Source organism: Sesamum indicum, linkage group LG6 (genome assembly GCF_000512975.1).
Source record: "Sesamum indicum cultivar Zhongzhi No. 13 linkage group LG6, S_indicum_v1.0, whole genome shotgun sequence".
Taxonomy (NCBI): Eukaryota; Viridiplantae; Streptophyta; class Magnoliopsida; order Lamiales; family Pedaliaceae; genus Sesamum; species Sesamum indicum.
In genome coordinates, this window is record NC_026150.1 from 10,720,512 (window position 1) to 10,777,896 (window position 57,385).

At 31.1% G+C, this 57,385-nt stretch overlaps 3 protein-coding genes and 1 long non-coding RNA gene across 7 annotated transcripts; 2 read left to right on the forward strand and 2 right to left on the reverse strand.

Annotated features, from left to right (window-relative positions):
- Nucleotides 13,113-14,093, forward strand: LOC110012178. Its single transcript, XR_002287332.1, has 2 exons — nucleotides 13,113-13,365; nucleotides 13,607-14,093. It is a non-coding gene; the product is annotated as an uncharacterized LOC110012178 (long non-coding RNA).
- Nucleotides 19,569-24,559, reverse strand: LOC105164326 (vesicle-associated protein 1-1). The gene is made up of 8 exons (XM_011082944.2): nucleotides 24,416-24,559; nucleotides 24,247-24,317; nucleotides 24,051-24,132; nucleotides 22,665-22,780; nucleotides 21,810-21,950; nucleotides 21,645-21,686; nucleotides 20,170-20,247; nucleotides 19,569-19,905 (listed from the first exon to the last, which is right to left on the reverse strand). The coding sequence occupies exons 1-8, from the start codon at nucleotides 24,465-24,467 to the stop codon at nucleotides 19,798-19,800; spliced, it is 690 nt and encodes a 229-aa protein (XP_011081246.1). The 5' UTR covers nucleotides 24,468-24,559; the 3' UTR covers nucleotides 19,569-19,797.
- On the reverse strand, nucleotides 28,316-40,627 carry LOC105164441 (phosphatidylinositol/phosphatidylcholine transfer protein SFH11). The gene is made up of 11 exons (XM_011083093.2): nucleotides 40,160-40,627; nucleotides 39,542-39,641; nucleotides 39,129-39,395; nucleotides 37,123-37,200; nucleotides 35,938-36,039; nucleotides 35,292-35,341; nucleotides 32,400-32,511; nucleotides 32,228-32,311; nucleotides 29,572-29,700; nucleotides 28,492-28,533; nucleotides 28,316-28,391 (listed from the first exon to the last, which is right to left on the reverse strand). Exons 1-11 carry the CDS (start codon nucleotides 40,516-40,518, stop codon nucleotides 28,347-28,349), a joined length of 1,368 nt encoding a protein of 455 aa, XP_011081395.1. The 5' UTR covers nucleotides 40,519-40,627; the 3' UTR covers nucleotides 28,316-28,346.
- Nucleotides 44,444-51,613, forward strand: LOC105164327 (protein NPG1). 4 transcript variants are annotated; one of them, XM_011082947.2, is made up of 6 exons: nucleotides 44,444-44,677; nucleotides 45,111-45,349; nucleotides 47,798-48,050; nucleotides 48,207-49,417; nucleotides 49,571-49,718; nucleotides 50,961-51,613. In XM_011082947.2, exons 2-6 carry the CDS (start codon nucleotides 45,176-45,178, stop codon nucleotides 51,278-51,280), a joined length of 2,106 nt encoding a protein of 701 aa, XP_011081249.1. In that variant the 5' UTR covers nucleotides 44,444-44,677; nucleotides 45,111-45,175; the 3' UTR covers nucleotides 51,281-51,613. The 4 variants fall into 4 exon arrangements, with proteins under 4 accessions (XP_011081249.1, XP_011081247.1, XP_020550705.1 ...); XM_011082945.2 differs by having other exon boundaries at nucleotides 44,445-44,618; XM_020695046.1 differs by lacking the exon at nucleotides 44,444-44,677 and adding an exon at nucleotides 44,691-44,746.

Consider the following 57,385-nt stretch of genomic DNA (forward strand, 5'->3'; position numbering starts at 1 on the left):
TATTTTCTATCAATTCATACTGTAACTCCTTATCAAGAGTTTTTATACTTAATTTACTGAATTTTTCTTCAAGCATTTTTTCTAATTCATGTATTGGTCTTATTTTGAAATCAGATATCACTGGAGGAGGCTGAAAGCTAGGAGATGCTTCTTTTTCCTCAGATTTTGTTTTTATTATGACCGGTTGTATATTATTTATAGCTTTAATAATCATTTCAATTTTATTATGAAGTGATTGAATTTGTTCTCCTAAAATATTAAGGAATAAATTTGTATAATTTTGTTGTTCAAACATATTATTAATATGTTTACAAGTTACTGTAAGAGTGTCTGTTTCTATTAATTTAGAAAAGGCTGAAAATTATGAATTTTGCCATTCTTTTCAATATGAAAAGACTGTTGTGGAGGGTAAAGACCTTGATAAACTTTCCCTGATTCTAGTCTATAATTTCTTTCTATAACAGAAATATAGTTTTTGACATATGTATCAAGGAATAAATTTGTATAATTTTGTTGTTCAAACATATTATTAATATGTTTACAAGTTACTGTAAGAGTGTCTGTTTCTATTAATTTAGAAAAGGCTGAAAATTATGAATTTTGCCATTCTTTTCAATATGAAAAGACTGTTGTGGAGGGTAAAGACCTTGATAAACTTTCCCTGATTCTAGTCTATAATTTCTTTCTATAACAGAAATATAGTTTTTGACATATGTATCAATAAACCATGTCACAAAAGGAATTAAAGCATTTTTTTCTTTGCAAACCTTATAAAATTCATCTTGAAAATATAACATTTCTTGCTTATCAAAGCTTTGGAAAAACCATTCTCTAAATTGGCTATAACCTGCGTCTTTAAATTCTTCTGAAATAATTTTTCTGGCTGGAGAGCCAGGGCTAAAATCTATAATAGAACTATAATCCATTAAATATTAAACCCCATTTCTGACATAGTCGGTTCTAACTCATTATTATCCTGAGTTTGATTATTAGCTTCTCTTACAATATTTTGTCTGTTAATATATAATTTTTCTGTAACAGGCGTAAATATTTCTGTTTCTCTTATTTGAGAAGTAGAGACTCTAGAAGGCATAGGAGATTCTACCCTATAATCTATAGGTGATATGTAAGATCTTAATGAGTTACATTTCTGAAATAGTAATGATTTAGAGTTTGTTTCAAATTTAATATTTACAGTTCCTTCATTATTTTGAAGAATATCTATAATCTTATTATGATCATGAAATTTAATATTTACAGTTCCTTCATTATTTTGAAGAATATCTATAATCTTATTATGATCATGTATTTGTGACCTTTTAGGTACAGCTTGTTCAATTATCCAGTTTTCTGGAAAAGTTATTTCTTCCTATTTAATAGGTCTTCTTGTAGTAATATTTGAATTACTAAAGTTTGTTTCAATTAGTATAGTTTCATTTTTTGATTTATCAATCTTTTACATTGTGGATTTAATGTAAATAAAGGCTTATAATATATTCTATAACAGATACATATTACTTTTGTTCAAGGCATATAATCATAACCATGAGTTTTAACATTTAATGTTAAAGCATCTAATATATTAATATCAGATAAAGATAATTGTAAATTTGGATATACATTAAAATAAACTGGTCCATGTGTCAATTAGTATAGTTTCATTTTTTGATTTATCAATCCTTTTACATTGTGGATTTAATGTAAATAAAGGCTTATAATATATTCTATAATAGATACATATTACTTCTGTTCCAGGCATATAATCATGACCATGAGTTTTAATATTTAATGTTAAGGCATCTAATATATTAATATCAGATAAAGATAATTGTAAATTTGGATATACATTAAAATATACTGGTCCATGTGCCAGACTAGATTGTATTATGCCCATAAGGGATTGTTTCCAATTTAAATTTCTACCATCTCTTAAAGCTGCAATAAAGCTTTCTGGTAAACCTTCTAAAGTCAAAGGTTTAAATGCAATTTGTACAAGTCCTATATGTAGAAATTTATGTGTTTGTCTATAATGACTAATGTCCTTTTCGAATAATAATCTTATTATCATTTCATCATTATTTAATGAGATAGATTCTTCAGTAGTTTTTACTACTTGTTTTAATCCTAACTTTTCAAAAGTTCTTAATTGAATATTAATCTCGGTTCAACTTTTGGAATTGTCCATCTATTTAATAAATCCAAATTCTGAGGTATATCATATTCCTCATTTTTAATATTTTTAATATTAGAATTCTTATTAAGTATGTTCATGTGATGCATGAATAAAGTCATGTGTTGATCCATAACATATTAATTACTACTACCATGGCTCTGATACCATTGCAACCAGGATCATCAGGCAAGGATAGGATAATTTTACAAGATAATGAATAACCGGCAACCTTTCATAAAATTTATATTCAAATATAATACTCCAAACTGCCCCTAAAAGCGTCTTTAACACGGCTATGACCGGGGTCTTACCAGGAGCCTATATTCAAATAAAATTATTAATTTAACAAAATTTAAAAATAATAAAAAATATTAAATATTTAATTTAAATATATATTAATACTTTTAATATAACATTTTATATAAGTTAAAATAGTTGATATAAGTTTTAGTTATATTGATTTAGTATATCTTGTAAATAAATATTGAAATATATTTAAATTAAATAATAATTTAATTTAATTAATAATATATATATATATATTATAAGTGATTTTTATTTATATTCAAATAAAAGAGGCAAAATGGACATTTGTCCACTTAAAACCCTATTTCTGTTTATGGGAGGATGTTAAGTTGTATATATAGTGGGGGAAAAGGTCTTCTGGACCATTGCACTGCTTAAATAGCTGAAATAGAGTAAAAAACAAGGTCCCTACTCTCATTTCCATAGCGTGTACAGCACATTCCGTCAGTTTTGGACGAAGGGGGTCTTTTTTGCAGTGTCTCAAAATTCATGGTGTCTTTTATGGCTATTTATTTAACACATGTAAGTTTTGTGTAATTTAACATAACACAAGGGGGTATTATGCAATTTTTCCTTATATAAAACTGGCCTACCCCACCCCCTCTGCGATCACTAGCGCCCTTCCCCTCCCTCGTCCTCCTATCGTCATCGGCCCCCTTCCCCAATCTCCTGTCGTCGATGGCCACCCGGTTCACCATTGTTGTCGGGGCGCACCCCCTTCCCATCTGAAATTTTTTAAATCTTAAAATATTTTTCTAAATTATTGGATTTTTTTCTGAAATTTTTGAAATTTTTTCATGTTTTTCTTAGATTATCGGCTTTCTTCTAAAAAAATTTTTCAGAAATATTTTTTCTGTTTCTTGTTTTCAATTTTCCATTTTTTTTCTTATTTTCTGAAATATATTTTGATTGGGTATATTTATGCAATTGTTAATTGTTAGAATTATTTTGTTGTGTTTTTTTAATTGTTTGGTATATTTTGTTGTATTTCTGAAATTGTTTCTAGGTTGCTGTATCAAGATGATTGTTAAATATTAGAAATATACCTATGGAATTATTTTGTATGTATGTTGTATTCTTTTTAAAAGTATGTATTTGTATGTATGCAAATTTTTTGAGTAATTTTATGTAATTTTATAATATTGCACATTTTAGGCAAATTTTTAAAAAATTAGCGAATTCAATGAAAAACTGTAAAAAAATTAGCAAATTCAATGCACATTTTATAAATTATTATCTTGATCATTACAAAATTGTTACTATAAAATAAATGCCTTTTAGTATTTTAAAATGCACGTTTTAAATAAATGCCTTTTAGTATTTTTAAATTATTAAAGAAAGAAACAAAAATATTAAGAAACCATCTACCGGGGGGCATCAGCGGCAAACGAATGACAAGAGAAGAATGGTAGTAGGTGTGAGAAGTGGGAAGATTGAGAGAAGAGGGGAAGAGAAATAACAGAAGATGAAAGAAAAATAAGAGAGAAACGGGAGATATTGCTTCAAAAGTAGGGAGAAAAAAGAAGGGGGAAAAGGGAAACAAAAAGAAAAATGAAATTTATAAAATACGAAGCAATACGCGTTGCAAATTATTAGCAATAGATATAATTTTAAAATCCATTGCAAATGGTGTCACGGACATTAATTGTTGCACAAATCGTTGCATTCTACTATTTTTTTTCAATTAATAATATATGTATATTTATCAATGTATGTATAATTTAATAACTTACTTCTTGTAATTTTTTTATATTTGTATATTTTATAAATTTATTTATATAATTTGTGTAAATCTAATCAGTGATTTTAATATGAACTGTTCATGATCTAAATCAGAAAAGATTACGCCATTTGAAACATAAGTTACTATTTGAAATGTTACTACTATATTCACAAAAAGTTCAAAGTTTTCATTATTCACATAAGATAATTAGATATTGTTAAGCATGCAACAATATAAAAAGTATTTTTTCTATATAAAAAGGACTAATTTGATAATTCTACAAATTTAATGGATTAAAGTGACGAAAACAAACCTAAATTGACCAATTTTACCTCCAAAAAGTCAAAATCCAGGACGGAAAGATAATTAAAGAGACCAAATTGAGAAAAGTGGATTGAGAGCAATGTTCGATGGGCGTTCGTTGTGCGAGATATTGTTTCAATGTTTTTTTAAATAAATAAATTAATTTTATAAGGTCAGAATGATTTTATAAGGTCAGAACAGCCACTTGAATTAAATTAAAAATGATTTTTTTAAATAAATAAATAAATATTCTTTCAATGTTTTATAAGGTCAAAATGAAAAATGAGGGTTGTGGTCCCTGATGTTTACACATTGGGTGAATAAATTTTCAGAGAATAAAAATTATTGTCAGATATTAGTGATTTACACGCACGATTATTGTATTGCATGCACTCATATCAATATTGAAACTATAGGATACCACTACCAAAAAAATAGCTAAATTTCTTTATATTTTAAAATAAGCTGAAAGTATCCATGTATTTTAATTGACCAAAATATCCTTATATTGTATGTGAAATTACTAAAGTCACATTAACCTTTTATTGAATTTTTTTTTGTATTTTTCTCTCTTTTAAAAATATAATTTTTTTTACTCTTAAACATATTTATATTAAATATCAATATACAACAAAATAAAAAAATACATTACAAAAACTAATATATTAAATTTTATTTTTCAAATTTGGATATCTACATTAATATAAATAATAAGCAATTATAATAACTATAAGTTATAAATTACTTTAAAATAATAATTATTATAATTATTTGAAATTACTTTTAATTAACTAAATTATATATTTAAATTAATTTAAGTACAATAATTATTTAATATTATCAATAATTAACTAGAATATATATTTAATTATTATAATCACTTAAAAATTTTCGAATATATTTGATTAATAAATTAAAAAATAGGGCCGACGAAGACGGCAGCCACTCCCTCACAGGTCTCCATCGCCCTCTTTCTCCTCTTCGTCGCCCAAATTTGGGGGCAACAGTGGGGAGGCGGCAAGGCGACTCTAGTATAATCAATATAAATTCAACGGTCAATAAAATAAAAAATAATGTATATTAAGTAAGGGAATAACGGTCATTTTATCAAAAAGTTAACGCCGTTAATCATATTTAATAGAGGTGGGCGATTAAGCTGAGTTTTTAAAACACGGGATGTGTTTTGCCTATTTCTAAATTAAAGGAGGATTTTTTGCTGAGTTTTAAAACACGGGAGTTTTATGTAATTTAGCCAAAAAAAAATAATAATAATTTTCCCCTAGTGCACTATAAATAATTACGGATTAAATACAATTTATCCTTATGATATGTAAAATAAGCAAAAAATCTAATGAAAAAAGAATTAATAAATTATTTTCTTGTATTTTGAAAAATGAAGCAAACTACCCCCTATCAACAGTTTAAATAGGAGGTTGTAACACAAATTTTGTGTTTTGGATTTATTGAAACAAGAAAAATATTACAAAATATTTTTTTATTTAATTGTACTTTTTGCGAATACAAAATCTCTATTGGAACCATTGATTCTTCACTTCACAAATGCACTCTTTGATTTTGGCAACTTTGGAGGTGGAGCTTGATGCTTTGATTGCCTCAATGTTGATTTAGGTCTCTAATAACATTAATTCACGGGTCTTTTGACTTATTCTCAAATTAAACACTATAGACTTGGAGAACTTGACTTGAACTTGAATATCTCTTGGTGGATTTGACCTTTTGATCTTCCTCCAAGATAAACTTGTGTCTTAACAATATTAATTCACGAGTCTTTTGACTTCTTCACGAATCAGATGTTGACTTTGGATGGTGTCAGCATACTTCTCAAAACTGAAAAGGGTATGGGATGAACTGACTTGTATTACACCTACTCCACAATGCACTTGTGGAGCTATTAAGGAAGTTGCAGATCTCAAGATGGCAGACCAACTGATGAATTTCTGATGGGTTATAGTCGTATGAGGAACCATATCCTCATGATGGACCCCTTGTCCAATGTCAGCAGAGCCTATTCTATAATAGTAAGGACTGAAAAGTAAATGGAAGTCAATTCAAGACATCCATACACTACACAGAACATGGCTATGCAAGCTTTTAAAAGGCTTGAAATTGAGAAATTTTTTCAAAGGAAAAGAACTTTTACATATTAAAAGAACTCAAGTATGCAAGGAGTGTGGAAAGACAGGTCATCTAAAGGAGGTGTGCTTCAAGATATATGGATACCCAGAATGGTATAAAACACTAGTGGAACAGAGGAAGAAGCAGTAAACAATAAGGTTGGAGTTGCTACTGAGACTGAAGAATTTGTGTACAATGTTGTAGATGGAAGATAAGTGACTGAGATCATAGGGGCTGAATTACACATACTTTGGAAGATTAGAAACTCAAGTACTAGCCTTAGCAAACGAAGACAATGGTGAGTTCTTAGGTAAGTTCCTTGAAAACTCAGTCTTGGATAATTGGTCATCTAATTATCTGGATTTTAGATAGTGGAGCCACAACTCATATGTGTAATAATGCTTCACTCCGATGAGCCAAAAGCCAGTGTCTCCAATGCATTCATACATCTCGCAGATGGCACAAAGCATTCTATTAAATATTCAGGAAACATAACACCTTCTGACAAAGTTTATCTGCAAAATGTATTGTTTGTGTCAGATCTAAAGTTCAACTTACTATCTGTAAGCAAGATGTGTAATACCTCCTCTATTAGATTTAAATTCTTTCAATCCTATCGTGCTATACAGGACACCAGACTAAAGAAGTGGTTCTAGTAGGATGCTTGTTATTGATGGGTATTGAATCCACCAAAAATAATTCCTACGAACACTTGTGTAGAAGTATGAGTAGGGTCGAATCCACAGGGATTGATTTTAAATTAATTCCTTCAAAAATAAAAATAATCAGGGGGATTTTTTATTTTGAAGAAAATTAAAAATAAAAACTAAATTAAACTAAATAGCTAATAAGATTAGAAGAGATAAATATAAGATAAAAGTATTCCAGTTAAAGATATGATCATGCTTATTCCACGGTCAGTCATAGATGCAAAGATAACAACTATTCATGATAGATAAATTGGTTATGGCCTTTGATACGACCTAACGACCTCACCTTTTCTTACCTTGTGGATAGTCAAGGAACGTTCATTGACTAAACCCCTAATCAGTAAACAACCTTGGGAATATTCGTAATATTTAATTTACCGACAACATTAAGAACTAAAAAGACCCAATTCTAACCAATAAATTCCTACGATGATTTATTTAAGTTAGATTGTGTATTCCCCATAATAGAATCGAAAACTTCTGCATAATCAATTATGCTTTAGTACCACTAGTTATTGAACTAAACAAACAATTACGGATTTGCAAGTTCAATTGGCTAGGCAAATATTCTTGACAATGATATCATTTATAAATCAGATTATTTGTAATAAAAGCACAGAGAACAACACAAATACCAATAGGAATAAAAGTATAAAATATAAATTAGATCTCACAACTTGTTGAATTTAAGCATTCACCAAGTCTTCAACCGGAATGAGAGAACTAGCTAGACATGCTCATGGAAGAATCCATGAAAAGCAAAGTAAGAAAATATCATTAAAACGTAGAGAAATAGAAACGAGAATTCAAGGTCTGAAATTCTCAAGACTTCAAAAGTTGTCTCTTAAAGTGAATTAATCACATATACAGCAACTAGATACCTAATTCTACTAGGATTAAAGATAGATTCCTAATTGAATTAAAAGACTAATGGAAATAAAATTATAATCCTAGTCAAGCTCCTCATTCATCAAAAGGTAGTCCAAGCAGCTCCAAATTATCACCAAAAGTTGAGTTTGAGTCTTGTCTTAATTTCCATTTTAGTTCTTTTCTTCATTTTCTATTTCATTTGTCCTAATACTGTAAAATAATATTTAATTAGGAGAATTTTGGTCAAAAAATAGGTCAAAATATCGCATTAAATAAGTATAAAATGCGATCCTATCAGTTAGGAAAACTTTACATCCTCAAGAAACAATCTTTTGAGAAGAAGCATATAGATGAAGTCATGAATTCCAATAGAGAATGTGGCCTTAGTGTACCACTTGTTACATCAGAAACTTGGCATAAAATACTAGGACATATCCCTCATAAGGTAATGATTCATACAGGATTAATAAAAAAAAGCAAAACTCAGTCTTTATCCTGTGAAATCTGTCCTCAAGCTAAACAACAGAAGCTGTTTTTTCCCTTAAGCAATTCATCTTCTCAAAATTGCTTTGACATACTGCACATAAATTTATGGGGGCCTTATAATGAATATTTCATTTCTGAGTGCACATACATGTTAACAATATCAGATGATCACAATAGGTGTACTTGGACTTTTTTAATGCAATAAAAATCACAAACTGCAAGTTTGCTAGTTAATTTTCATAAGATGATATTGACTTAATTTGATAAGAGAATTAAAGTAATAAGAACTGGCAATCGGTCTGAATTCCTAGTAAAACAATGTAAAAAAAAATTAGAGAAGAAGGAATAATACATCAAACAATTTGTGCATACACACCACAAATAAAATAGCGTTGCAGAGTGAAAGCATAAACATCTTTTGTAGGTAGCTAAATCATTGATGTTTCAATCTAATTTGCCAAAATATTTTGGACAGATAGCAATCTTGACAGCAACCTATATAATAAATAGAATACCTACACCAATCTTAAAGTGAAATACTCCTTATGAAATACTATATGATAAGCCTGTAAACAATACTCAATCTAAAACCTTTGAATGCTTATGTTTTGCAGCAAATACATTACCAAATAAATTTAAATTTGATCCAAGGGTTTTAAAAAATATATTTTCGTAGGATATGCCTTAAATCAAAAGGGATATAAATTATATGACTTAAATAAGAGGACTGTCTTAGTCTCAATAGATGTAACATTTCAAGAAGATGTCTTTCCTTATGTAGGACAACAAGTTGATCCTACCACATGCTCTATACCACAAATAGCTCCTGAAATGGATCAAAATTTCCCTGATAACTTTGAACATACAACAGAAATGGATCAAAACATTAATAATGCAGAAGCTGCTGGAAACTTACTTCAAGAAGGAAATATAGATATACAGGCGAGGAAAAATGAGATTTATGGGATAAAATGTGTAGCCCAGTAGCAGAAGGTGGTTTGGGTATTCGGAATTTGGCGGATTATGTTCGGACTTTTTCTATGAAGTTTTGGTGCCGCTCGGCTGAAATCATCCTTGTGGTCGGATTTCTTGCATGACTGCTACTGTAGGACCCTTCATCCTACTCATGTCAGTTGCAAGAGGTACAGCACGTTATGGGTTACCAGCTAAAATATCTCCCAGTCACATACTTGAGAGCCCCTCTATACAAGGGCAATAGAAAAGCATGCTTGTTTGATTCGCTCATCTCCAAGCAAGGGAAAATGAGATGCTGAGGAGGTCTTCTAGAGTAACTTCTAGACCTTCTAGCTTTCAAGACTTTATATGTTCTAATACTCTTGAGTATACAGATATACAGTAGCTGTACATTCACCTACTATGCATACTTTTTTGCTATATATTTTGATTATTCTTTGAAATACGATCCAACTGAAAGCTAAAAGTGTTATTTATTTACAGATAATGATTTACAAAGTATCAAAATAATGTATGCATTAATTGGTTGTGAATCTTTAGTTTGGTTTATGTAATATTTATCATCGCATGATAGATTTTTTATTGGCATGACACTATAAAAAAAAAAAATATCAAGATTATGCATGAACGTATCTTTTTGAACTTAATATTATAAAAAATAAGGAATGATAATAAAGAAGATGTTGACAGAGAGAAAAACTAAATTGAAAAGAATATTTATAGTTAAAAAATAAATAAATTGATCAGAATGATAATTCTGGAATAAAAAATATTTTTCTATATTTATCTTTGGAAGAAGAAAATAGAAAAAATTAAAAAAGGTGATTCTATTATTTACATTTTCTTTAATTCCATGTTATTTTTAAGTAGTGATTATTACTAAGATATAATTAGGTCAAGAAAAAATTAATTAAAAAAGTACCACATAAATTATAGAAGATTCATAACGAGAAATTTTATAATTATATTAATTTTTTTATGAGCATCTTCTTCATTTCTTAACTCTTTTTGTACCTCACTTGAAACTTTTTCATTTTAATCCCTTCAATGATATATTTTTAAATTATTTAGGCATAATAAAAATTAAAGTGAACAATTAAAAGTTACACTTTTAACAAATGTTCAAAACAAAATAAAGTGATGAATGGCTTAATTGATACGATGTCTTTTTTGTTTATGAAAAAAATATTTAAATATTAGAACTATTTTTGTACCGATTTTGGAACGATCATAGTTGTTCCAAAACTTTAATAGTCACACTTAGCAGATTTTATCTCCCTCCTCCCCCCTCGCCGTGCCACCACCAACGTCGCCACCACCTTCTCCCCCAAGTACCGTCTCCCTCCACCACCTCTCTCACTCTCAAGCTTGTCGTCCCCTCCTCGGCCTTTAAATTAGGTAGGCTCCCCTCTGCCTTGGCATTTTCGAAATGCAATTTTTTATTTTTTTTTTATTTTATGCTTTTTAAAGATTTTTTAAAATTTACATAAATATTAAATTATTTTTTGAAATATTTTTTACTTAATATTCTGAAATTTTTTGAAATCTTAAAATATTTTCTAAAATGTTAATATATTTTTCTAAATTATTGGATTTTTTCTGAAATTTTTGAAATTTTTTCATGTTTTTCTGAGATTATCGGTATTTTTCAGAAATATTTGAAATATTTTTCTGTTTCTTGCTTTCAATTTTCTATTTTTTTCTATTTTTCTGAAATATATTTTTTGTTGGGTATATTTATGCAATTGTTAATTGTTAGAATTATTTGTTGTGTTTTTTTAATTGTTTGGTATATTTTGTTGTATTTCTGAAATTGTTTCTAGGTATGCTGTATCAAGATGATTGTTAAATATTATAAATATACCTATGAAATTATTTTGTATGTATGCTGTATTCTTTCTGAAAGTATGTATTTGTATGTATGCAATTTTTTTGAGTATTTTTAATGTAATTTTCTAATATTACACATTTTAGGCAAATTTTAAAAAAATTAGCGAATTCAATGAAAAATTAAAAAAATTATGGACTTTTAGGAAAATTATGGACTCTAGTGCAATTTTCAAAAAAATTACCGAATTTAATGCAAATATTAAAAATAATAATTTTTAAAAATATCTATCTTCTGAAGTTTTACTTTTTTTTTAAATAATTCTAAAAGTTTATATTTTATGAAAATTTGTTGAAAAGAATTCCTGAAAAATTTTTAATGTATACAAAAAACCAATTACACTAGACCCACGGTTCACTTAGAACTTTCAGGAGGTGTCATTATAACGGCTTTTATTTTGATTTTTTATAAATTATTATATTGATCGTTACAAAAATTATTACTATAAAATACCAACACCAATTAAGAAACAAAACACAAAAGGTAATGCAAACACTTCCTAAACTTTTAAAAAAATAACAAGACGAGAGCAAGTGAATTTTTTAGTTTTAAAGTTTAGAGCATTCTACAATTCCTTTTTTTATTATTAATTAAAACATATTTTTGTTATAGGTAAAATTGCACGTTTTAAATGGAAGTGGTCCTTTAACTATCACTCAAGTTTTGAACATATCATAAAAAAGGGTCCACACTTTAGGAAAAATACAAACACATTTTTCTCACCTCTGACACTGTGACGAGGATTTATCAGCGCAATACATATAATTTTACACATTTAATATTTCAAAAAAAACGTATCCATATTAGTGTATATATATATATTTATATGTATATATTAAGTGCTAAGAATTCATATTTTCTCACAATAATGACTTTCTTAATTTTAATAGCAGAAATTATCTTGTGAAAGTTTTCAATAGTAATTTATGACAAAATGTTAGATATAAATTTCTAAATAGAAATAATTAGTGTCAAATGATTGATGTCATTATAGTGTGTGACTAATTGTTCATGATGATACTTTTTTTTATATAATTCTATTTGATAATAATTAAATTGTAATGAGATTAAAATTATGTTCACTTAATTACATATCTTCGTAATAATTTCAAAATTTTCATTTAATATTTTCAATAATATTATTTTTTGTCTTGGTGATGGTTACAGACTGATCAAATTCGTGTCATCTAAATTTTGTTTGGCCATCTATTTATGCTAATTAATTAATTTCTCTTATTTACTCTTCACTCTATAAAATATGATCAATACATGGAAGTTCAAAGAAATGGGCTTGTTGCTAGACGGACGTCAAAATGAGAAAGATATTTATAATTTTTTAAATAATGAAAAGATATATTTATAACTATCAAACTTCAAAAGATGTGACTGTAATTTAACCTTTATTTTATATTTGGGACTTCAAAGTATGACGCTCATTGGTTGCTATCTCAACATTATAAATCCGAAATTATATTTACAACAATAAATTCAAAGCTGAAGTTGGGCGAATGATAAATTAATTCATGGAACAAATGAAATAGAATCTAAAAATAGGACAAAGCAATTCATTTTCTGACCAGCGTAAATATTCTTTCACACATTTAATGTGTCAAAAAAAAAAATCACACAAATCTCATTAACCCAAGAATGAAAAACACAAACACAACTACAAGAATCTCCTATAAATACCCATTCTGCAGAACTCTGAGAAACCACACACAGACATTTACTCAATCAAAGATTACTACAAGAGCAAAGGAGGAGCAAAAGCTAAGGATGGCGTCAATTTGTCAAGGTACGGAAATGAAATTGGTTTTTAGTTAACTGCAAACATGTTTCCATCTTTGGGTAAATTTCATCGACTGCCTCGACACAACTTGCAGAGGGAAAACATAAATCCTAAAATCATAACTCTAGCACCAAGTCCCAACAACTAAATGAAAGTAGAAGTAATTTTCAATATATAAATTGTCTATAGAATTAATTATTCAACGCCACTTCCATTCTTTGACTCCTTTTCGTGCTTATATATATAGGTAAGAGCGAATGGCCTGAGCTAGTTGGGACGTGTGGAGAAGTAGCAGCAAAAACCATCGAGAAGGAGAACTCCTTCGTCTCTGCCCTCATTGTTACACCATCCCAACCAGGGATCATTTTAATTTTCAGTTGCGCCCGAGTAGTTGTTGCCGTCGATGAGAAAGGCATTGTTATACGCGTGCCTACGATTGGTTAAACTAAGCGGATGGAGACGATTCTTCATTACTTCACTTGCCTTATAGTTGGCTTGTAATATGATTAAAATAAATAAGTCGTTCGAGGGTCGTCTTGCTGTTCTAATTTGATTTACTGTTTAATATGTTTTATCAATAATATGCGAGCTTTGTGTTTGCTTAAATTTGGGACATCGGAAGTGGGCCGGAAAATTTGTTCTATAGTAATAGTGTAAATGTTTCGTCATTTTCGTGTCATGTATTGAAGCTTCATAAGATGTCATGCAAATAAATTAATTAACGTGAAGGATAATATTCCTTATTCTATACTTATATCACGAGCTCGACTCGAATTCAAAAATTCACGAGCTCATGAACAGAAACACTTGAGCTTGAGTCGAGCTCAAAATCAAGTAGGCTCGCAAAGCTCCTGAGCCGGCTCGACTCATTTGCCACTCCTAATTTACACATTGCGTGAATAAATTTTCAGAGAACAAAAATTATTGTCAGATATTAGTGATTTACACGCACGATTATTGTATTGCATGCTCTCATATCAATATTGATCTACAACGGACAGAATATTGAAACTACAGGATACCACTACCAAGAAAAAATAGCTAAATTCCTTTATATTTTAAAATAGGCTAAAAGTACCCATATACTTTAATAGACCAAAGTATGCTTATATTGTATGTGAAATTAATAAAGTCACATTAACCTTTTATTGAATTTTTTTGTATTTTTTCTCTCTTTTAAAACTATAATTTTTTTTATTCTTAAACATATTTATATTAAATATCAATATACAACAAAATAAAAAAATACATTATGAAAACTAATATATTAAATTTTATTTTTCAAATTTGGATATCTACATTAATATAAATAATAAGCAATTATAATAATTATAAGTTATAAATTACTTTAAAATAATGATTATTATAATTATTTAAAATTACTTTTAATTAACTACATTATATATTTATTTTAATTTAAGTACAATAATTATTTAAAATTATCATTAATTAACTAGAATATATACTTAATTTTTATAATTATCTAAAATTATTAAAATATATTTGATTAATAAAATTAAATTAATTAAAAATATAAAAAATGGGGCTGATGGGAACGGCAACCTCCCCGTCACAAGTCGTCATCGCCCTCTTTCCCCTCGCCGTCCCCCAAATTTGGGGTGGATAGCGGGAGAAGGCGATAGGGGGGGAGGCTAGTGGGGTAGGCAGCGAGAGTGGGTGGGTGGTAAAGGACTAAGGTTAATTGATCAAATATGATGGCTCTGGTATAATCAATACAAATTAAACGATCAATAAAATAAAAAATAATATGTATTAAGTAAGGTCATAATGATCATTTTATTAAAAAGTTAATGCCGCTAGTTATATTTAACGGAGAGGGGCGGATTGAATTGAGTTTTTAAAATACAAGAGATGTTTTGCCTATTTTTAAATTAAAAGAGGAGTTTTGCTGAGTTATTAAAACAGAGGAGATTTATCCAATTTAGACAAAAAAAAAAGTTAATAATAATTTTCTCCTAGTGCACTAAAATGATTACGAATTAAATGCGATTTATCATTAAGATAGGTGAAATATTAAAAAAATCTAATGAAAAAAGAATTAATAAATTATTTTCTTGTGTTTTAAAAAATAAAGCAAACTATCCTCTAACAATGGTTTAAATAGGAGGTTGTAGCACAAATTTTGTGTTTATCAATTTATTGAAACAAGAAAAATATTACAAATAATTTTTCAATGTAATTGTACTTTTTGTGAATACAAAATCTCTATTTGGAATCTCTGATTCTTCACTTCACAAATGTGATATTTGATTTTGGCAACTTTGGAGGTGGAGGTGGAGCTTGATGCTTTGATCACCTCGATGTTGACTTAGGTCTCTAATAACGTTAATTTGCGGATCTTTTGACTTATTCTCAAATTAAACGCTATAAACTTGGAGAACTTGACTTCAACTTGAATATCTCTTGGTGGATTTGATGCTTTGCTCTTTTGCCAAGATAGACTTGTGTCTTGACAACATTAATTCGCAGGTTTTCTAACTTCTTAGAATCCAATGTTGACTTTGGATAGTGTTTGCGACAAATGCCGTAGATCTTCTTTGATTTGTGCTTGTAAGAATTTTGAGTCTGCTTCAACGCTCTCTAGCTTTTTTCCTCGATTCTCTCTTCAATTTTGTCTTGAGTGACCTCTTGACCCGTCTTCACTTGTATCTTGTCTTGTGCTTCGAGTTGCGTCTGTTGAGTGGTGAAGTCACCCTATTTATAGTTGCAGGATGAAAGACTTTGCCATATTTATTTTATGATGTGGCGCGATATGATTGGCCCATCATGATTTATTTTCTTAATCACAAGATGTGATATAAAATTATCAAATTATTGATATTTGTTTCTTTTGTTGCCAAGAAAATATTTAAATTGCCTTGATGAATACTTCAATTCCATACATGACAATATTTGATTTTATCCATAAAATAATATTCTATTTTATAAAAAATATAAAATTAATGGAAAAATATATTGCACATATCAATATATAATTGGCAATAAATTTTTGTATGCTTACAAATGCCCGCTCGAGATTTGTTCATTAGTTGCACCAAAGTGGATGTGTGAACATGTCTCGAAATTATTTCCTCGCATTCCTCCGCTTCCTTTTTCTTCTTCTTCACTTTTTTTGTATTGAACTTGAAAATAAAATTGCAAGTTATCTATATTTGATAATTTGTAGATAGTTTAAACTCGCAGCCTTCAATTTAAATTTGTAGATAGTTCATATTCAAATCTGGGAGTCTTCATTTGAATTTGATAAATTGTTTATACATATCAAAGAGCCTTCAATTTGAATTTGTAAATAGTTTATATTCATATCGGGGAGTCTTAACTTGAATTTGGTAGATAGTTTATACTCGTATCAAGGAGCCTTCAATTTGAATTTGTACATAGTTTATACTCATATCAAAGAGTCTTCAATTTGAACTTGTAGATAATTTATACTCATGTAAGGGAGTCTTCATTTGAATTTGAAAAATAGTGTATACTCATATCAAGGAATCTTCACTGAAATTTGATAGATAGTGTACACTCATATCAAAGAGTCTTCAATTTGAATCTGTTGGCAATTTATAATCATATCACAGAGTCGTCATTTGAATTTGGTATATAGTTTATACTCATATCAAGGAGTTTTCAACTCTTCATTTGAATTTGAAGTTGAGGGATAGTTTATACTCGTATCAGGGAGTCTTTACTTGCATTTGAATTTGATAGAAAGTTTAAACTCGTATTAATGAGTACTTGAAGGAAAATCAGTTTAAGAGTTTAGATAGTTTAACGTCATATCTAGGAGCATTATTGAAAGTTTAGACTCTTATTAAGAAGAGTTAATGCAGTTTAAGCTCTTATCAAGGAGCCTTCCAAAGTTTTCAGTGTGATCCGACATATTCTTCGTCATTTTCTTGTCCATCTTCATAAGTGTCGGCACTTAAATATTCCCATTCATGAAGATCCATGGTTATTTATATGGCATGTACACGAGTTGCTAATTCTTCAAAAGTTTTTTGTTTGAATCCTTGAAGTACATAGCAAAGACCCCAATGCATTCCTTGGATGCTAATCTCAATTGCTGAGGTCTCGAATAATCTATCCTTGCAATTGAGGCTGAAAATTTTCAAGCGGTTGATATAATCAATAACAAGCTCTTCCTCCCACTAGTGGGAGTTTGTAAGCTCGATCTTGTTGATTGTCCTTCTGGTACTACAAAAGCGATTGAGAAACTCTTGTTCTAATTGCCCCCAACTATGAACTGAGTTGGTTTCTAAGTTGTTATACCAGTCAAATTCATTTCCCTTCAAAGATCGGACAAATTATTTTACGAGCTAAAATCTGTAGGTCCTTGCATTGTTGCACATCTCAATGAAATGAGAAATGTACTGCTTTCGGTTCTCCTTGCCATCAAATTGTTGAAAATTTGGGGGTTGGTAGCTAACTAGCATCTTCAAATTATCAATTCGTTGAGTATATGTCATGGTGTAAGTCATTGATGACTTTGAGCTTCTATCGACTTTATCCTCAATATTCCCCATGATGAATTCTTTCAATTGGTCGATGGGAATCAACCCTTCTGATGAGACTTGCAAGTCTTTGGTTGATCACTTCTCGATCTCACTAGATTGTTGGTTTAAGGACGTCTCTTCTTCTTCATGCCTCTGAACTTGTGTTTTGGCCACGTGACTAGCATCAGAATTGTCGATCGTGTTCATCATTTTGCTGATTTGAGAATCTTGCTCTTGAATATGTTTTGCTAGATCTTCTATGGCTCTCATTAAACATGCAATTTGCTCTTCCAAGGTTGTAGCATTTGTCACCATGACGGAAGCTATACTTGATATTGAGCGAGGAGTGGATGAAGAAGAATTATCCTTCAAACCTCTATCATCTTCGTTAGTCTCACCAAGATGGAGTAGATCTTTCTCAACAGTTTCATGAAAGTCACCTCAGGGAATGTTTTCTTGGACGTACGTCTTGCAAGGACTCGAATTATTTCATTTGAACTTGAAGCATTGACTTTGAGTGGCGGAATCTTGTTAGCAATCATTGCCATACTTTAGATTTTTGGTGAAGAGATAAGAGGTAGAGATTGTCCCACCAGTCGTGCTAGAAATTTGTAATGCAAATTTCATGTTTCTGAATTTATTGAAATAAGAAAATTATTACAAATATTTTTTTAATATAATTGTACTTTTTTTAAATACAAAATCTCTATTTGGAACCTCTTATTCTTCACTTCACAAATACGATCTTTGATTTTGGCAATTTTGGAGTTGGAGCTTGATGCTTTGATCGCCTCGATGTTGACTTAGGTCTCTAATAATGTTAATTTACAGGTCTTTTAACTTATTCTCAAATTAAATACTATAAACTTGGAGAACTTGGCTTCAACTTGAATATCTCTTGGTGGATTTGACACTTTGATCTTTCGACAAGATAGACTTGTGTCTTGACAATATTATTTTGCGGGTCTTTTGACTTCTGGATGAATTAGATGTTGACTTTGGATGGTGTCTGCGACGAAATCCTTGATTTTTTCTTTGAATGCCATGGATTTTCCTTGATTTGTGCTTGAAATGATTTTGAGACTGCTTGAACGCTTTCTTGCTTCTTTCTTCAATTGTCTGTTCAATTCTATCTTGAGTGACCTCTTGACTCGTCTTCACTTGTGTCTTGTTTGTCTTCAGTTGTGTTTGTTGAGTGGTGAAAAACACCCCTATTTATAATTGTTGAGTAGAAGACTTTGCCATATTTATTTGATGACGTGGCGCAATATAATTGGCCCTTAATGATTTGCTTTCGTAATCACACGATGTGATATAAAATTATCAAATCATTGATATTTGATTCATTTGTTGGCAAGAAAATATTTAAATTGCTTGAATACTTCAATTCTATACATGACAATATTAGATTTTATCCATCCGTCAATATTTTATTTTATAAAAAATATAAAATTGATGGAAAAATATATTGCACATATCAATATATAATTGACAATAAATTTTGCATGCTTACAAAGGTAATTTGCATTATTTTTCAAAACACAAATGGTAATTTTATGCCATATCATTTAAGCTAATCACAGGACGAACAAATTACACTTACTATGTAACGTTATATATATAACTCAAGAAGAGTGACTGCTCATGACACTTACAAGATTCGACAATTTAACGGCTCAACCAACGGGCAAACGAATATTTACTATAAAAAGATGTTATATATGTATATAACACATACAAAATATTTAATCTTAGTTACAAAAGAATGTTAATAAAGAAACATAATAATGCTCATGCTGAACAAGATGTATAATATACCTCAATAGGAAACATTAGCTACTACAAAGCTAGCTAAGACATAAGTATGACCTAAAGATTTTGCATAGGTATAGAGAGAGATGTGAAAATGGAAGTGTTGCATAAACAATTATGTCCTCTTCATGAGGTACCCCAAAACTATACCCAGCAAGCCAATGATGATGACGAAGGTGATTGATACTCCTCCACTTCTATTGCTTTCACGCTTCAACAGTTCCTATACAACAGAATGTTATCAGATGAGCAATTTCCAAATAAAGACGGACCATGAGTGAGTCAGTAAGCTACATCACTGGTCGTCAGGCATTCTTTTCATCACTAGATAATTTGATGAGGGAAAGTGCATTGGAGATCTGGATTATATATTAAACCACTTAAACAAGCTGAAATAATTATTTGTTTGATAAATCTATTTGCTCCATGGCAGTATGACTTGCATGAAGTATTATAAGAAAGCATTACAAGAGCACGAATCTCTCACCAATTCTTGGCGAAGTTTGTTGCCGCGTTGAATTGCAGCAGCTTTTTCCTCTGTCAACTTTGAAACAATAGATCTTGCCTGATAATCAAAATAATGAAAAGCTCATACTTGTCATCGTAGCCAAAATTAAATATTGATAACTCCACATCAAACTATGTGAGGCCATGTCATCCAGAGCATTGAGGATAGATTGGAATAGGACAGTGAAGTGGTATACCAGAAGAGTTCCAGTTCTCAAGAGGATCTCAACTCAAACAAGTAATCTGGGAGAAAAAACCTCAAGCAATCCAAAGCGCACACTTCACCTATGCCATGTGAAAAATTACTGGTACACATGCCAGCAAATCTCATCAACAAAGCTTGCCTACTCTAGGTATGACATTTGCTCTTATACCAACTATATATTAGGCCGAGCCCCTGTTGCTTTTCTAGAATTATAGCTAATAGCAAGAGTGTAATTCCAGCTTTACACCTTCAAAGTAGCCTAAGTGCCATGTTTGAATTGTGAGTTCTGGGGTAACACTTAGGGCCTTGACTACAAGGGCTCTTGCCACAAAAGTCAACAAATTTCCATAAGATTTGATGCTCATTATTTCTTACGTAAATACTCAGTGCAAAAGTACACTTTCCTAGCATGACCCTGAGATCCGTAACTTGAAGTGCATCCCTAAGCATATTATTGATATGTATGTTTTATCTACCTTGTGTTTGGCAAACATCCGTGGAAATCTTAAAAGAACACTATAGTGCAAAAACCTTACTGATGTAAGTCTTCGTCAAAAGTGCAAGATTTCATTGCATGATCCTTAAGGCCCAAACATTTCAACCAGAAATATCTTATTTGTAAGTCATAAATCTCTACATAGATTTATTAATTAAGTATAAAATAGCCCTTTGGTAGATAAACTCTATTTAGGCTGCAATCTCATTCCTGTGCATCACATGAAAAAGGATACATCGTATATTGCGAGGAGATCTTGAAAGCTTGGAAACGTCAGGTGTGAATACAAAACAAAGATATATCTATGCTGAATAAATGTCACCATATACTTTCTAAATAAAATACTTCAAATATGACATTAAATCTAGTCTCATCCTTAGTAGAAAAACACTTTGAATGGAACAATATCAACAGATAAAATATCATGAATTGATATCACCTCCTCTCCATATTCTCTAAAAACCTATTCTTGAGGCAAGTATAATTTCGTATAGGTTTCACCGTTGAATCAGAATAGACGTATTGTATCGCACTAAAACAAAGCAAAGTGGACATAAAGCAATTTCTTCTTTTAAAATTCCGAGGCATTAAAGGTTATAGTAGCTACTATAAAATCATTCAACAATTTTAAAAAAAAAAAACGAAAAGGAAAACCCAAAATCAAGACAAAACAATGCAAAATCGTCTAAACATATGCATTAAAGTAACCACTCAGGACTATGAATGTGAACGAAGAGTGAGAAAGCACGTTTACCTCTGGTAATTTGTCATGACTATCAACAAACATCCTTGAAACCTGTAGGCAACCAAAAAATAAAAAAGGATGACAGATGTCCCAGAGAAACAAGGCTCCATAAGTTAATGTGAAAAGATGAAAAATGAATTGTTAAACGAAAACTAAAGCATTTCTTATGGGAACCTCAGTGCCATTCTCCATTCCAATGGTCCTTGGTGAGAAACCCTCTTCTGATCCCTCTGCAACTGGAGATGGTGGCTGAGGTGGTGCAACATAAACCACTTTCAACTTGCACTCTTCAACTTGTCCTTGCTCCTTATTAAACTACAATCAGTGTGAAGATCAATATCATTAACTATAATTTTCAAAGAAATTCTGTGCAGCACCCAATTCTTCCTTGATCTATCTTCCACTAAAAGAAAGTTATTTCACTAATTGTTTGTAACTGAGGTTCATCATGAACCATACACAAACTCGGCATGTCCGTGAGAACAATGTCATAATATAGCCTTTTAACTTCCCTCAGTCCCATCTATACTTATTACAGCATTCATGAAACCGTTTAATTGTATGTAATACATCAATATTCATCACCCTTTTTCCCAATATTAAAGTTTATTTGTAGGTTCTACATTTGATTCTTCTCAAATATTTTTCAGCTTCTAAATTATTCCTTAACTTTTCTACTTGAACTCTGAATTGAAATGATGCCTAATTTAGCCTTTCTCAATCAGTAAGGAGCATACAAATAAATGTTGGCAAATGATTCGCAATTCCATTAGTAATTTGCTTATGCCTTTAGCTACAAATGCCAACATCTGTGTTTGAACTAACCCCTTCATTTTTTCACAGGTGCCAGTGCTATCAGACCTATGAAGTAAACATCCCTAAATAATATGGTGATATTAATTTCATTTCCATCTTTTCACAAATGCATTTTCCAAATGTTTTCATCCACTGATGGATTCTAATCAGTATTTCAATCATTACATAATAGTTGAATATGAATGTTAAATTGGTAATTAATAAGAGAGTGACCATTTCTGCAGTGATGTCTTTTGCAGTTGCACCAGGACTTGCAACTACACTCTGAAGTAAAAACTTGTCTTTGCATTGCATATCTACAGGAGCCTCCTTCTGCGCTTGCATTGTGACTACAACAATAGACATAGACACCAAAAACCATTAATTTGCATCCAAAAACAATAGCAAACAGAACAAATTAAGGTCTGAGAAATGAAATTTTGTCAAACATATTTTGTAAGAAAATAACTAAAAACAGAAAAATAAAATAAGATAATATTCAAATTATACAAAGAAAACAAATCAAGCATTTCCACTAAATTCCTCCAATTTATAACAGGATTGGTCTTCAATAACATATACCCATTTCCAGTATTGGATTTCACTATCATAAACTTTAAATTATTTCTTGACGCTATCCAAGCACTGCCGTCCATATTTTTGTTGAAACTTGAGCTTTTCATGGAGCAACTATATACAATCTGGTTGTATTGCAGATGCAAGAACTTTAAAACATTAATGTGGGGGGAACAATGTTCCTTAAGTTAAACATTTCATGGTTAGAATACTCACACCTCTAAATGCTTTGTACCTGATTATAGATCAATTTGATTCAAAAATATTACTACTAACCATTTGGAACTTTAAAATATGAATAGATTATATCGACACTCCCTAAAGTGAAGCATAACTACATGACCAGCCCAGTTTTTCATAAAATTACTGGCGCACCCATTGAGGGGGTCCTAGTGTAATGCGCCAAAGGAGGTGTTTGTGTAAAATTTCACCGTTGAATAAGGGGCGCACTTAAAATTGCAACTACAATCTCAAAGGGTGTACTTGTACTTTTACAAAGGCAGAAGTGGGTGTGTAATTAGATTTATACCCTTAAAATATTAATGTGGGGTAACAATATGCCTTAAACATCTCATGGTCATAATACTCACACCTCTAAATACTTTGTGCCGCGATATACATTAATTTGGTTCAAAATATTACTTCAACTAATTCATTTGGCCACACATATCAATGAAATCATATGTGAATAAATAATGTTAAGAAAAGAAAGAAATTGCTCCTAATTCCTCAAGATCAATTCATAAAAGAACCTCTTTGAGCTCAATTAGTACACAGATCATAGGAACACCAATTCAAATTCTGAAACTCAACACATGCAGAGCTCGACAGGCAAAGAATATTAAAATACATAGAAAATGTCATGCTACTCAAACTTGAATCATATTATTAAAGCTTTCTTCGGAAATAACCACCAAGCTCACAATACCATGCTTCATGCAAGAAATTTAGACTAGATAATGCTTGATAATGCGTCCTTCGACCTCACTAGATTCATTGACACCTTTATAAGTACGGAAATAAAGAAATGATCCAATAAATTACCAACAATATCACAGGTTGAACGAGGCAAAACAATCCCAGTGTTTGGCCGAACACAATACTTCTTGGGATTTGTCGTCTTAACCTAAACATGAAAAGTAACTGGAAATAAGAAACAATAGAAAAAACTATTTTACCAATTCCAAGAAGCTAAGAACCTAAAAAATCACCAGAAATCCAGATCAAGTAATATTTTTACCTTGAAAGCAACATAGTTTTCGGTCTTATTTGATACTTGTAGAGAGCAAGAGATCTGTTTCTTCAACTCAACTAATCAACCCAAGAAAACAATCATGAAGAACAACTGACAAAATCAAAAGGGTTCTAAAACAAGAATACAAATTGAGATCAGTGGAGAAAATACTCACATGGGAACTTCATTTCCAAAGGCTCAACGTTGAGAAGCTCACCGGAACTCATTTTTTCTACTTTTCAAGATTAATTGACCGAAAAAATTGAATTGAAATGAAATGAAGAGAAGATAACAGTTATAATTCCTATATAAAAATGTTACTTTTTTGGGGGAAAATTTTGGAGGTGATCCGAAAAATGCTGAATGTGAATTGGAGGGAGGGAAACCAGAGTGATGGTTTTTTCAGCTTTGAATCAATAAATTAAAAAAGAATGAGTTATATAAATTTAATGGTTTAATTACTTAACCTTTCTTCTTTGGTACCTTTGTTAACAAAATGTTCAAATACTTCCTCAAATTAAATAATTTCTATCAATGATCAAGAAAACATTCTTAGATTAATGAAAGAATAAAATTTTCATCAATCGTTTCGTTATAATTAGTAATTTGTGGGATAGTCTATATATAATTTTTTAATATTACTTAGAATTTTTTATTATTTAATAAATTATGTACAAAATAATAAATTAATATTAGATTTATAAAAAAATTATAAAAAGAAAAATAATGATATAATATTGATGCGTATCAAATTTTGGCTTTACCACAAGGGTCGAAGAAGCTTTAAGGAAATTCCTAACATCAATGGAGACTGACCCTATAAAATAAAGATTAGTATTTTGATACTTAAGTTAGTAATATAATTTTGAAAAAGATGAAAGGTAACTTTGATCTAAGTGACAATAATAGTGTAAAGTGATAATAAAGTAGTATATATTTGTGCGGAGTAGAAAATGTAAGGTTAAAATAACTTAAAAACGAGATAAAGTTGAGAAAATAAGTAAGAGTTTGGAATGAGAATTGATCTTCCAAATGATTTCACAAAGCCTCTATTTATAAGCGCGTACAAAGCATAATATGGGAGTTTGTTGTACAGAGTCCTACACCATTTGAAAGCTCTTTGATTCAGCTAGCTAACCGAAATATCCGTGTACAATTTGGACTTGAATTCATTGAAATACACCAGATTGACTATGTAGAGCCAAATATGTTTGAAGATCCAGAAGTTTGTTATGTATAGATTACCAACTCGTTTGTCATCAATCTACTAGGGTCCATCTAGAGATATTTTAGAATGATGTGTTTTGATATATTGGAAAATTATATGTCGCGTCCGCCTAATTGTATGAAGACGTGTCCGATTATAATGGACTTGATTGTTGGACCTGCAAATTCAATAAAATGAAAAGGAGAACTTATAGGGTCTTATCCGCACTGATGGGTTAGCTGGGTTAATGTACATTGCTTGTGCACTCATGAAAGGCTTTAGGAGGCATCAAATATCTTCTTTTTTTTTGGATAAATGTAAGTTTCATTAATAAAATAAGATCATACAGTACAACAGTGCTCAACTGGTGGTTTCTCCCTCAACAGGCCAAGGGATACGCCATAATCTATATAACGCACATGAACTAACAGAACGAGATAAATTAACACTGATAATCCTCTGTCTAATATCTTCCACAATAATGGTGGCTATTATATTCGGCGGTCGCTCCGTAATCAAATATCTTCTAAACTCATAAAATAGAAAGTCATCCTACACCCACAAATAGCGGTTAGGAACACAACCACACTAATTTTTAAATGGGACAATTATACACATAATTTAATAATTTTAAAAATTAATTGTAATTACTTTTTTCCTCACAAAAGTGATTCCACGTAGTTGTAACACCACTGCATCGATTCTTTTATTATGTAAATAATACCTTAAATTGATTCTTTCTTATTTCTTTTCTTTTCTTTTCTTTTGAGATGTGATTTATTGGTGATATATTTTATTCTTATTTATAATATATTTTAAAACGTGAAAGATATTATTATATGTACACATGGATGACGTACCACGACCACTAGTATAAAAAGGAAAAAGGGCCATGTACACTCATAAATAGCGGTTTGTGATACAACAACACCAATCTTATTATTATGTTAATAATACCCTTAAGTTGATTTTCTTTTTTCTTTCTTTCTATCTTTTTGTATTTATTTTTAAATTTTATGTGTTGGTTTATATATTTTATTCTTATGTATAATATATTTTATAATATGAAAGATTATTGTTATTATGTGCATATAGGGACGCATGCCACGACGGCTAGTATTAAAATTACATAAAAAATAGTATAATTTATGTTTATAATATTTTAAAATATGAAAGATTATGTATTATCTGCATCCAGGGGCAACATGCCGTGTATGACGGCTAAGATAAAGAAGAAAAAACGAACAAAATTTTTTAAACACTAAAAAGATGCTCTCAATTAATAAAAAAAGTACTAGATGGATAATTACAATGGTACTTTAGACTCTCTACATTAAAAAATAAAGTAATTGAACCTCTAATTTTATTTCTTACTTTATTAAGACTATATTTGGATTGATGAAGTTGAAATTACGGATTTCAAATTCTTCAAAATTCATTTAAATAATTAAAATTTATAATATTTTAATCATTTGATTCTAAATTTAAATTATTTTTTATTGAACATGAATGAATTTTCAAATTCCTCTAATATAAAGTAATTTAAATTTTTTTATCGAATTTTTCCCATTAAATCCAAATACATTATGCAAACATATCCTAAATAAATTAACTTTCAAGTGATTTATAGGATTATCATCCTGTCTATTTATATCTCTATTGCATGCGGTTTCACAAACAAATAGTTGCACGTCATAATACCACCTCATTTACATATGTTTCCTGAAAATTTGTTACTTACTAAGTAAAATATGAATTAATTATGATGTGGGTAAAACTCTAATTTATCAACAAAAGACAATTTTGCCTTCGAACGGGCATAAAATTACAAGTTTACTGGCAGGATCCGCGCACTTTTGACCGTAGCCGAAATACGTGGAAGACGCACAGTGGACTGGCTGGACCCCCAGTTTCTCTCTATAAATATTCCAGAGTCAGTGCAATAATAGTATGTTGACTTCACCACTTTTTGCTTTCTGGTCACTTCAGCTTTCCTGCTCGTTAAGCGATCTACTTTTACGACCTCAGAACCAAACACTGATTTAAGCATCGTAGGGTTTTAGCTGGAGGTCACCCCAGCAAGTCTAACGATCTGCTTCTTTTCTCAGTGCCCAATCACTAGTTTGGGAAAGGTAGCGACCTCAAACCACTTGGAGGACCAGCTCGCTCGACTAAGGAGGTCGCGTAGATTTCGACCCGGATCAGTTAATACTATGTAATTGGAAGAGGAAAAAACTATTTATTTTCAACTTGGAAGAAGAAAAGAAAATATAATTAGTTTTAAACTTTTTAAAAATAATTTACTTTTTCAAAAATATAAAAATAATAAAAAAAGTATCAATTTTTTATTTTAAATATAAATAATAGTAATCTTGGCAAATAATATAACTTAATGCCACGTGGCTACTAATGCCACATCACTTGTTTTTTTCAATTAACGCCATGCAATTACCAAATCCTTTTTCAATTAACACCATGCAATGACAGTGAGAAAGAATTAACCTGACAATTAATGCCTCTTCTATTTTTTGAAATTACATCAAATAAATTACCTACACATTATGGTACTAATAATTAATGATGCAAGTAATTAGACTAGAAAGAATAAAAAAATTTGCTAATCTAATTCACGGGTTAAATGCAATTTAACCCCCTATTATATATGAAATGAGCAAATACCCCCTATGAAAAAAGAATTAGCAAATTACCCCCTGTATTTTGAAAAATGAAACAAATTACCCTTATCTATGGTTCAAATAGGAGGGTAATTTGTTTATTTTCCAAAATACAAGAGACAATTTATTATTTTGTTTTTCACAAGGGTTTTTTTTGTCATTTTTCAAATCACAAACGGGTAAATTGCATTTTTCCCCCTAATTCAAGTGCTTAACCATATTCATCATCCCTTGAGGTCTTCTATATGTTGTTCAAGTTCTTGTAAAACCTGCAAGGTGAAAAAACAACCCAGAAACCAACCAAATATATGACAGTACTTAGTTTCAATCATATTTTCTGAACCATATTCATAATTCTAATTTACTCACCAACTTTATATTTTCAAGTGCAGTTTCCAATGTCCTGATCTTCTGCAGAAAAAGGACAATCCATGTCAAACCTCATCAGCTATCGCTACAAGAAATATAACATTTAATCATAAAAAATTATCATAGTTAATAATGAATTATCATAACAAATAGTCATTGGTTATGGCCACGCAGAGTTGTTGGCCGTAATTTGTACGAGAGTGACTCAAACATTTGCTATGGCTTTTTTACCATGACCCTTAGTGTGGTAAATAATTTTTTTTACGCTGGAAAAACTAGGTTTTTTACATCGGCTTTATTAACTGTGATTAATAATAGTTATTTACCATAAATTTTAGTCATAAACATTAATGTTATAGCTAATAGTAATTTTTTTTCGAATTTATTTATACTAGCTATAAGAACACACTCAATGTGTGTGCAAAAAATAAGTATTACAAATACATATTATATTTGGAAATTAATGGCATATAATCATAAAAAGTAACTTAAAGTACTATTCGAGTTTGTGCCTAGCAAATCGTACTTTGTGTAAGGAGTTTTAAAACACTTTTTTTTAAAAAGTTTTAAAATTATATTTACACCTCTTTCGAAAATTGTCGATATATACCTGATCCATTTTCGCTAGGATTTGAAAGGAAAATGTTGATGTAAGCAAAACAAAAATTACATAAAATTTTAATTTAACCTCTCATTTAACGTCACATGTATATTTTTATACTTATAAAGAGATAAATATAATATATATATATGGAGTGAGGTTAACATCATTACATTTTTTCCCTCATAAGTACAAAAATATTAGATAAAAACGTTAAAATGAGAGGTAAAATTAAAAATTTATGTAATTCATCTAAATCCTAAAAAAGAGGATCATGTATCAACAGTGAATTTTCACATGGGGTTTAAGTATAATTTTAAAATATATTTGGAGAAAAGTATAATTTCACATTTTTGGAGGACGTCTAAGCATAATAAATCCTAAAATAAAAACAACATAGCAAGAGGCGTGTAAAGTATTATAAAATATCCACAAAACCCTAACAATAGAAAACCTAATAGTTGGAAAGCAAAACTCACTTGTTTTGTATGTTGAAGCACAGGCTTGAGTGCTTGGATCTTCTGTAGCAACGGCTTATCCACATGTTTTCTTTCCTGAGCAACCTTAAAACTCTCATCCATTGTATTATCTTCACATCCAACATTCTCCTGCATTTAGCAAATTCTGGGGGGAAGTACGTACTACATGGGATCTTAATAGATTTCATAATTATAAACATGAGAGAATATGTATAGAAATTTCATGATATGAAAGTCAAATAATTTTCTAATTAAATACAAAGAAGGGTAAATTACAGTCGTATTTCTTGAAATTTGGAATAGTTACAAATACCTTCTCGTTGTTTGAAAAATTACAAATACCCCCTTATTTTAACGTCTATCTAATGAAGAACCCATTCAGTTAGCTTTCGTTAGTGTTCCATTCAATTTTTGTGCTGAACTGATCAAAATACACTTTTGGATTATAAATTAAGATTTTCATATAATTTTTTTTGGAATTTTCTGAAATATTTTTATGGACTAATATTTTTATTGATTATTTATTTTACCCACCCTCAATTTTTTTTTATTTTTTCTAATACTTTTTTTATTTTTTAAAAGATTTCATTAACAGTAATAATTTTCATTCTCAAGAAATGTAGTTATAATTTACGTGACATGATCAAAGACATTTTGTTGTCAATTGTTTGTTATCTCCCAAGGAAAATACGAGTTTGGTTGGACTTGGACACTTAGCGGCACAATTATGATTTTAGCTCCTATATTTAGTCATTTATTCAGTTTTGGTTTCTAAATTTTTGGACTTGACAATATTAGTCCTCAAACTGATACTTTTTTAACAGTTCTGATCCCTACAGTTAAATTTGGTGTTAAAATTGATGGAGAATGTCCTGCATGTGATGTGCACGTGAGGCAGAAATGATAGGAAAAAGCTGGGAGAATTACCATTGTTGGTCCCTAAACTTAACCACTTACTCAAGTTTAGTCCTCAAACTATCGGGCTTGACAATATTGGTCCTCAAACTGACTATTTTCTAACAACTTGTGCTTCATTATCTCATTTTTTCCAACTCCCTCGATCTTCCCCAAAGGAATCCTAGCTCGATTTTTTGAAATTCACTGATAATCTTTTGTTACGCACTAAATTAAACCAATTTCCCTCATTTCCTTCAAAATCATTTGAAATTTTTGAGCTTTTAAGCTGAAATCCCCAAATTCCCAGAGTATGGGACCCTCAAACCCTAATCATAATTTGGGCAAGCATGAATTTTTTTTATCCGAATTGCAAGGAGTCCATGATACTAAAAAATAGAAGCTTAAATCCGCAATTGCAGAAGAATGGTAACTAGGCTTATGAGGAGTTTTGAGAAAGAGAAGAAAATTTAGTGTTACTGCTTGCACTCATTTTTTTCCCAATTATCTCATGTAAACTGTAAAGCTTGAACGAAAATAGTGGAAATAGATTTTTAAACAATTTCATGTAGCATCGAAGCTCCAAGGTGGGAAAATGAGATTTTTTTCACCCCACTGCTGCCTCCGGCAAGTCTAACAGTAGAGATATAAATTGTCAAAAAAGTGTCAGTTTGAGTATTGTCAAACTCAAAAAGTCTGAGGATCAGAACTGAATAAGTGGTTAAGTTTAGGGACCAACATTATAATTTTCCCGAGTTTTTCCCTATCATTTCTGCCTCACGTGCACTTTACATGATATTCTCCTAACGGTAGGGACCAAAACTATTAACAAAATGTCGATTTAAAAATTAATATTGTTATGTCCAAAAGTTTAGGACTAAAACTTAATAAGTAACCCGACACTTAACACTTCATAAACTTAACTCCTATAAATTACTGACTGATGATAATAAGTTTAAACATTAAAAGAAGTTTTCGTCATAAAAACGCCGGCCGGATGTATTTTACACCCCCTCACTCAAATGGCCAATTTAATTGAAATATTCTATATTATCAATCATGTCAATATTTAGATTAGAATTTCCAGCAAATATGTAATTTTAGTTTTCTCAAGTCATTTAAAAAAATATATATTGGACTGTCGTATTATCAAATTTATTGAATACCCCAATTTAAATGTTGACATGATTGATAGACGCGAAATTTTCGATCGAATTGACAAAAGAAGGACTAAAATTGCCATAATTTTTGTAGATACAGATCCAAATTATAAATTTTAATTTGAATAGGACCAAAATTATCAATCCTCTAACTTACAAAACTAAAATTATAAATGGCCTCTGAACTTTTGAAGACGAAACTCGCAATTTGCTGCTCTTTTTTATAAGTTTGGAGGGCAGCCGTTGCCCTCTCTTTTCCAAGAGAGGTATTTCGCGTGTTATTATTTTTATGGATTTAATGTAATTTATCCTCCTATAATATCACAAATGAGCAAATTACCCTTCTAAAAAAAATAACAATTTATCCCCCTATATTTTATAAAATGAAGCAATTTACCTCATCAGACAGGTAGGTAAATCGCTTCATTTTACAAAATATTGGTGGGGTAAATTGTTGTATTTTAAAAAATACAGGGGGTTAATTACTATTTTTATTTCATAAGGGGATAATTTGCTCATTTGCAATGTCACATGTGTTTGTTCGCATTTTTTCCTTATTTTGACAGGGAGATATGTTGCATTTAATCCACAAAAATACTTACAGTATCAGCAGAAAAGGCAGTCTTCTGATCATCGGAAGCATTTGTTAGGCTAAACTCTTGTTCCTCCTCAGTGCAAAGCATTCCCTAAAAGAGAAAAAGCCTTTGAGATTTGCCTTCAAAAGAAATGCATAGCACGCAGTGCAGGTGAATGATGAGTTGGGAATTTAAGGACCTGAAGCATGTCTGTGATTTCAGGATCATTCCAAGGCCCTTTATCGCTAAAAAGGCAACCTCCGCATTCAGCACACGACGTGCACTCGCCGCCCAAGAAACTCGGAAGGTTACTATGAGATCAGTACAATTCGTTACTCCAAACATCCAAAAACTTGTATGGTGTTTTGATTTATTTTTCGAGTTTTTTTTAGATCTTGTGGAGATAGAGAAAAAAAATTAAAAATAAATAAATGTGCGTTAGAGATAGTATATATGTTTGGATTTATTTTGGAGATAATTTTAAATAAGTATTATTTATTTATGTTGTGTTTTAAGAGACAAAAATTATTGTTTATTGTCAAATCATGTCTTTATATATATATATATATATATATATATGTATATGTGTGTATTTATATCAAAACAGTTAAAAACACATAGATAAAATATTTATGTATGATGTCAAATATTGAATATGTTTTGACTCATTTTAAGAATAATTTGAAAATGAAAGCAAATACAGTGTTGATGTTTTAAATGAGCATAGCTTATAAGTTGAGCTGGAGTGGTCTGAACTACAAATTTTGTCAACTTTTTGAGAGCAGCAAATGGAAGAATCTTGTAAATAGGCTTAAATATATTTTTAATCCTGTGTTTATGGTGTTTTGACAATCTTTTATTTTTTTTAAAGTTACAAAATAGTTTTGCCATTTTTTGACATTTCGCGATTCTAGTTCTTCGGTGTTGGATTTTACAAAAAGTTGTCGGAATAAATGGGTAAATTACATTTTTTGTCCCATATGTGGACATGTTTCCAATTTTAGTCCCACACTCAGGTCAATTCGCACATATAGTTCCATATGTGGACTTTTTTATCAATTCAGGACCAAAGGGGGGATTCTGTTAAAAACTTAACGCCAGCCTCAATTTTTTAACAGAATCCCCCCTTTGGTCTTGAAATTGAAAAAAAATCTACATATGGGACTAAATGTGTGAATTGACCTAGTGTGGGACTAAAATTGAAAATATGTCTACTTATGGGATAAAAAATGTGATTTACCCCATTGTCAAATGCCCTATCCGTCGAGTATATGGATATTTTTGGATAACTGCAAAAACATATTAGTATATAATTAAATATTGAAAATTATGATTTATTTATTATAGATTTTTTTAAAAGAAGGAACTAGAAATATCAATAAACAAAAAGTGCTTAAAATAGGGGTAAATTACAAATTACCTTCAATGTTATTCAAAATATTCATATAAGCCCTTGTAAAAAATAAAATATCATTTTACCTTCTGTGTTTTTTTAAAAAGAGCACACTGCCCCTGGTGCATTGAATGTGAGTCTTAAGGTATAATGATAAAATTGACCCTTTTAAATCATCATATATATTTAATTTGATTTAAATGTATGACTCAGATCTATTCATGTTTATAGAAAATAAAAATATATTATTTTAATATATAAAAAAAATTATATATTTTTTTAATATATATATATATATATATATATATATTTGTATCCATATTTATATTTCTAAGTTTCCCTCTCTTCTCATATCTCCATCGTTTGATCACCTCTCGACGCCAACATAACTCCATTGAAAAACCCATCTAACAACGAGTATTTTAATACCCCACCCACTGCCAATCTCCTAGACATCGACGAGTCATCTCTATTTTTGCTTTGTTCAAAAAATCCTAACCAGCGCCTCGATCTTCTGTCGCCTTTTTCTCCACCGTTTAACCTCCTAACCTGCGCTCTGATTTTCTACTACTTTTTTGGTCTCTGTAGCGGCCACTGTGCTTTAAATCCCAGTTGACCGCCTGAAGTAGTTGACCACTTCTGAAAGCCAACTTCAGGCGGTCATTCTGCACCATCACCCACCTTCAATCTCCCCTCCTCCGGTGACTTCTCCTCCTTTTCCGGTCCATCGTTCCACCGTCTTTCAACATCCTCCTTTTTTATTTTTATTTTGTGGTTTATTTTTATATATAAATTGAATTATATGTTTTATATTATATTTTTAAAATATGTATAATTGAAAAAGTATATAAATTATATTTTTGGCCCCATAAGTGGACCTGTTTTGAATTTTAGTCCTACACTCAGGCCAATTCGCACATTTAGTCCCACATGTGGATTTTTTTTCAATTACAGGATCAAAGGGGGGATTCCGTTAAAAAATTGAGGCTGGCGTTAAGTTTTTAAAGGAATCCCCCCTTTGATCTTGAAATTGAAAAAAAAAATCCACATATGGGACTAAATGTGCGAATTGGCCTGAGTGTGGGACTAAAATTAGAAACAGGTCCACTTATGGGACCAAAAATATAATTTACCCGAAATAAATCATGTGCCCCTTACGATTTTGCCATTTTTATTCTGTATCATTCTAGGAGGTTCAAGAGTCCCCTAACTTATTAACATTTCACAATTTTGGTCATTTCGATGCCGGATTTTATAAAAAATCCTAGAATAAATCTTATATTTTTCGTCCATGTTGACAAAAGTGAACCACTCAAAACAAAAATCCCAATTTAAACAAATCATATGAGGCGTACATGATGCATTCGACGACCTTAGCAAAATTCGACACCAGAACTACCAGAATCACGAATGTCAACGACTCTTTTGCAATCTCAAAAAGGTAAAGGACAATTAAAAATGCCAAAGTGTTACAAGACCATAAATATATTTAGACCTTATAAGAATATAACTATCAAAACGCAGATGATTTATACCATTATGTCTCTCCATAAACACATATGATTTTTCTTAATTATGTCTATTAATTTGGCAAATAATTAGTTAAAATGAAATGCTTGGATTCAAAGGAAGATATCATGGAAGAAAAAGACATAAATTTTCTCCGCAAAAAAGTGTAAATGCAAAAGGATTTGTTACCTTGGATCGATTGCTTCGATTAGGCTACTTCTGTAGTCAGTTCCCAAAACCTAAAACACATTCGGGGAGAGTTCAATAGGATAAAAGTAGTACCGTAAATTATAATAAGCTCTTTTAAAGTTTGCATTAATTATAAATATTTTTTTATTATTTAAAAAAATATAAATACTTTCTTAAAATTATAAATATCTTAATAAATACCCCCTACAATGAGCAGTCACAGAGGAGGTATTTGTTAGGGTAAATTACATTGACACCTCCTAAGATTAGGTCAAATTACACAAATACCCCTATATTTTACAAAATTGCAGCTACACCCCCTGCGTGGTGTCAGTGGGGGTGTTTATGTAAGTTTTGTATTTGTACAGGGGCATAATTGAAATTACAACTATAACCCAGGGGACGTAGCTGTAATTTCACAAAAAGTATGCGATGTTTAATTGTATATTTTGGCATAACCTCAGGAACTATCAATATAATATACTCTATTTGTTAAGGTACTTATAATTTCATAAAGTATTTATAATTTTTTAAATAACAAAAGTGTATTTATAATTAAAACAAATATCAGGAGATTTCGTTATAATTTATCGAGAATAATATGATGGAGAAGAAAAAGAGGACGTTAAAGAACATGAGTAAGTACTCGGATCTTGGCCAAGGTGCGTGCGTCAAGAAATGCTCTGATTGCTTTCCAGAGCACCTTAAATCCAGATCCAGCATTTACAATGTAAAGCTGATGCAGTGTCTGCAACAAGTACATGCATTATCAAATTAATGACCATTTTCCAAAAAAGTTTAAGATAATTGAGAAAAAAAATATTTAATATTTAATATCTTTAACACGAAAAACCTTCATAATTGTCATATACTAATTAAGGATAGAGTTTTTAAGCGACATCAAATTACAAGTTGAAAAATTAATGATCCTTTGTAATATGGAAGGGTTAAATATATTTTTGCTCCTCTAATTTTGTTACTTTGGTATTTTGATCTTTTATTTTTCTAGGATTGTAAAAAAGTATTATAACTTTTTGATACTTTGCGATTGTGATCTTTCCGGTGTTAGATTTTGTGAAAATTGCTGGAGTAAATCAGGTGTCCCTCGCAACTTTGGCATTTTTATGCTTTATTGCAAAAGGGTCTTGTAATTTTTTGACATTTTACAATTTTGATTCTTCTGGTGCTGGATTTTGCAAAAATTGTTGAAATAAATTGTGTGTCGCTTTATTTTTTTAAAAGTTTTCGTTCATGTTGGTAAAAATGAACCAATCAGAACAAAAGTCCCAATTTAAATGAATTATTCCGGCAATTTTTGCAAAATTGCGCACCGGACACTAGAAAAAATTGACTATTGGCTATAATTTTAATAACTATGGTAAATAATTTTTATTGTCCATGGTTAAATAAAATCGATACAAAAATATAGATTTTTCATCAAGAAAAAGTTATTTGCCATGACTTTTAACCACGATAAATGTTTCAGTAGATATCAAGGCCAACAACCATTGCATGGCCGTGGTTAATGACAATTTTCGTATGAAGTGTAAGTATAATTTTGTATTTTTAAAAGTGGATTTAAGTGTAATTAACCCTTTAATTTATTTGTCTGAAGACAGCACTTCAAACACGATCGTGTCCGGAGCACCCGTGTCTTACACGGCCAGACACATAGCCGTGCTGTCGTAATTCTCGGCTGGAGTGATGTTGTATTTGTACAACTTTATTTTACATTAATAAAAAATTTACCTCAAAAAGAAAAAGGATAACACTTGAAGATAGTTTCCCATTGAAGAAAAAGAAGAAAACAAGAGTTGGTGTAAAAGCATACCTCAGGATAGTAGTTGCTATCAATTTTTTGAATTTCCATGAAGAGATGTCTAGCAGGCTTTGAGAATCGAGACATTCCCTGTCAAACAGTTCTGAATGTTTAATGAAAAGTGAAAATTTTGAGGATAAATTGTGATGTTTCATGAAACTTTTATTTCTTTGTCCACAAGTCTACATATAAAATTTGCTCCGCAGGAAAATGATGGGATATATACAAGTGAAATGTTTTGCGACAGGTTTAGACATATTCGCTACAGATTTTTCAACTTTCGTCTCGTGGCCATACAAATTTCCATCACAACTTCATCTTTGCAACGGAATTTTTGGTTATCCGTCGCAAATTACAGTCGCATTAGATAATTTTTTGTCGTGCAATGTTATATTAACGGGATAATTATACTCTCTTCTCTCAAATTTGGTGTAATTTCACGTAGACCCTTTGTGGTATGAAAAATTATATTTATTATCCTTGAGTTTGCTTCCGTCTAACAAATAAGTCCAGTCGTTAGTCAAAATTCACCGAATTTGTTGATATTAACCAAAAAAGGGGATAACAATTCATATTTGTCCTCAATTCATTTATTATTGATTTATTATAGGTCAAATTAATATTTTTATGACCAATTTACCTTATATATCTTCACGCGTCAATGCGTGTGAGGAGGTATATCTCCATGTGTTATAAGGTAGTTTAGTCAGATTAAATTTCTTTGACCTATAATAAGTCGTAGTAAGTCAATCGAGGGTAATTAAGTATCAATTTTCATTCATTTATTTTTTCCTCCTTAATATCAACAATTCTATGAAGTTTGATTAACGGAGATACCTATTTGTTAGACGGATGCAAACTTTAAGAATATTAAATGTAATTTTTTAAATTATAGAGAATTTATGTGTAGTTACACCAAATCTCAAAGGAAGAAAATATAATTATCCCTATATTAATAGTAACCAGCTGCCAACAGAAGCAATTTATATTGTATCTATCTTCTTGAATACAACAACTCTTTTATTGAGCAAATAGACTCCAAACAACTTAGAAACTTACAGGGCTTCTTAGATAAAACCCAAACTTTGTAATACAGTTCAAATGGGGTTAAATGCAATTTACCCTTATGATATGTGAAATGAGAAAAAAAAATTATGGAAAAAAATTTTAAAAAATAAAGCAATATTACCCCCATCAATGGTTCAAATAAGGGGTAATCTGCTTCGTTTTCAAAATACGTGAGTAACTTGCTATTTTTTTCCTTCACAAAGGGTTTTACACTCATTTATCATATTACAGGGGGAAAATAGCATTTTTGGTCCTATAAGTTATACCGATTTCACTTTTGGTCCCATTCGATACGGGATTAGCACTTTTGGTCTCATAATTGGATAAATCAGCATTTCTTTTCATAATTCATATTGTTGTCTCGAATTTAACAGCTAGGCATGTGGCTATTAAGGATTTTAGGTTGGAGGAAAACACTTTCCAACTTGAGACCACTTTTGAGACAAATATAACTACATTTGAGGGGGAAAAACAAATCTTGAAAAAAATTAGAGCAAAGAAAGGGGAATTAAAATTGAATTTCATTCTTCCCATATTTCTATAAGTTGAAGCCAACTAGAAGCAAAATAGAGAATTATATCTTCCACAAGTGAACCAAGTAGGCTAAATGGAGCATTCATATGCTACTGCTCGAAGAAGGGCCACCAAAAATACTTAACATCCACGTGCTAGCCACATGATCTAAATTGTTAAATTATAGACGGAAAAGTGGATGAGGACAAAAAATGCTAATTTTTTAAATTACGGGACTAAAGAGCTAATCCCGCAATAAATGGGACCAAAAGTCAAACGAGCCTAATTTATAGGATCCAAATGATATTTCATCTATGGTAAATTGCATTTTTCCCCATTCAAATGTAAACAATATCTGTTTAATCCAAGAATATCAAAACATTCATATATATATATATATATATGTTCGTGCTCAATGGTAAAGTAGGAACTCTTACCACATTCTTCACATCCAAGATACTTAAGGTTGAAGCTATGTGTTTCTTTGCAGCAAGTGAACATGCGGGATACCTCCAATTGAGGGTCTTTTCTTGTTCGCAAATATGATACTTCACGAATCTGTCAATGGTAGTTACTAGAAGAAACGTGTTGAGATCGACCATTCCAAGTCGTTCGATGTAAACTGGGCGGCCGTCTCTGTCAACTCCATGGTATCCGTGAGGGTAGCATCTTTTAACTTCTTCATGTTCCTCAAACTTAAATTCCTGCATACATTGTGTTTTAGCCAAATCTATTGTAACCATAGTAACCACGTCAAGTACATAATCCAAATTATAATTTTTTTTATTTACTCGCAGAGATAGGGTACAACAACTACTATAATTAAACTAAGCATGTAGAAAGAATTTACCGTACAGATTGTGTCAACACCAAATTCGTCACGCCACTTAATGTACTGCACAAACATATCTCTTGCTTTCATTACATCAAAGTCTCTCATTCTAAGAAATCTGCAATCACAGTAAATACCTTAACAATAATATGCATTCATGCCAAGTTAAAATCTCTAGCTCTTACAACCTTGTAATAGACAGACCACATTCTCAACCTTACACTAGAAAGGAAGGCTAAATTGTAATTTTGATCCTATAAGTAATAACCGGGTTGTCGTTCTTAGGACATTTAAATGAATGGATATATATGGATTAAAAAATTGCTTTTGAAAAGCTGTGCAGGGGTAAAATTATCCGAAATTTGATCAAATAACTAAAATTAAGTAATTTTAAAGATTATTGGACTAAAACTAAAACCGGTAAATTTAAAGAACTAAAATTAATAGACTAAATAAATAATTTTTCGTTTAAAAATAATAGAATCGAAAACGCAAAGTGACTAACTTGTGGGACATTAAATGCAAATTTCCCCCTCGTGACATGTAGGAAATGTCACCTAAATATTTGTGTATCCTAAAAATTTCACCCCATGTTGCAGGACGAAAAATATTATAGTTTGTCATAAAGGAATTTACCTCAAAAGAGTATGATAATCAAAGTGTTTCACCGGCAGATGGCCCTCAAGAAAGAGCAATTCTCGGAACGACTCGACTAATTTTTCGTCCTTGGGATTATGTTGTCCTTCAAGAACCATTTCTGCGCTTTGGGTCCTCCCCATGTTCCTGAACGACAGGAACGACATGAAACTGCGGTAGGGTTTCTGTCGCTCTTCAACAGGCGGTAACAGCCAGTTGGTTTCGATGGGAGGATGCAGAGGTGCTTTCTTCTTTCTTGTGTTTGGTGTTTCTTTAGCACTTGGAGTTGGCGACTGCTTGCTCCCTCCAACATTCGACGAAATACGTATTTCTTTCAGCAGTTCCTTTGTTTTCTGCATGTTTGCTACCTAGTACCATTGTCCAAATCAGAACTGTCTGTCTGATCACCAAAACTATGCATCAATAGATTAAAGAGATGAGTCGGTCTCTAAATAACATGTGAACATTGAAAATCTCCAAGTACAAGAAACATGAATGGTGATATAATATGTGGCAACCTAGGAGGGTTTTTTTCTTGACGACTACTTCACAGTTATTTGGAAAGAGACAAGAAACACTTTACTCAGCCACAACTCAAAGAACATTCTTTGGAAAGAAGGGTATAGCAACATGAGATTCACCACGGTTAATGGAAAATTCTTACTCGAATTAAATTTGGTCCAACTCACACTTGCTCTGTAATTGGTTTATTTTCTTGAATTGTACATTAATTACACGATAAATATATTACACTTGCCATACAATTAATTCAAATTTGACAAGCCAAGTCCAGACTAGAATTACTCAGGGTGTACGTAATTGTATTCCAACACTTGTAAAAATAATAATTTATGAAAAAAAATGTCTAATTATTTAAGAAAAACATGCAACCTCCCTAACTTTTCACTGTCTCCCACATTGGGGATTTGTGCTGCCTTTTCTCTATAAGTTTTTGGGGGTCATGTTATTTTTTTTATTTTTTAATGCATGGAGTTTTTGATTTATTATAATTTTCAGGTGGGGGCTTTACGTTGCCCACTATTACAAGAAGATGCTCCATAAATCAGAGACAAGGAAAAAGGAAACCCATCGAACTAGGACAGCATTTAGTATATATAAATATTTCAAGAAATAAAAGAAGAGAAAAGATTGAACAATTTGAATGTGCATTGTGCATAGCAAAGCTGCAGGCTGAGAAGGTAAAATATAGGGAGATAAGGAGACAAAAAGAAAGGCAAACAAGGAATGAGGAAATGGGAGCAAATTGAAGGACTTTGGATATTAAATTACACTTAAATTTATTTTAAAAATATAAAATTATATTTTCTTTCAAAAAAAATTTAAAATTATACTTACACATTTTTCAAAAATTCTCTATTTATATCTGACCTCATTCCATTAGGATTTGGATTAAAAATGCTGACGTTAAAAAAAACATTACGTAAAATTTTTCATTTTGCCCCCTCATTTAATATTCTCATGTATATTTTTTGTACTTATAAAGGATAATTGTAGTACATATATGGAGTGAGGTTGACATTATTATACTTCTTCCCTTGTAAGTACAAATTTATTATATGAAAATATTAAATAAGGTGTAAAATAAAAAATTTATGTAATTTTTTTTACTAATGTCTGCATTTTTTATCCAAATAATACCCGAAAGAGGGGTTAATTAGTGTAAATAATAAATTTTCAAAATGGGTATAAATATAATTTTAAAATTTTTTTAAGAAAAAATATAATTTTATATTTTTAAAAGGGGTTTAAATGAAATGAACCCTAAATTACATGCCCTTTTGCCTTTTGCTTACGTAGGGTGGAATGGAATATATAAGTAGGGAATATTTCAATGCCAAGAAACGCCAATGAAACCCTTTAAAATTTCAACTGTTCAAGCAACTGCAGGCCTACCACTTCTATGTAAATATAATTTTATTTTATTTTAATTATAAATTTAAAGGAAAAGAAAATTAATAAAACTATATTTAAAGTTGGCTTTTTGAAATTTTGCACATTAACAACTATAATGATGAATGAAAGACAAAAGCGATTAAACCACAAAACTCTAAACAAAACAATCTGTTAGGGAGGATTTTTGCGACCGATTTTCATGGAAATCCGTCGCAAAATAGAATTTTGTGCCAAATAAAAAATTGACAAAATAGCAAAATTGGTCCTGTAAGTATAGAGAGTCGCAAAATTAGTCCTGTAACTACTAAACTAACAATTCAGTTCTATATGTTTTAATTTTATGATAATTTTGGTCCTTTCCATTAAAATTGCCCAAAAACTCGAGGACAAATTGAGACTTAGAGTTCTGATGGCCACGTGGTCCAAACTTAAACACATGGCATCTCGCGTGGCATGGGCGGGAAAAAGCACCTTAAAATGGTTATTAATTAGGCCTAAGGTCTGAAATTGTTAATATTTTAAAATTTGAGGGACTAAAATAGAATTTTAATATGTTTAAAACTGAAAATAAATTAGTGGCAATATCTGAGGACCAAAACTGCAATTATCCCAAAAAATTATGTTATATAACTTATAAATTTTTATTCAATTACGTGTCCACGTGATTAAAGTAAATCATATCATTACTCAAATAAATATAGAATATTATAGATTGAATATTTTAAAATATAAATATATGTTGGATGAAATATTTTAAAATTGTATCAATAATTTATTTTTTTTAAAAAATCAAACTATTTAAACTTTTGGACAATTTTGTAAAAATTATAAGGACTGATAAATTTATAGAGTTTATAAAAATTCTATACTAATTATAAAAACATAAATTTTTTGTAGTATTTATTTTCAATAAAAATTTTATAATAATTCTAAATTATGTTTCAAGGGAATGGCTGTAATAGCCATATTTTAGAGGGTGTAAATAATGAGGTCGTTTTCGTCATAAAATATTGATCCATATCTTGAGGGGGGGACATTTTATTATATTTTATAATTTACGGGTGCAAAATGTATTTAAACCCAAAATTTTATAACGAAATCCAATGTTAACTAAAAAATTAGAGTTCTTTCTCGTCAGGTTAAAGATTGAGCACATATATTGAAGCCCTCTCAGTTGGGGCTAAAGATTGAGAAGATAAACTAAAAGCCAGTCAATCAAAATTAAAGCGTGAGATCATATGTTATGCTCGTCTTAGTTACATTAAATACTAAGATTATAAGTTTATGATCATCTTAATTGGTGTTAAAAATTGAGACCGGAGTGACTATAATAATCACATATAAGTTCAACGTTAGTCCTGTTTCTAGCGGATAGTTGATGAAGAGTACTTGCACTGATCTTTCAAGACCGTTTTTGCTGTACATAATTATTTCGTATACCCATATTTTGGTTGTAGGCAGTTGTTGGTGTCTGTCTCGAACGGATATTGGCTGTCTCTCGTTCCTTATCGTAGGATGATTTGGTTGGTTTATGATCATGTATTGAACCCTTATGTGATATTGTAAATAAGTAAATTATCTTCTTATAAAATTCTTTTTCAGCAATTTACTCTCTTGTGTTTTTTAAAACTCCTGTGTTTTTTAAAATGAAACAATTTACATTCCTAAACAGGGGGTGGATTGCTTCATTTTAATTAACACAGATAGGTAAATTGCTATTTTTTTTTTCATAAGTGGGTAATATGCTTATTTGCAATATCACAGGGAGATAAATTATATTAAACCCGCATGACGATGGCCATGAACCTGATCAGCTTGTCCAATTTGCTGGTCGGTTCCATGCTTCGTACTTGGATCAAGCGGTTGCACTTACTCCAACAGACCGTGCGAATTAAGTTATTAACTATTTAATTTTTTAGATAAAAATGAGTAATTATATATATATTTTTTAAAAATGACAAAATATATTTACTAATCTTTTTTCCTAAAAGTGATTAATGTTTGGGTAAGCATATATATATATATATATATATATATTGTCAATTTCTCCCAAAAGTATATATAGAAGTTATTGGGATATTATATTTGTTGTGTATCTATAAATATATTAACTCATCACTCCACTCTTAATTTAAATTCTTCACTTATTAAAAAAAAATTAATTAGAAAATAATTTTGTGATGATTTAATGTATAAAATATTAAAATATATTAAAAATAATATAATTATTCAAGACATAAGGAGTAATTTTGATCGACCAGAGAGGTGAATATTATATTTGTTAGAGGCGGATAAATGTAAATATTTAACCCTAATTTTTAGCCAATAGCTATGTCAATTACTAACGAAAGAAAGTCATAAGAAAATCAAAGTCATCCGAGTGTGGGAATTGAAGTATGAACAAGTGGCACAATTTCACAAGTTTTCATTTGATCCATTATTTCTTCTGATCCATATACATTTATTACTATATTAATCTCTCTCTCTCTCTCTCTAGTCCATTGTAGTTTTTCTTCGTAATTGTTCGTTGTATATTACGCGCAAGGTAATCTGGACTACGTTTTCTGATTATGCGAATCAATTTCATCAATGCTAAATCTTTAGGTACTTTATGTTTTGTATGATATGGCTCGTTGTTCTGATCTGTTGGTCTTTGATTTGACCTACATTAAGGTCAACATGAATTTAACTTCCTGTAGCTTTGTTTTTTCCCCTACTTGTTTAATGTTAATTTGAATAGGTTTGTTTGTGATCGAAATGCGTAGGCAGATCCTTCTTAAATTATCCTTTTTATTCATAGATTGATTGCATACTTTTTTTGTTCTTGTTCTTTAGTTTGCGGAGATATTGGCATTTGCGATTGCGTATAAGTATGTGGTAAATCGTTGAGATTCTGCCCCATAACAATATATGGTTATGTGGGGTGGGGTTAATTTCATGAATCACGGGCTTTTCTCTTGTTAATGTTGTTCGTTTTGGCATTTTAGAACTTCAATTCAGTTTATTATTGTCATGATATTGATATGGTGAAATGCAGGAAGCTCAAAGTGATGGGATGTTGTTGTTTTCGTGCCTTCTAGTGAGGATAGGTTGAGATTTAAGATGGCAGAAGGTGAATCAGCAGACTTGGCTCAGTTGGAGAATGATCCATCTGTCCGCCAAGTTGTTGCAAATGGGGCTCGCATGAGAACAAATGTGGTCGAAGCAAAGCTCGACGAGGGAAACATTCAAGAGGCTGAATCTGCATTGCGAGAAGGCTTATCACTCAATTTTGAGGTTTGGTTCATAAAACATGGCCCCTGTAATCTCTTAAGTTGCATTTGAAACTTATTCCATTCTGGATGACATTGGCTAATGTTTTTGTTGTATGTAGGGAACTTACTGTTCACTTTTTAATGACAAAGCAAAAGGTTGTTCTATCATTAAAGATTGATCTCTAATAGAATTATGTTAGTTTCAATGCCCCTCGAAGGGATACAAACAGGCTTTTCTTCATTATTTGAGTTTGAGTTTTAAGCCCAGGGAAATGGTTGGTTACTGTCAAACAGGCCTTTCTTTTTCCTTCTTTCTTTTTCTCTTTTTCTAACACAATTTTATGCTAAGGTTATCTCTCACTGGAAGAACTTTACTTATATGATGTAGAAAATGAGATAAAATTGCTTAAGGAATGGGTTCAGTTAATATAAGGAAATCTGGGTGTATTATTCTTTTGGAGATTGAATTGCTTAGAGTTGGAGTTCTCGTTTGCGCTCTCAAACATTTACGTTAGTTCTTTGAAGACCAGTCATGGATTTTCTTACTAATTTGTATTTCAGCTGGAAGTAGAAAAGACGCATCTTTCCAAGTGTGTGTTTTATACAATTGTTACACCCACACCGACATAGAGTCATTAAGTCTTGGGACATTCATAACCTTTACAATTTTCCTTTAGTCACCTAAATTGGTTTTGCTTCCAAATTATTATTTTATATGGATCTGAACATTTGACAAGGCTTACTTATGGGTAAGAACAATATATAAGAAGGAAAAGCCACCCATTCATGCTCCATGTTACTAAAATGTTTGCAGATATGGTTTGGTTGTCGTCATGTCATATGTCTTGCTTCCTGCTTTAAATCATTCGACCATTATGTTTTCATTCATTACATTATTATGGGCTGGCTGTTGAGTAAGATGTCATTGACGCTGACTTGCCATCATGCCTCAAGAATGTGAAGTGCTGTTTAAAATAGTTGAAAGTGAAGCTGGTGCTGCAAGAAAGTTTGCCCATAAATTCTGGCTAAACTGTGAGTACCTGGAACTGGACGACCAGTAGTAGGTTTCTGCACAAGAGAAATTGCAGCATGAGAGTAAAATTGAAGTCCTCATTAATTCCATTTAATTTTCAAAGAGTAAATTCAAGTTACGTATGGCAGGGCTCTCATATTTTGGAGCTAAGTAAGCCTCCTATATAGCAAAGAAATAAACTTTTTGAGCTGCTGGAAGCTCAGGATTGCTTTCTTTCAAGGCGCTGGCTGGCCTCTTATTCTTTTATATTTGCTCTTTGTAATTGTTTCTGTAGATTCCAAACGGGAGACACGTCCAAGTATCTTATTCTAATGGCACTAATTTTACTTGATTTTGCAGTAAATATAAACATATTGGGTATGGTTTTCCAGATAATTGGCTGGTAATTCTGTTTGCCAAAAGCGACCATAAGATAAATCTTTAACAGGATGAATTAAAAACTATTGGTATTGCCTTTGAAACAAAAAGGCAGACCTTCTTCTGGAACTAGTTGGAATGAAAGTTCATCGTAGATTTTTATTGAAAAAGAGAAGTGGATATGATAATACTGCCTGAAAATAGTTTAACATCTAATCCTTTAACTTTTATTACTTAGATCTTATATCCTAGCCAACGGATTGTAAGAACAACCAGCGAGGTTTTAGTACACTAGAGTCAGAATAGTGTTTTCTTGGAAGCCATTCCAACATTCTGAGATCTTGTCAGACTGGGGATCTAACTCCCGAGAAAGTGATCTAGTAAAAAGTTTTATATGCAACCTGGAAATGCCTAATCTAAAAGAAGGCAACCTTGAACCTGGGGAAAAAGCCAGCAAGAAAGATGTGAGCCAAAAAATGAACTGTGTCCAACCCCAAATGCCTATATTTTCACAACCTCCATACTATGTATATATAACAGAGCGTGTGCATTTGGGCCTGTCTGCTTATGTGTTTAATGCACTTTTTAGCAGTATCAAAATAACCATAGGTATCACTCCTGCTGTTTATGCTTATACATCTTCATTTGATAACACTTTCGCCCCACAAGTAACAAGTAAAGATCCTTGTCATTTGTTAACCAAGGGTAACTATGAAGTGTGGAGACAGATAAATTGCAACTTTACAATCAAACAGCAGGTTTTTTACCGTAATGGCTGTTACTTTTGCAGCTCCACTCTTCATTTTTAAGCAGGTCTCAAATGCCATAAAAATAGCTAGTTATCTCTTGGGGTCTTGATTGATCTCTGAAATAAATGTATCTTTTTTGGGTTTGTTTCTAACTTGTTGAGTTATTGCGTGCCAGTGTAGGTTGGTAAGATAAATGGCAGTTTATTTTTCTTAGTGTCATGCTTATTAACTCTCATTTTCTGTGAATCTTCTTGGCTGCAACTTTACTATTTGTTTCATGATTGGATTGAAGATAAGTTTAAAATCTGACACTTCATCAAATTATTTTCAGGAAGCAAGAGCTCTTCTTGGAAAATTAGAGTATCAGCGAGGAAATGTTGAGGGTGCTTTACGGGTATTTGATGGCATTGACCTTCAAGAAGCCATACAACGGATGCAACCTTCAATAAGTGATAAGCAGGCTCCCAAAAAGGGTCGCTCTCGGACTGAATCAATAACTGCTGTGCCACAGAATGCCTCTAGTGTTGTGCTTGAGGCAATATATCTAAAAGCCAAGTCTCTTCAGAAGCTGGGAAAATTAAGTGGTACTATTCTGTTCAAACAACTTTCAAGAGTTACGAGATTGGTTGATCATTAATTCATCTTATTACCACGCTCCTCTTTCTTTACCGACTCCTAGTAAAACTTTAATACTTCTGATATGCATCTGATTAGATTAAAATATTTGCTTCATATTCTAGAGGCTGCTGAGGAGTGCAAACGTGTGCTTGATGCAGTAGAAAAGATATTCTCTGATGGTATACCTGATGTGTGGGTAGAAAATAAGCTTCAAGAAACCGTCAGCCGTGCTGTTGAGCTTCTCCCTGAGTTATGGAAGCTTGCTGGATGCTATTCTGAAGCGGTGTCTGCATACCGCCGAGCGTTACTAAGTCAGTGGAATGTTGACAATGAATGTTGTGCAAGGATTCAAAAAGCATTTGCAGTTTTCTTGCTGTATAGTGGGATAGAGGTTGGCCCGCCCAATTTAGCTGTACAAACTGAAGGTTCTTATGTACCTAAAAATAATTTGGAAGAGGCTATTTTACTTTTGATGGTTCTTATGCGAAAGTGTTACCTAGGTAAGATCAAATGGGACCCATCGGTACGAGAGCACCTTACTTTTGCTCTATCTATATGCAGTCAAACTTCAGTTTTAGCAAAACAACTTGAAGAGGTAATGCCAGGGTTGATACATCGTGCTGAGCGATGGAAAACTATGGCATTGTCCTTTAGTGGAGCTGGACAGAATAATTCTGCCTTAGATCTTCTGAGGAAGTCTCTACACCAGCATGAGGAACCCGATGACATCATGTCATCACTGCTGGCAGCCAAAATATGCAGTGAGAATGTGTTTCTTGCTGCTGAGGGAGTAAAATATGCTAACAGGGTAATTGCTAATGCACATGGATCAAATGCACATTTAAAAGGGGTTGGCCTCCGTATGTTAGGCCTTTGCTTGGGAAAGCAAGCCAAAACCTCGTCCTCAGATTTTGAGAGATCTCGTCTTCAGTCAGAGGCTCTAAAATCATTAGACAGTGCATTAGCCCTGGAGCCTAAAAATTCAAATCTGATATTTGAGTTAGGACTTCAATATGCTGAGCATCGAAATCTGGATGCAGCTTTGCGGTACGCAAAGCAGTACTTGGATGCAACAGGAGGATCCATGATAAGAGGTTGGAGACTGCTTGCTTTAGTTTTATCTGCCCAGCAACGCTTTTCCGAGGCTGAAGTGGTTACTGATGCCGCTTTAGATGAAACTTCAAAATGGGATCAAGGACCCCTCCTCAGGATGAAAGCAAAGCTAAAAGTTTCTCAGTCCCAACACAAGGATGCCATCGAGACTTACCGTTATCTTCTTGCGTTGGTACAAGCCCAACGAAAATCTTCTGGACCTCTTGCAACTGGATCTCAGGTTGATTTCTGGATTCTGTATGCTCAGCTAGTTGAAATTTTTGCATCTTTCTCAGTGATGTGGAATTGATAACAAGTAACTTGTGTATTAGCTGTCTACCTTGTTTTAAGATACTTACATTTGTAATGACTTATAATCTTGTTTGTTTTATAGATGGAGGAAGATAACATAAATGAGTATGAAGTTTGGCATGGACTAGCAAAATTATACTCTAGCCTTTCTCATTGGAAGGATGCAGAGGTATGTTTGGGAAAAGCTAGAAAACTGAAAGAGTATTCAGCAGAAACACTGCACACAGAAGGTAAGAACTCAAACTTTTTTATATTAAAAACATAAAATTGAAGTTCTCCGATTATTATGTATTGACATCATCTTGGAACTTTCGTCTTAGACAATCTGGGCTGTGATATTTGAAACTGGAGTACACTAGCAAGAGAATGTTTTGGGGGGATAATCACACAGCCCTCGCTTGAGGTTTGGTGTAATTACACGTAGGCTCCCATAGTTTGAAAAATTACATGTAGTAACCCTCCCTAATGTTTGTTTACATCCAACAAATACGTCCATTCGTTAGTCAAAATTTACGAAAAGATAATTCATATATACCGGAGATTGATTTATTAATGACTTATTGCAGCTTAAACAAATCTTTTTCTAACCAAATTATCCTTATACATCTTCACACGCAAGTACATGTCAAGAGTAATATCTTCACCCTTATAAAGGTAATTTGGTTAGAAAATATTTGTTTGACCTACAATAAGTTTGTAAGTTAATTGGGGTTAAAAATGGATTTCCATTCACTTTTTGTTGATATAAGCAAATTTTATTAACGGATGGATCTATTTGGATGAAAACAAACGTCGGGTAGTAGGTGTAATTTTCGAACCACAAGAGGGCTACATGTAATTACACCAAACAATGTTCCTTTTTTTTTTCTTGGCAGGGTGGGGGGGAGGGAGGACATTATTAGGTAGAGAATTACAACTTGAACTAGAGGTTACTTAACTATTCTTTGAATTTAACACGACTATAGAAGTTCCAAGATCTGTCCGCCTCCAAATTTTGTGGAAACGCACAGCAATTAGGATCTGTTTGAATGCAGAATTTCCATAAGCTTACAGTAGCTGGTATAACCATGTCGACGAACATATAAAAAAAACCGATGGCCCCATGTAATAGAAATTGTATGTATTACCAATGACAGGATAAACAAGTTTAGTTTATTAAATATGAGAAAATAAAATAAAATTCCGCATTTGAACAAGGGTAACATATCTGGTTGGCTTGTCAAACAGTGAGCTTTCTGATCATGCATTTCTATATATGCTTTCTTCATTGGGAAAGTTTTCTTTGGTAGGATAAAACAGTATTGGCAGATTTGCTTGAATCTTGATATGCACAACTATGAGCAAGCTAGTAGTTGAAAAAATGAAAAATGTTGGTTTTGGTACTTTTGATAAAGCTTTTCAATTGTTACTACTTACAGCCTTGAGGAATGTACATTAACAAAACTGGCTTATTTTCCTTGTCATATTACTAGGCGTTATCCATGAAAAACAAGGACATACAAGCGAGGCTTTGGCTTCTTATATCAATGGCCTTCTGTTGGAACCAAGATATGTACCTTGCAAGATTTTACTTGGCGCTGTGTTGTCTAAGATCGGAAGCAAGATGTTGCCAGTGGCTAGAACTCTACTTTCAGATGCATTAAGGATTGAACCTACCAATTCTATGGCATGGTACCATTTAGGGACGGTTCACAAGGAGGACGGACGGATAGCTGATGCTGTGGACTGTTTCCAGGCAGCTTACATGCTCCAAGAATCTGAACCAATAGAGAGCTTCAGCACCATCCGTTGATCTTTCTTAAGTAGTCGACGTTTAATTCTTTGATTCTTTCTTAACTTAGAGTTTCTCTATCATATCACAGCAAATACAATTCCAGGTATAGGAAAAAGTTCAACTGCAATCACTTGGTAGTCAAGTTCCCTGATTGTTGTCCCCGCTGAATCCATATACTCCTCAGACGGTCGTTTGAAGATGCCGATACCTATAAAAGGTTTGTTAATAGAGAAAAATTGATTAGTTTTCGGGGATTGTAGTGTGATCAGTAGCAAATGTCTGTTTATAAACTGTGAGAGCTATTACCCTGTATTTCATTTTAGAAAATTGTGCAATAATTTTGTTACTGCACATTACTTTTACACTATTTCATAACAAGCATTCAACAGCGTTAATGCTTCAAATTAGACTTAGCAGAAAACGAAGGGTGCTTGTGAAGAGAATTAGTTGCTTTTTACTTGTGATCCGTAAAAAAATTTTAGGATGCTTTAAATTAGATTTAGTTGCTTTTTACTTGTGACTGTAAGAAAAATACTTGCTGAAAATTATTAATGAAAACTGTACTGCATAGTTTAACTTTACTGTAAATTAAATTATCACCACCTAAAATTAGATTCAATTACATAAACACCGCATGTTCTTTACAAAATTAACGCCCATCAGCCAAACTAACGCAGTGCAATGTACCAAAATGAATTTGCTCTACGAAATAAAGTCGTGCAGAACGGTTTCTGGCCCGTTGTCTCACGACGGATTACACCACTTGTGAAGATCTTGGGGCGTGATTTCTATGCAAGAAAGGAATTAAGTGGGAATGGAATGAATTGATGAATGAAATAAAGAAGGGAAAGAAATGACATTGAATAGCATTCCTATAATTTGGTATACTTCAAGATACAGAGTTCTATGCAGGAAAGGAATTAAGTGGGAATGGAATGAATTGATGAATGAAATAAAGAAGGGAAAGAAATGACATTGAATAGCATTCCTATAATTTGGTATACTTCAAAATACAGAGTGGGTCGAGTTGGGCTAGTTCGGCCCAAAATAGAATTGAACTAATTAAAAATGGGCTGAATTGGTCCAGGTCTACTTGGGAGCGGACCGGTCCTGTGTCAATCCCAACTATTGAAACTTAGGACCAGTCAGCCCAATGGCCCAAGACCACCTGGTCCTAAGCTGAGCCTGGACTGGGTCTATTGGGCCTTTTTTTAATAATAATAATACATGGCATATAAATTTTATTTTATTCTCCTAAATTAACTATTTTAATAGCTTTTCTATACTTTTGGATCTCTAAAAATTATTATCATTATTGTTTTATTTTTAAATTTTTAGTACTTTAATTCATTAATATTATTTTTTTAAAGTTTATTATGAATTATTTTTTAATTTATTATCATCTAAGTTCATTACATAATCTTAATTCTTATTTTTTCTAGTTACGATTTGTTGTATGATTTAATTTATTACTTATTTTATTTCATAGTACTACCATAAATTTAAGTAATTGTTCAAAAGAAAACTTCTATTCCATAAAAAATAAAAATAAAAATATAGGCATATTCGGGCCTCATTCGGGTTTGGTCTTGTCTTGGTCGGGTCTCAACCAGTTCATGCGCAGGGCCTGGGTACATAAATAAACTCAATTTAGGCCATTTAAAGACTCAGGACCATTCCTAGACTGGTCATAAATAGTAGTGGGCTAGTCCTCAATCGAACTTTTTCGGCTACTCCGTGCTGTCCTGAGCCAGCTCAGCCTACTTTTGCACCTTGAGTATACTCAATAAATTAAAAGGTAGTTGAAATTCTTTAATTGATTCCATTAACATAATTAATAATTAAAAAATAATGATTAGTAATAAAATAAAACTATTTTTATGATAAATTTTCTCTTTAGTAATATTTTAAAAGAATTATTTATTTATATTTTATTAGAAATGTGGAATTCATTTGTATAACAATAGTATTTTCAAAATTGCTTACAGAATGTTATAAACAATTTATAAAACATCTCATATATTATTGAAAATGTATAATAAATGATTTATTGACTCGTTAATTATGTAGAATATATATTCTTCTACCAAAATAAAAAAAATTAATTCGAACAATCAAATGGATTTATGTATTTAATCAGTACATTTATCGTTATTTATTCAGTACTTAGTTAAAGAATTTTTTTGAATTAATAAAAACAATTAAATATCAAAATAATTATTTTGTTCTTACCATACATACACAATTATTTCTCAATACTCGATACAAAAAGTACTTAAATTTAACAATAATTAAAACAAATACAAGGAAAAAAAATATTGGGAATAGTTAATACCATGTTTAGGGAAGGAAATGGTTAATTCCTTATCTAAGGGAATAAAAATTTTCATGGGAATAGCTATTCTCAAACTTAAAGCATACCAATTAAGATATGGGAATGAACTTAGGAATGCCCATTTCATTCTCACTCCATTCTTACATACTAATCACACCCTTAGAGTGGAATGGCAGAGGAGTTGCACATCCCAAGTTTGTCATTGTTGCTCGCTTTTTGGTCCACAAATATACCCTACTATTTTTGCGGTAACAGACACACGAATTCAGGCTGAGTTAGCTCAATCGATAATTAGGAGGTTGCAATTTGATGGCTCAACAATTGTCTCTTCAATTCGCCTTTCTGGGAGGTATTTGGATCTTATGGCGTACTCCTCAAGTCACTGTCAACACACTTCACACTTCAACAAGAACAATCCACGTTCAAGCTACACTGGGAGGACGAGACCCGCCATTCCTTTTTACGTCTATTTACAACCTCACCTTCAACACCAGGTTTGTTCTTTAATTAAAAGAACGTCCATTGTAAGTGATAGTAGGGATAATTACACTTTTAGGTGCGTTTTTGTAAACATAGAACTAGTAGTGATAGAGGGAGGTCCAGCATAGAAACCCACGCGAGGAGTAGTAATTTAACTCTTGGAGAAAGGTCTAATGATCTCGATACAACTCAAATCTATAGGGAATTGTAGGTTCAATGCAAAAATTGTTATGGATTAATATACAAAGGATAATTACCCCCCCCCCCCCTTTTGAAATTTTAGGTCATTACACCTAGATAACGTAGTTATTCTGTGATTTGAAAAATTACCTCTAGTAATCCTAAGGTTTGCTTCCATCTAACAAATAGGTTCCTTATTAGTTAAAATTCACTGAATTTATTGATATTAATAAAAAAAATTGAATAAAAAATGGTATTTACCCTCGATTAACTTATTACAGTCTTATTGTAGATCAAACAATTTTTTTCGGACCATACTACTCTTATAACAGTGGAGATATACATCCTCACATGCATTAACGCGTGAAAACATACGAGTGTAATTTGGTCATGAAAAGATTTATTTGACCTATAATAAATCAGTAATCAATCAATTGAGTGGAAATATCAATTTTCATTCAGTTTTTTTGTTAATATCAACAAATCAGTAGGTTCTGACTAATAAAGTGACTTATTTGTTAGACGGAAGCAATCCTCATGAGTATTAAATATAATTTTTTAAATTATAAAAAATTTATATAAAATTATATTAAATTTTAAAAACTGGGAATATAAATTATCCCTAAATATAAAGTAGGGTTTTAAGCACATAACTGTTGCCAGCTGGCTGCTGCTCCTATCCAATGGGCAGTGGGGATGGAAATCAAAATGAACAGCAGTAAGATTATGGACTCACAAAGCACACGTGCGGTGGTTGGAGGAAGAAGCATCTAGAAGCACACGTGTGGAAGCCCGAGAGACAGCTGGATATGAGCAGACACACGCTTCTCTATATAAAATTCTTTCTCTCGCTTGATGTCAGCTTCAGACAACCAGGACACCTACTGGCGGCGCCTTTTGTCCTTTTCTGCCCCCATTCCCATTCCCATTCTCATTCCCTTTTTGTGATTTGTTTGAAAGGTTATTGTGTTCAAATCCTACCATATATAATATTATTTGAATATTATTAGTTAATTATAATAATAAAATATAATTTTTTTTTAAGATTTAATGTGATTATACGTAAATTTTTTATAATTTGAATAATTTATCTAATACCTTTGGTACTTGCTTGTGTCTGACAAATATATCCCTTCATTAATTAAAATTTACAGAAATTTATTGATATTAACAAAAAAATTTGAATAAAGATTGATATTTATTATTGATTGATTCATTATAAACTTATTACGTGTTAAACATTGTAACTAGACACCCTTACAACCGTAAAAATATACCCCTCACATGTATTAATGTATGGATATATATAAAAGTAATTTGATCATAAAAAAATTTATTTGACCTGTGATAAATTAGTTATAAGTCAATTAGGGTAAATATAAATTTTTATCAGATTTTGTTTTTAATATCATCAAATTCGGTGAATTTTGAGAAATGAAGAGACTTTTTTGTTAGATGAAAACAAACATTTGGATAGTAGATGTAATTTTTCAAATCACATGAGGATTTATATGTAATGATACCAACTCTCAGAAGAAGGAAGTGTAATTATTCTTAATAATAATTAGAGCACAACGAGCTACTTTAAAATTTATTATTATTATAAATATTTTATTATTATTTAAAAAAATTATGAATACTCCCTGATATTTGATAAAATTATGAGAGTTCGAAATTGTCAACCCTGCCTTATTGTATTTAAAATAAAAAATAAAAAAAACCATACAAAAATTGACAAAGTGGACGAAAATTTTTAAAAAATATATTAAAAAATTATTCACTTGATCCAAAAAAGTTTAATACTTTTTCAAAAAATAAGTAAAAAAATTATATTTCAAGTTTAAAATGGCATTTTGGTCAACTCATCATAAAAATTAGATAGAAACATAATGAAGATTAGTAAATTGGACTAGTTGTTAGATATCTGTTAAAATAGAAGGTATTGATAATTTCTCAAAACAATGCGTAAGTGGTATTTATAATTATATTAAATTTCAGTAAAGCTCGTTTTATTTACCCTAATAGTTATTGGTTTAATGTAAAAATAATTACTAATTAAATATAAATATTTGGGATTGATAATTGACATATATTAATTATTAATATCGAAACTTATAATGGAGTTATAATTGATTCATGTTAAAAGAAAAAAAAAGGTACAATAATTATTTTTATTTATTCATGAGTATTTTCATTTTAATTAGAGAAATACAATTCTTGTTACATAATTCAATATCTAATTCTTTTTTAAATAATAAAGCAATTTTAAATATCTTTTTGTTAAAAGTCCTTTTTAGTTTAAGGGTAAGAAAAATGAAATCAATTCAAAAGCATAGTTTCATTATAAATCTAGCTGAGAAAATTATGTTGATCTAACTCCAATTTGGCCCTATTTTATAGAGGTGTTTTTTTTTTTTTGAACGTTTTTATAAGTGAAGGGTGTGTTTGCAACGTGGCGATATTTGACATGGTTAATTGTCATGATTAAAAATAAAATAATAATAGTAAATAGTCATTGATTACGGACCATGTAACTGTTTATGGTTGTGGTATCTGTGATGGTGGCTAAAATTTTTGTCATGGCTAAAAATTATTGCAAATATTTTTACGACAGTTTTAGTCATGGCAAATAACTTTTTTGGTGAAAAATCTATGTTTCCATATTGGTTTTATCACTATGGTGAATAAAAATAATTTACTACGATTCTTAGTCCATGGCTATTAAAATTATAGCCAATAATCATTTTTTATTCTAGTGTAATTGGTGTCTTCTCAAAAAGTTGGCCAGTTGTTAACTTTTGAAAATATTATGTGATTTGTGTTTATAATTATATTTCAAAATAATTATACAAATAAAATATCGATATAATATTTTGTTGTAATGACATAAACTAAATAAAATTTAAGAAATTAGAATATTGTACCGATAAAAAGTCACGATACATGATGAGTGTCGAAGTCACCAAAAATAATTCCTACTACACTTGTGAAAGTGGGAGTAGGGTCGATCCACAGGGATTGGTTTTAAGTTAATTTCTTTTAGAAAAATGGAAAATAATGGGGGAAGGATGTTGATAAAAAGATATGATCAAAAACTAAATAATTAAAAATACCTGATAGAGATATGA

Coding starts and splice junctions, on each gene's coding strand:
- LOC105164327 (XM_011082947.2), top strand. CDS start 45,176: ATGGCAGAAGGTGAATCAGCAGACTTGGCTCAGTTGGAGAATGATCCA. Junction 49,418..49,570: donor CTCTTGCAACTGGATCTCAG/GTTGATTTCTGG, acceptor TTTGTTTTATAG/ATGGAGGAAGATAACATAAA. Junction 49,719..50,960: donor AGAAACACTGCACACAGAAG/GTAAGAACTCAA, acceptor TCATATTACTAG/GCGTTATCCATGAAAAACAA.
- LOC105164326 (XM_011082944.2), bottom strand. CDS start 24,467: ATGAGTTCCGGTGAGCTTCTCAACGTTGAGCCTTTGGAAATGAAGTTC. Junction 21,687..21,809: donor GAATGGAGAATGGCACTGAG/GTTCCCATAAGA, acceptor GGTTGCCTACAG/GTTTCAAGGATGTTTGTTGA. Junction 20,248..21,644: donor GTCATGACAAATTACCAGAG/GTAAACGTGCTT, acceptor TTTGATTATCAG/GCAAGATCTATTGTTTCAAA.
- LOC105164441 (XM_011083093.2), bottom strand. CDS start 40,518: ATGCAGAAAACAAAGGAACTGCTGAAAGAAATACGTATTTCGTCGAAT. Junction 29,701..32,227: donor CTGCCTTTTCTGCTGATACT/GTAAGTATTTTT, acceptor TGCTAAATGCAG/GAGAATGTTGGATGTGAAGA. Junction 28,534..29,571: donor TGCTTCAACATACAAAACAA/GTGAGTTTTGCT, acceptor CTTTTTCTGCAG/AAGATCAGGACATTGGAAAC.